At 46.4% G+C, this 60,948-nt stretch overlaps 1 long non-coding RNA gene across 1 annotated transcript; it reads left to right on the top strand.

Annotated features, from left to right (window-relative positions):
* Positions 1-8,427: 8,427 nt before the first annotated feature.
* Positions 8,428-32,080, top strand: LOC119088158. The gene is made up of 2 exons (XR_005091751.1): positions 8,428-8,468; positions 31,158-32,080. It is a non-coding gene; the product is annotated as an uncharacterized LOC119088158 (long non-coding RNA).
* Positions 32,081-60,948: the final 28,868 nt, after the last annotated feature.

The raw sequence follows: 60,948 nt of genomic DNA, 5'->3' as shown, positions 1-60,948 counted from the left end.
CACACCAGAAATTAGGACCCCCATTGAGCAAGTAGCAGGAACCAAAAGCTTTTCCCGCTGCGTGGCTTTTCCCTTCAGGCATACCATGACCATCCCATTGCATCACAGTGCTGAGATAACATTGGCCTTGTAGTCATGGCAACAAAATAAGCAGAACAATACAGTGACAGCTATGTCTGGTGGTACTGGGATGAGTAACACTCCCCAGTAGAAAGGGAAGGGCGGACCACTGGTCCCTCACCTGGGATTCACCCATTGCCCCCTCCTGTGCCTCCCCCACCACTGTGTGTGGTCCTGGAGTGTGGTTGGGGGAGACAGAAGGGGGAAGATTGGCTGAAGGAAGAGTTCCACGATGACGCTTTGCTGGGGTCCTACCCTTGCTGCGGTGGGACTTTTCTGTGCTGCTGTGTCTGAGTCACCCCTGCTCCTGCAAGGAACCCCAATACACTTATTAGTTAATCACAGTGGACTTGGGTAGAATCTTTTCTTTGGTTTGGCATTGGCTTCCTGCCAAGGGCATGGAAGAAGATAGATGTCTGTTTCTATCTTCCCAGAAAAAGGAATATGTTGAACATTCCCAATGGAGAGAGGAGTGAGGTCCAAAGGTAGTTCTGTGGTAGATAGGAAAATAAGGCGAGAGAGAGAGAGAGAGAGAGAGAGAGAGAGAGAGAGAGAGAGAGAGGGGCAAGGGATGGGTATGTGTGCCCCTCTTCCTGATGACCCTGCTTGTCTGGGAACATCACTCACTGAGCTCAGTTTAGGTCTTAAGGCCATTCAGTAACTTGACACACAGCACAGGTAAGTTTAGCATCACAGCAAGAACGAGAGACAGTTTTCTCTAAGTGACTTTTCAGAGCAAGAAAATGAGGGTGGTATCAGCAGAGACTAGTCACCCGAAATAGGGCACTATCTGGGCACACAACACCCTTGTGTTAGCAATATAAGGGTTAGCCTGAACAGAACAGAAGCAGGAAGGTAAAATACCTATGAAAACACACACACACACACACACACACACAGAGGCATATCATGGTTATAGGTGCCTTCCATGCCTCTTTTTTTTTTTTCTTTTTTTGGTTTTGTTTTGTTTTTCAAGACAGGGATTCTCTGTGTAGTTTTGGTGCCTGTCCTGGATCTCCCTCTGTAGACCAGGCTGGCCTCAAACTCACGGAGATCCACCTGGCTCTACCTCCCGAGTGCTGGGATTAAAGGTTGACCCAAGAGGCACACCCTTCCATGCCTCTTGTCTCGACCAAATCCCTGTTGCTTTGCTTGGAGCCCCAGCTCTGCCAAAGGTGCCAAGGCCTCTGGGGTAAAACCACCCGACTCAGCCACTCTGTGCTCCCACGCCAGAGTCAAGCCTGCAATGAGGAAAGCCACTGGGTTCAGGTCCAACAACAGAAATCCAACCTAAAGAGTTTACGAGCACAGCTGCTTCCATATCTAACTGGGAAGTCTGCAGAGTCACTCACTCGCCGGAGAGCGGGCTCCAATCCATGCTTGGATCTGACTGGAGGTAGTGGTTCCCGCCCTTTCCATGAAAGCCTGGCTTGAAGTCAGAGGCCCCGGCTTCGCTTTCCGCAGGAGTTCTTATGTTTGGGAGTCTCATGGGCTGGGCTCATGTAGGACGGAGTCGCTGGACCAGAGCAGGTTTTCCTGCCTGTGCCCCTCCGTGTTTGTGTGTGTGAGTGGAGCCCAGGGGCTGACGTTTGGTGTCCCTCCACTTTTTTTTTTTACTGAGACAGGGTCTCTTCCTGAACTTGAAGCCCATTGATCCAGCTTGAGTGGCTGGTAGGGACCTGTCAGTTTCGGCCAACCCACCACAGAAATTGTAGGTGTGTGCTGCCACGCCCAGATTTTCACACTGCTGCTCGGATCAAACTCGGGTCTTCCGCGCTTGCACACCAAGCATTTTACCCACAGAGCCACTTTCCCAGCCGCCTTGACTTTCTCTGGAAGAAAAGCCATTGAGGACTTCCTTATCATGAAATCCAAGGACGGAGCGGCCTCTGTCACCCACCACAGGACAAGGACACTCCTCTTCCCTAGCATTCACCATTCTGTTGCCTTCAACAGCTGCAAACCCAGGAACTTAAGGGGCAGTGTTCCCCAGTAAGCAGCCAGAGGGAGCCCACCTGCCCATGGTTCAAACTCCTCACCATGCTGGTGGCATCCAGACTTTGATCTCCGGCTCTGATCCTTTGACTTATTTCCATCCCTCCCAGAATTCCCAAGTGCAAAATGGCTGACTCCACGCACGTCTGGGGTTCCCACAGCTCTAAGCACTGCATGTTACGATGCTGAGGACACAGTATTAGCCAACTGATGGCGACTGGGTGTGTGACTGGGGAAATGTGTGAACCAGTGGATGAATGAGCGAGGGGGTGAACCGATCTCTCAAGCTGCTGTGGAAAGCCCCGCTAGTCACTTCTGCCTTCATCCAGAGCTGCCGCCCAAGAGGAAACATGTAGGGTCACAGGGAGTCTACCAACAGACACGGACAGAGTGTGTCAGCTGCCAGGGAGGTATTGTTGTCTTGTCTTTCACACCCGATCTCCTCCCCTCTCCTCAGATCTCTCTTCCTTAGTGAAAGGGAGTGGAAGTGATCAGCCTTTCTGTGGGTGGTACATTCAGGGAGACACACCTCTGCCTTGTGGATGCCCAAAGGAGGAGCTGACTGATACGTGTGGAGCAATCAATAACTCCACTTCTGCATGTCCTTTCCCAAAATCTGCTACCCCAATGCCACAGTGCCAGAAATAACACTTGCAGTGTGCCAGGCTCTGGGCTGTGCAGGGCACCTTCAGCATATTATTTTTGGGATCCTCTCAAATACCCCAAAGGCAAACACCACTCCACAGAGGAAACGGGGTCTCAGGAAAGTTGAGGTACCTGGCTTCAGGTGCAGGGAAGAGCTGGGCTTCTCGAAGATGTGGGAACTCCGCCGTGACCCGCTTCCCTGTGAAACCTCTCCCGTCTCCTGACTCACTTCGAGAGGGCTCCAATCGGCTCACATCTGCAAGTAACCAAATGCCTGCTATGTGCTGAGCCTTGTGGGGAACAAATGTTTAAAGGAAGACGAAGCCCAGGAGACCGAGGAGCTCCCAAAGAAAGCCCCAGGAAGACACTGAGGCCTACGGGGGAAAGAGACTTTCCAGGGATACTCACACTCTCTCTGCATACACAAAGAGACCAGTTCAGCATCCCATGGCCTTGTCCTTGAAGAAGATGCCAGCTGTGGGGACTTTGCCTGCACTGTTTCAGATTCAGTTATCAGGCCTGGCTGTCTTTCTAAAGCTCATACTATACATATAATTTCCATTCAAATTCAAAATCTTTCCGATTATTGTGTGAATGCAATGTTATTCAAGGATTTTTTTCCCTGAAAGAGCACCTATCTGACATGCATTTTTAATTTTATGTGCAGTATGCAAATGTCATCACTGTAGTTGTTAACCGCAGTACAGGATTGCAATTAACTATGGAACTGTGCATTTTAGTTATATGCTAATGCTAATGAGAGTTTCATAAAGCAACTCCAATTACCAGCCCTATTTTTTAGCTGCAAGAGCTATTGCAAAGCAAAGGTGTTGCCTTCCTTTGGAATAAATTACCCTTTGTCCTTGGCTCCCTCATCATATTCAATCATCCTAAAAAGTAACTCCTGCTTCTCTCACTCTTTCATGCTGCCTTGCTCTCTGATAGGATATTAATGGAGACTGTGGGCAAGCCCGTTTAGAAACCCATTTGCCCTGTGCAGGCAGTGGCGAAACTTCCTCCTGGGGTATACTGCCCCAGCCCAAGAGCTTCAAGTGGCCCAAGTAAACAGGAGCTGCAGGAGACTGAGACTCAGACGGTGAGTTAGCAAAAATAAACCACAAGAGAGCACGGGGCGGTGCAGCCTTGGATTGAAGATGCCAGGCTGTGAACGGGCAGAGAAGCTCGGATTTACGGTCAGACACACCACTGGTGGAGAACAAGAGCCGTAGAACGATACAGTCTGTCATTCCCTCAAAAGACGGTCCTGCGGTCTTAGGCCAGCAAGCTGGCTCAGCAGGTAAAGGTGCTTGCCTAGCAAGCCTGGTACCCAGAGTTCAAGTCCCTGATTCTGTGGTGGAAAGAGAACCGACTCCCCAAAGTTGTCCCTGTGTGTGCCCACACTCAGAGTACGCATACCCACACACCACTGAAAACAACAAAACAGTAACAACAAACAAACAAAACACAAGTATGAGGAACTGGTCCTGATTTGGTCTGGGGATGTGGCTCAGTTGGCAAGAATGCTGGCTCACCATGCACAAACTCGGGATTTGATCCCCAGCACGCCGTGGACAGGGCAGGGCAGTGCACAGCTGTATTCCCGGCACTCAGTCAGAGGAACGGGAGTTCAAAGTCAATCTCAGAGTACCCAGTAGGACACCAGAGACTCGTGAGTCAGATCAGCAAAGGGGGAGAGACCCTGGGTTAACGGGTATCAGCCACCACGCTCAGTGTTTTCAGATTCTTTCATGGAAAGGAAGTTCAAGAATCTTGTGAGCAGTGAAAAACTGAGCAGTCACGATGCCTGTCTCCAGTAAGGGCACAGTCAAGTAGGACAGAAATCTGGAAAGTGATTTTGGAAGAATGACACCTATTATGACCTATCTATATCATCACACACACACACACACACACACACACACACACACACACACACACACACACATATATATATATATATAATATATATATATATATATAAGAGGGAAGCCCAAAATGAAGGAGAAAAAGTTTGAAAAAGGAAATAAACAGAGTCAAGAAACGCCATTGAGGCCAAGCCTTGTGGGGACTGAGTGTTTGCTAGGAGACGGGAGGGAGGTGGTCCTGAGAACAGCCTGGGGAAAGTAGAGGTGGGACCAAACTGGCAACAGCAGTGTCACTGGGTACCTGGAAGCGCAGAGAATGCCCCACACCGGAGTCAGAATGGTTCCTTCTTTGTTACTGTATGAAGTTGTTTTGAGACCGTGTCTTCTGTAGCCCCAGCTGGCCTGGAATTCACTATGCGGCCTTAAACTTTTGATCCTTTGACCTCTACCCCCACCCCTGTTGGGATTATTGGCATGCACCAGCAAGCACACGTGTCTGCAGCACTAGGGACTGAACCCAGAGCTTTTAAGCACTCTAGGAACTGAGCTGTCCCCTGCCTGGAAGATGGCTTCACAGAGGGGCAAACAGTGAGGCCGCCCCTCCACAGTGCTCCTTGGAGAACAAAGTGGAAGGAGGCCAGGGTGGAGAGGAGAAGCAAATCTCCCAGGCGTAGCTCTCTCTCTTTGGCTGCCTCCGGCAGGACCCTTTCTCCCTGTTCAAAACTGATCTAGAAACAAATAAGAGGGTTTTGTTTTATTTTGTTTTCCTCTCATGCAGATGTTTTCTATGTCCCTTTGGGAAGCAATGAAACAAGTACTCTTGTATTCCTGAATATTTTTCATTTAGGACAAAAAATGTGGGTAGTAAGAATGAATACATGAGGGTGTTGATGCAGGGGGTGGAGGGTCTTTCCTACTCTTAGTTAACTTGTCAACCAAAACAAAGAATGCATGGAAACCAAAATACGAGAGAGAGAGAGAGAGAGAGAGAGAGAGAGAGAGAGAGAGAGAGAGAGAGAGAAGACAAACTAAACTAGTTATTTATGGGTGATGGGGGCTGCAGTTTCTTCTTCCACAGCAGCCCGCTTGCCTCCTCTAACTACTAGGGAAGCAGTCAGGAGCTGGGAAAGGACAACAGAACACCGAATCTTCAGAGCCGAGTGAAAGGAAGGGGGCTCCCATTAGAGATAGAAGTGGATGAAGTTCCGCCTCACTGAGAAGATGGATGGTTCAGCATCTCAGGACGTGGATAAGTAGGTGGATGGGTGGCAGGAGGGAGGGGTGTCTGCCAGGCTCCCCTATTAATTAGGAATGTGAAGTGCCTCACTGAGGTTGAAGGGACATGAGTTAAGGACAATGGAAGTCTGAACAAGGAGATAATGGGGGACCATCATGCAGGCCTTGGGGATTAGATGACTCAGCAGAACCACCAAGGGTCGGGCTGATGCGTGGCAGAGCGCAGAGTGTCGCTGTGGCGTGGCGTGGCACCGAACGCAAGCTGGGAAGGTAGAGCTAGTCAGGGCAGTAGGCATCCTACTGGCCATGCAGAGAAAGTGATGGCCAGGCCTAGAGTGAAGCTGGGATGGAAGGCGGAGGTGGTGTGTGAGGTCACTGGATAGCGACAAAGTCAAAGAGCCCAGTGGTGGCTGATTAGGTGGGTCACACAAAAGCATCTGTGCTGAAGTCCTCTGTGGTTGTGGAGAAAAACTAAAGAAAACACCATGGAAGGGCGGGGGACACCATCCCAATGGCACAACCGTTTGCACCCTCGGGCCACTTTTCTCGCCGACACAGCTTCCTCCCCGAAGAGGCTGTGTGCTCTGTACAGGAGCCCTGTCCAGCTAATGGGTCTGGGGCCAACACGCTGAAGGCATCCAGTGAAGGTTTCTCTCCCTGGTGAGAATTTATAGAGGAAGGAAAATGGAGCTGCGGCTCAGCCGCTGGCCGGCCCTGTTGTCCAGGAAGCAAGCTGGGCGAGGTGGTGCCCAAATGCAACCCCAGGACCTGGGAGGTGGAGGCAAAGGGGTCAGAAGTGTTCAAGGTCAACCTTGGCTGTCTCAAACAAATCAACAGAAAGGGGAAAAGGACACCGTGGATGAGAAGAATCTGTGCATGCCAGTGTAGGGCATTGTACTGGGCCCCGAAGGTACAATGGGAAGAGGGTCTTCGCAGATATGATCAAGTTTGAGGTCGTGAGATCCGGACATTCTCTGACTCCATCCAGGGATGCTCTAATGCAGTCTCAGTGTCTCTGTGGAAGAGAGGAAGAGGGAGAACCGGTGGGGTAGAGAAACTCGTACACACTCAGTGCAAAGACAGCGGGAGGTGAGAGGGATGCTAGGATGCCCACAGCCTAGGGATGCTGGAACCGTGAGAAACTGCAGGAGACAAGCAAGGACCAGCTTCTCCTGTGGAACCTTCAGATGGTGAAGAACCCCACTGTCACCTCCCTTTCACTCCAGTGACACTGATCTTAGCCTCTGGGAGAGTAAGCGTCTGTTGTTCTAGGTGCCAAGCATGTGTGAACTGTTACAGAAGCTGTGGGTGATCAATACCGACATAGCCTCGGAGGGTACGATGGCTGGAGTTGCTGCAGCTGTCTTGTGATCACCACGGAACAAGCCTGAGGACAAAATCCAACATCCTGCATGAAGCAGAGCAGAAAGACCTGTTGAACGAGTCAATCATCAGGCAACCCTTCCATTTACCATGGACTATAATAATAAACGTTCCTTTGTTAGGTCCTGGCAGTGGGACACTGTGTGACTTACTGCCAAAAGCATCCTGATTGATAAAGCTTGTCCTAAAGGGTGGGGAACCTATGACTCAGGAGCAGCAGTGAAGACATTGGAGGGGACTTGACCCACTTTCCAAACACAAAGAGAACATCTACTGAGTGGCTTTCCTTTGACTGTGAAAAGGACCTGAAGAAGGTGGGGGAGCTTGGGGCTTTGTTAATTATGCAACAGGCTGTTCTGAGGGCCTGAGAGTTCAGGAAGAAGGGAGGGGGAAGGGGGAGGGAGAGGGGGGAAGGGAGAGGGAGGGTAGGGGAGGGAGACGGGGGAGACTTCTGAAGGACTTAGGAGAATCTGCTCAGAGTGTTATTGTGATAAGATCGGACAGCGCATGGCTGCAGTGGGGAGTAGGAAGGTTCATTCTTTGGACAGTGACCAAAGAAAATAGGTATGAGGCTCGATGGTTTAAACAGCCCCGAGGCTGCCAGGAAAACCCTTTTACAGATGCCAGGCCTAAAGTGGTTTTCGACTTTAGTGCTCACACAGCAACTCTTGGTGTTTGTTAGGCACGTCAAATTCCCAACTCAGTAGATCTTGGTAGGATCCATAGTCCATGTTTACAATGACTATCGGGAGTAGGTTAGCTGTAGCTGATCCACGGCATGTTTGAGGTACTCCGTCTAGAGCCACTTTCAATTTTTTTTGACACGAAAATCTCCAGTAAATGTACATCTTCAACGTAAACTACATGTAAATACCCATCTCTGTCTCTCCTCGCTCTGTTTCACACACAGAATCATATGCACAGTCACACACACACACACACACACACACACACACACACACACACAGCAGCAGCAGCAGCAGCAGCAGCAGCAGCAGCAGCCTGTATGGAAGGATTTAGGTACCATATTACAATGTACATGTGCTGTGGGACGGTCTGTATGTCAAATCTGTTGCTCTGATTGGTCAATAAATAAAACACTGATTGGCCAGTGGCCAGGCAGGAAGTAGGTGGGACAAGGAGAGAGAAGAATTCTGGGAAGCAGAAGGCTGAGGCAGAGACACTGCCAGCTGCCGCCATGACCAGCAGCATGTGAAGACGCCGGTAAGCTACCAGCCACGTGGCAAGGTATAGATTTATGGAAATGGATTAATTTAAGCTATAAGAACAGTTAGCAAGAAGCCTGCCATGGCCATACAGTTTGTAAGCAATGTAAGTCTCTGTGTTTACTTGGTTGGGTCTGAGCGGCTGTGGGACTGGCGGGTGACAAAGATTTGTCCTGACTGTGGGCAAGGCAGGAAAACTCTAGCTACATACATGTGACCCTTTAGTCAATTCCAACAAGTAGATCTTGGTCACATGGCCAGCTATAAAGGGATGGGAAATGGCAGTGCCCACAGATATAGGGAGCACTGTTTGACTCCCCACATCAGACGGATGATGTGTGCATTTAACTGGGGCCAGCTTTCGTAGAGTGACACCCCCCGCCCCCGCCCCCCGGTACATCTAATATCATCTGATGCTTTCCTATTTTTTTTGCTCCATTCTGCCTTCTGGTTCAGGGTACCACTTTCCATACTTGCATGGCTTTCTGTTCTACTCAACCTCACTCAGTTGGGAAGGGGGGTGCACATTTGTTCAGAGGGGCAAGAGGTTTATGATGTGTTTTCTTTGCTTGTCCTGCACCCCATCTTAAGATACCAGGAGTCGGCGGCCAGCATCCTTGCTGTCAGGCCTGTGGTAGTGAAGAAGAGGGAAGAGCAAGGCCACAAGGGACCTTCCTCCCCAGTGGGGACAGAAGGGTGTCTGTGACCATCACAGCACACGACAGCTTTCTTTGGTATTCTAATTCAAGAGTCTAGAGGAAACTCACTATGAGGGCCAAAGGACTTAGTTTTGCCCCTGCACTTGGATAAGACACACAGTCTTTCCAGATGTGCTGACTGGACACAGGACATGCCGCTGCGTGTTCACATAAGCTATGATCCATCTGCCGCCTGGACACAGGACATGCCGCTGCGTGTTCACATAAGCTATGATTCCCTTTCTGCTCAACACTGCCTGGATGACTGTTGGGTTAATGATTCCTGTCTTCGTCTGTTGCTACACAGCACAATACCAGAGACTAGAGACTTCATTAAATCCGTAGATTTATCTCTCACAGTTCAGGAGACTGAGTGGGTGGGGCTGTGTGGAGACAGCAGGGGTCTGGGATTGCTCACAGTGAGGTCAGCCAATGCAAAGACTTCTAGCCAAAGGCAGGAGGAAGCCCTCTGGTAAGGCCTTGTCTTTTTCTCCGGATCTCTGGTGGCCTGGTCACCCCTTCAACACCCTTCCTCTTAACACCGTGACACTCACGGCAGTTGAAAGGACACGACCCCAGGTAACCCTGGAGCAAGGCCTGAACGCTGGCCCTTTCCTCTGTCTCAGACGTCCCTTAGGGAAGGACAGAAGCCACGTGGAAGGAAAAGGAAGTAAGAGGCGTGTGAGGGGTGCGGCTCAGCCGTAGAGAGCTCATCTAGTGTGCACGGGGCTAGAGTTTGATCCTGAGCTCCCATAGGCCAGGCATGGGGGTGCGAGCCTGAAATAGCACTCAGAAGACAGAGGCAGGAGTCACCCTTGGCTACCTAGCAAGTCCCAGACCAGCCTGGCTCACATGAGAACCTGTTTCAAAAATAATAAAAATAAACCAAGAATATTACATATTCTAAATAGATTGGGGAGTTGGGTTTCATGACAGGGAAAATGCTAAGTGCCATTCAGGAATCATAGACTAAGGATTTCTTGTGCTAGACAGGTTAACACTCAGCACTTGGATGGAAAAAAATCAGAGCGGCAGGTGTTTAGGAAGTCGCCGAGAGTCGCTGAACCACAGAGAGGCTGGAGCAGCTTGGCATCCATCCTCACCCTGGGTAATTTGAACCCTCAGAGTCTGGGGAGGCCAGACTGCAGTCCAGCATTCTATTTTTAATTCATAGCATGGAGATAAGAGTTAAATATAAAGCAGATTAAGGCTTCTCTTAAGTCTCCTCTACAAAAGAGGGACTGGAATTAATCCACAGGAATACTCTGTGGACAGTTCAATACCATCATTTCCTCGGAATAAAATTAGAAGCAGAAAACTGTGTCCTTATCCTTTTGACATCCAAGAATTATCACCATCAAAGCCCCACAGCCCATGAAATTATTTCACAGATTCTTTTCGTGGGATGGAGCAGCCTCATTCCGTGATGACCTGCGGTTTTAACAGAAGGCGAAAGGGGAAATAGTTCTCTGAACTCACAGGACCCCTGGTCCATACACGGGCCCATTAACGGCATGCTAACTCATGCGGAAGTCATTAGACCATCACAGATGCACACCTGCTGAGCAGACCACAAACACGAGAGCTTTGGTTTATCTTGGAAGTTTGGGTCCCTTGAGTGTAAGGTTCCAATCAACACTTGTAGCCTGTGTGCCCTGTGTGCCACGGCTGAGCAGAGGTACCCCATCCCAGGCTGGAATATTTTTATCTTAAGAAGTATTTATTGTTTTTTGTTCTCTGTGTTAGTGTATGTGTGTGAGGTGGAGGTATGTGGTACGTGCACACACACACACACACACACACTTGTGGGTGGGTACAGCCAAGGGCATTCTTGGAGGCCAGAGGAGGCATCCTGCTCCACCAGGCTGTACTCTTGAGACAGGGAGTTTAGTGAGATGGGCTGATACAAGCAAACCCTAGTGATCTTCCTGTCTCTGCCTCCACAGTCTTGGGGTTTTAATACGTGCAGCCGCACCCATCTTTTTACAGGATGGCTCATGCAAGTGACCTTATCCACAGAGCCATCTCCCCAGCACTTTGTTTAAATTTTTTAATCACACCAATATTCTCTTTGGAAATTAAACACCAAATAGGAAGCTAACCTGGCCACGAGAACGTCTGTGACTGGCTGTGTGCACTGGATTGCACAGCAGCCGTAAAGTGAGAATGAAGACAATCAGCTCAGGAACAGCTACCCTGGGCTTGAACCCCAGGCCTGCCAATTACTGCGTGACCTTGGGCAAGTTGCTTAATCTTTCTGGGCTGGAGTTTTCACTTGTGTAAAAAGGAAGGCAATAATAGCCCATGCCTCCAGTCAGGATTAATTGAGAAAATAAATGCAAAGAACTAAATGGGCTCCCGGCAGGAGAGCGAGCACTGGTAGCGGTTGGTGGTCGCTAGTATTGTGCTTTAGCAGATGTGAGGGAAACAGGTCTGGAAGGGGCTTGGGTTCTGCTGGTTTAGTCCAAGACTGCTGAGGTGTGCAGTCCTGGGGACATGGCCGGCCTGCAGCTGTGACAGACAGAAGCCTACTCCCTCTGCAGGCTGGTGGTGCACCACGCCCAACCCATATCATCTGTGGTGTGCCCTTTAGATATTCCAGCAAGCCAGAATGCTTTCCCAAATACTTCCGTGTTTGGGTGATAGTTTTAGGGGTGCAGAAAAATCATAAAGCAAACCACATGAAGACAAAGACAGAGGGATTCCATGTGCCCAGAAAATTACACCACCTCTTTATAAGGCCTGATATAAGGAGAAACTGTATGGACGGGGGATATGAGGATACAAAAAAATGAGAAAGAAACACTTCTCTACCCTACGTCATTTGCAGTTAGTGGAGGGCCAGTTCATGGGAGACAAAGGCAGAGTAGGTTTGTGGTGTCTCCAAAGAGGGCTCAGGAGACAGGACCACATCAGTGTGAAGCCCGAGCAGGGCATTCCCTGGGCACACACTCAGGGGCAGCTGCTGCCTGCTGAAGACTCTCTAGGTGTTGGGGGTGGAGCAGGAAAGAGAACCCCCTACCATCAGAGAGTGGACACTTCAGTGGGCACAAAGGTATCAGCAAGCAGAAAAGGCCACACACACACACACACACACACACACACACACACACAGAGGCACATGCACAGTGGGGGGTACTGTAGAGACAAACACCAGTGATGGTGACAGGTGACCGTGAAAAGGTAGTCAGGTGCCTCTCAGTGTGGCGTGGAGGCAGAACATCCAAGAGAAGGGGAGGAGAGAAGTGGAAGACCACCGAGAGCCCGGGAGAGATGGCGGGCGTGAAGGATGTGGTAAAGGCCCGGGCAAGCAGGCGGTGCCAGGGCTAACACCACAGCACACTTGTTCTGAACAGTGTCCAGCAAGCCACAGCCTTACTGCGTGCAGACTCTACAAGCAACAAGCCTAGGGAGAAAACTGGAGCAATGGTTGTCTGGTAAGGGGATGGGGAAACAGAGGGGCGATGAAGTGAAGGGGCACAAAGATTCTTCACATAGGAGCATGGTGACAAGGTTTACAGTCTAGTATGGGATACTTCCAAATTGCTGAGAGAGTAGATGTAGCGCAGGCTGTCCTCAACTTCGCAGTTCTCCTGCCTCAGCCTTTATCCTTAAACGCAGTTGCCTCAGCTGAGAGAGCCTGCCTCTGGTCATGCTGTAAGCATTTTGCTTTTGTTAGTTCTCTTCTGGTGGCTGCAACTCAAGTCATAGAGCACAGGAATGAGTCACAGAACACAAGAAAACTGTGTGGTTGCAGCTTCAAAGGAACACGATGATAAAATGGCAGCACATACATGGTGTGTCAACGCACAAGGTTCAGTTCCTACCTCAAAGGGAATGTGAAAGAGAGAAAAGGAGACGGGGGGGGGCAGGGAGAGGAAGAGGGAGGGAGAAGGGGGAGACACTGATTTATTCTGGAGCCAACTGTGAGTGGGTCTATGGCCTGGTAAGATTCATGTTCCCTCAAACGCCATGTTCCAACATGAGAGCAACTGTGTGAAGTCTTTCTACAGAGCAACAGAGCAAGGGAGGTTACAGACTAAGGCGCTTTTCAAACTCACTGGTGGAAACATCAGGAAGGTGGGTTACAGCAGAGGGTGGAAATCGCAGGTCTTAGCTAAGGTCACTACTGCTGGGATGAAACACCAGGAACAAAGCAACTTGGGGAGGAAAGGGCTTGTTCAGCTTAGGCTCCCGTATCAGAGTTCATCATCAACGGGTCAAGACAAGAATTCAAACAGGGCAGGAATCTGGAGGCAGGTCCTGATGCAGTGGCCATGGAGGAGTGCTGTTTACTGGCTTGCTCCTCAGGGCTTGCTCAACCTGCTTTCTTATAAAACCCAGGACCACCAGCCCAGAGGTGGCACCACCCACCATTGATCACTAATTATGAAAATGCCTTACAGCTGGATCTCAAGGAGGCATTTTCCCAACTGAGGTTCCCTCCTCTCTGATGACTCTAGTTTGTGTTAAGTTGACTTAAAACTAAGCAGGACTAGACCTCAGATAGTTTTTGATGGCATTTTTAGTTTTTAGGTTAGCAGATGCTAAGGATCTGTTTGTTCATTCGACAAAGATACATAGACTTCATAATCCTGAGAATGGTAGGTCACACGTAGAGGTGAGCAAAGAATGACTAGAGGGTCAAAAATAGTCCGAGATCATTTCCCCCCAATCAGTAACACTCCATCTTTCCCAAACAAACTCAGCCTTGCAGAGTGTTTGACACAGTGTAGACTTTTTCTGAGAATTTCAGTTCACAGGTGAAAATCATGAATAGGAAAAACTACCTCTGGAATTCCCTTAGACAGGTACCATGCCTGGGTAAGTCTAGGCCATAACATTTCCCATGGCTTTTGTTAGGTACTAGATTAAGTCAGTGGCTTGCATTTAGAGGCAATATTGTTTATAAAAAAAAAATCTCGCAAATGCTAGACTTCATCCAGTGTCTGATAAAGCAGGTTAGGTTGCAGAAGTTTTTGAAATGGTAACTAATTAGGTACATGTACTTCAGTGGCTCCCCTCGTCCTTACCATTACTTCTGAGCATCTGTTGCACCAGGGTGAGCATCTGAGGACCTGGGCTAAAATGGCATTATTATCACCTGCCCTCCTACTCCCTTGGGTGTACAGAAAGGCAGCTGGGGATTCTCAGACATCCTGAAGGTGACTCCGTAGGCCAGAGAAGTCTTAGGTGCGTCAAGGGTAATATTCAGTTTGTGACTCGGCGCCTTTGGGTGGATTCCTAGCAGTGGGCACTGGCCAGTGTCCAAAAACAAGTCCCTCCTCCACTGAGGTGTTGACTGGGGAAGAGCTAGCACCAGGATGAGATAAGAACTAGGCTCTCCCCTGAGGAGGAAAAGAGAGACATGAATGGGAGAATCCTGTAGATGCCCAAGGATATACTAGATACTAAACAAGAAACGACTGAGCTATTTCTAGATAATATCATACACTGCCTATCAGAACTTGAAAGCCAAGTTTGTTTGGTTATGGAAAAACAAAGATATTTCTATCATATGAACAGCACTATGCATTATGAATATACTTGGAGCCCCACGTCATGACCCCTAATAAGGAAATGGCTGGAACGGTCTCTGGCAATTGAAATGGTTCTTTCTTTATGCTTTGAAAGGCGTATTGAATTTTTATCTCTTAAATGCACGTAGGGCATTATCTTCACAGTCTTTGTTTCTTTGCACCTATGCCTCTCAAAAGAAGTAGGCTCAAAGAAACCGTAGTATGCTTGGATTTGTTACACATAGAGTGTGCCCACTGAACCACATATACATGAAAACTCACCAAAAGTCCATAGGAAATGAGAAAACTTGATTTTCCACTTCATGCTCGGGCTGAGGATGTGGCTCAGTGGGTAGTTTGCACACGCCAAAGCCCTAGGCTCTATCTCCAGCATTGCATAACCTGGGCATGTTGGCACATACAGGTAATCACACCATGTGGGAAGTAGAGACAGGAGGGTTAGAAGTTCAAGGTCATCCTCAGTTGTGTAACAAGTTTGAAGCCAGCCTAGACCACATAAAACCCTGTTCCATGCCCCCTCTTCCCCGAAAAGCCCTTTACGCTTAATAAGCTCAACACCCTTCTGGATTTCTTAAAATATTTATTTATTTATTTATTTATTTATTTATTTATTTATTTATTTATTTATTTATTTATGTAAGAGAAGAGGCTAGGCTCCCACATTGCTCAGACTGGATGGAAACTCCTGGGCTCAAGCAATCCTCCTGTCTCAGTCTCGGAGGAACTGTGACCGCAGGCACTCACTGTTGTGCCCAGCTTGCCTTTCAATGAAACAGAATCTTCTCTCATTTGGGTTCTAGGCATTTCTAACTCTACAAATTCCTCTAGAATCACATTATGTTTCATCTTGTCACCCAATTTTAGATAAAGCATGCTATTCACTAAAGATCTGCAATAAAAAAAATGGTTTATGAGTTGGACTGGTCATCCAAAACTAGGGTTGTGTGTTGGTGTCTTTTCTTTTTTTTTTTAAATCTGATTTTGTCATGGAATATCTTGTTTACTCTGGCTATGGGGATTGACAGTGTTGCTGGGTATAATAATCTGGGCTGACATCCTGGTCCCTTAGTGTCTAAAAAAAGCCTGTCCAGGCCCTTCTGGCTTTCAGAGTCTCCATTGAGAAGTTGAGTGTAATTCTGATAAGTTTGCCTTTATATATTAATATGTTACTTGGCTTTTTTTCCTTTGCAGTTCTTAATATTCTTTCTTTATTCTGTATGTTTAGTGTTTTGATTATTATGTGGTGAGGGGACTTTTTTTTTTTTTTTTTTGGTTCAGCCTATTTGGTGTTCTGTAAGCTTCTTATACCTTTATAGGCATGTCCTTCTTTAGGTTGGGAAAGTTTTCTTCTATGATTTTATTGGGTATGTTTTCTGTGCCTTTGAGCTGGGTTTCTTCTCCCTCTATCCCTATTATTCTTAGGCTTAGTCTTTTCATGGTATCCCAGATTTCCTGGATGTTTTGTATTGGGAATTTATTGGATTTAACGTTTTCTTTGACTGATGAAAATATTTCGTCTATCGTATCAACCCCTGAGACTCTCTTCCATCTCTGGTATTCTGTTGGTGATGCTTGCGTCTATAGTTCCTTTTCAATTCCACAGATTTTCCATTTCCAGAATTACCTCAGTTTGTGTTTTCTTTATTGTTTCTATTTCAATTTTCAAGTCTTGAATTGTTTCCTGTACCTGTTTGATTGCTTTTTCTTGGCTTTCTTTAACGGATTTATAGATTTCTTCCAACTCTTTGTTTGTCTTGTCCTTCATTTCTTTAAGGGAATTTTTCATTTCCCCTTTAAGGGCCTCTATCATCTTCATAAAGTTATTTTTAAGGTCATTTTCTTGTGTTTCAGCTGCATTGGGATATTCAGGTCTTGCTTTTGAAGGATCACTGGGTTCTGGTGGTGCCATCTTGCCCTTTCTGTTGTTGAATGTATTCTTACACTGGTGTCCATGCATCTGTTCTTCCAACTGGTGTGGCTTGTGCTTGTGCCTATGTAGTCTGCTGGGGTTGCAGGGAGGGCTGGACACAGAGAGGATGTTCAGGTATCCAGGGTTGGGCAGTGGAGTGAGTCTTGCTGGAACAGAGTCCAGAAGGTAGTGGTGCAGTCTGGAGGCGGGTCTCTCACCTGCTTGCAGGCTGGTGGGGACTGCACCAGAGCAGTGGAGTCCACCAGAGTTGGGGGCAGGGCCCAGCTGCCTTGCTGGTGCTGGGATGGGAGGGGGAGGGGCACGGGATGTGCCCTGGCTTTAGGATCTGGACTTTGGGGCAGTTCAACTAGGAGGCCAGTCACTCACCTGTTTTTCCAACCAGTGTGGTTTGTGCCTGTGTCTATGTAGTTTGGTTGGGTTGCAGGGGAAGGCTGGCCACACATGGAGGATGTTTGGGTGCATGGGGTTGGGTAGTGGAGTGGGTCTTGGAGGGACAGAGTCCACTGGGTGGGGCGGTAGTGGTGCAGCCCGGAGGCAGGTCTCTCTCATCTGCTTGCAGGCTGGTGGGGACTGCCTGTGTTGATGTCTTAATATGAAGCAACAGAACACGGGAAGGTTTATTGAGTCACGTGGTATTGAGACCCTGCTTGACTCGGAATCTCAGATCCTGGAATCTAAACCACTATGCATTAAGTGTAGCTTCATCTTCAGGGATAAAGGCTATTGGTTCACCAGTGGACAAAAGAGCTATCCTTGACCACCCCAGCCAGGTGCTCCAGAACTTGTGCTGAGGCCTCCCCTGGAGAGGCCAGCAGCAGGAGGTTGCAACTGGTGTCGGAGAGGTTCTGCTAAGAACTACTGAACTAGGTAGAGCAGGAGGCGAGAACCACCTGTGCGCCCCACAGCGGCACATGAGGCTGTGAAAAGGTTGAAACTGAGAACAGATCTGTTAGAGCAAGTCAATTAGTGTCTCAGGGCCACCTCCACAGGGAGAAGGCAGCTTCGCCCAGTGATCCTGACATCCTGGCACAGCTGCTCAGGCATCCAGGGCCCAGAGGAGAGAGAATGAGCAGAGCAGGTTCGGGTTTGTGGAGATGCCTGTGTCCAGAGAGCATGTCCCGTGTTCACACTCTGGCAGGCAGCCCAGAAGGGGCCAGGCCAACTGTTAGGGCTAGTACTTGTCTGTTTAACCTGTGGATACCAGGAGCAAAATCCTAGCTTTCTAGTTAGAAGAGCGTTTTCCAAGCTAAAGGCCGTGTGAGTCTGAGGTCACTGCCAACCAGACAGGGCTGAAAAGATGGCAAGCAGATACAGTGATTCCTGTGAGAAGTCTGGGGTCAAGTGTAAGTACCAAGTTCAAGGCCCAGAACCCCCGTTCAAAGGCCATGATGCACAATGGTACATACTTATAATCCTAGCTCTGGTGAGGGGTGAGGTGGGGATAAGGAGATCACTAGGTCCGCAATCAAATCAGTGGGTTCCAGGCCAGTGAGAGTCATCATCTCAGAAATAAAGCAGGCTGAATTCCTGAGAAATGACACCTGAGTGACCTCTAGCCTTTACGTGCTCATGCACATATGCATCATCCCCCACACATGAAAATGAACTTTTTCGTGGACGTGGACACACACACAGGGGAGGGGGAAGGGTCAGTGTGGATGCTTTATGGCTAGCAATACTTATAACTAGAATTATGGTGCCAACTAGGAATGCCTAAGCCATACTCTGCTCAGTGTCAGATTACAGAGCTGAAAGCATCTGGAGAGTCTGGACTGAGGAGAGAATCAGTCACTCAATGCTGAAGAGACTTGTCCAAAGTGTGCACCTATCTCTTGGCATAGCCAAGGATAAAGCCCATGGGCCAACTGTATAAGGATTCCATTGTACCTGACAGCTTTGCCTTGTTCCACATCCTGTCACCAAGCTCCTGCCCCGAAGTGTCTGAGAAGGATGTTTTGAAAGCTGTGTTTAGAGAACAGTTGTGGCTTTTAAGTTGAAGAGCAAGAAGGCAGAGGCAAGAGGTGCACTTCAAGTTCACATCAATGTGTCTAGGAAAGCAAATATGACTGCCTCCTAACTATACACCCACTCACACCAAACACAAAATGGTATTCAGTAGAGAATGAGTGTCCATCATCAGGAGAACAAACAACAAAAAATTCTGGTGAGGATGTGTGGAACACACACACACACACACACACACACACACACACACACACACACACGGGCACTTATATACCACTAGTGGGAATATAGATCTGTCCAGCCACTATGGAAAGCAGTATGGAGATTCTTGACAAATCTAAACGCAGGCTCACCTTATACCCAGCCACGCTACTCCTAGCTACTCCCCAAAGACTCCAAGTCCGACCACTGAGAAACCTGCACGTTCATGTTTATTGTGGTATTGTTTATGATGACTGAGAATGGAAGCAGCCTAGATGCCCGTCGACAGATGAGTGCAGGAAGAACATTCGTTCACACACACAATGGAATCATTGAACTGCGAAGTCATGAAATTGTGACATTGCAGGAAAAGCAATAGAGCAATGTGCTAAGTGAATAAGCTGCATGCAGAGAGAGACAGATGCGGAGTCTAGATGTGTGTGGTGAGGGGACAGAGAGAGGGAGGGGGAGAGAGAGGACACCAGAAAGGGGACTATAGGAAGGGAAAAGAACTGACAGAAGGAGAGGGGGAAAGAGAATAATAAGATACAAGTGACCAGAAAGCAGAAGTGAGGCTATTGGGGGAGGGGATCAGTGTGTGGGCAGGGGAGGGGGGATCAGTGTGTGGGCAGGGGAGGGGGGATCAGTGTGTGGGCAGGGAGGGGGGATCAGTGTGTGGGCAGGGGAGGGGGGATCAGTGTGTGGCAGGGGAGAGGGGATCAGTGTGTTGGCAGGGCAGTGTTGGGGGGATCAGTGCATGGGCACAGGAGAGCATGGGAGGCAGATCACTGTGTGGGCAGGGAATGAATAAGAACAAACATATGCCTGGAAAAGCCACAGTGAAACCCAACTGTATGCTAACCTAAGATTAATTAAAAATAATAATAGTAGAAATCAAAACTAAAGAAAACAATCAAAAGCAACAAGGACAGTGAGGAGGAAAAAACACAACACACCATGGAGGAAGACAAGAAGAAATCACAACACACCATGGAGGAAGACAAGAAGAAAACACAACACATCGTGGAGGAAGACAAGAAGAAAACACAACACATCGTGGAGGAAGACAAGAAGAAAACACAACACACCATGGAGGAAGACTAGAAGAAAACACAACACAACAAGCCAACAGGCCCTCTCGGAAGAAGTTCCTGGAGATACGGGTAGAAGGTTGGGCCAGAGGTCCCTTCCTTTGCTTTATATTGAGAAAAACAAATAAACTCAAAAGTGGTGAAAGAATGCATGTTTGATATATAAGATGTAGAATTTGGGTATAGAAAGACAGACAAGTGTTGCATTTAAAAATGCAAATGTTTGGCCGGGCAGTGGTGGCGCACGCCTTTAATCCCAGTACTCAGGAGGCAGAGGCAGGCAGAGCTCTGTGAGTTCGAGGCCAGCCTGGTCTATGGAGCGAGCTTCAGGAAAGGTGCAAAGCTACATAGAGAAACCCTGTCTTGAAAAACCAAAAAAAAAAAAAAAAAAAAAAAAAAAAAAAAAAAAGCAAATGTTAAGGAGTTAATACATGTACAACAAATAACACTTACAGATTAGTAAGAAATAGACAAACAGTACAGAAAGTGTTAATAACGGGGGAGAAAACTAACAGATAAGTGCATCTAAATGCTGGTGAGACCATAAAAGGATGCTCATTTTGCCCTGCTGCTGGGGAGACACAAAGGAAAACAATAATGATAGGCTTTTGGTTTGGTTTGGTTTGGTTTGGTTTGGTTTGGTTTGGTTTGGTTTGGTCTGGTTTGGTCTGGTTTGGTTTGGTTTGGTTTGGTTTGGTTTGGAGCGACTCACTCACATACTGCTGTTTGACATTTAAGCAAAAGTTAAGCACACACACACACACACACACACACACACACACACACACACACACAATTTAAACCCAGAACTCCTACCTCTGGGAAATCCAACAAGACACAGATAAAACATGAAGGGACAGTGTTAACAAACTGGCTATCCAATCATCTCTGTGTTCACGGGGGATTGGATCAGCCCCCACTCTTCTGGGGTACCAACATCTGTAGAGGTTCAAGTCCCTTATATATAATATCATGCTGTTTGCATGCTGTCAGTAATCTCCAATATAAATGCAATATTGTGCTGTTTGAAGAATAATGGCAAGAAGCGAGTCTATATATGCTTAGCACAGAAGCAGTTTTATTTTCTATTTTCTGTCTGCAATGATTGAGACCCAAAACACAGAACCCACGGGTATGGAAGGGTGACTGTATTAATATTTTCTTCTGCACATCAAAAGTTCCCGTAAATACATTTAAAAATCATAAACTGAAAGAGGGCAGCTGCCACTCACAAAAGGATCCAAAGATTAGTATCCGGAACCCCCGTTTCATGTATGTGAAATTGCCAATATATAATTTCTAGCCTACAAAATGGCAATTTCATATGCTTACGAAGAATTTTTCTGAATCAATGAGAAAAAGACAACTCACCCAAAAGAAGAAAATGTACAAAAGATACGAATTTAAGGATGAGGAAAACCAGTGGCAGATAAAGGTTTAGAAATAAACTTTTCTCACTAGAAATCTGAGGGCAAAATAAAAATGATCATGAGGTAGTATTTCATATTAGAAGGTTGGGGGAAAGTGAAAGATGGTGTAAAAATTTGAAGAAATGGGAAGTCTTTTTTGTTTGTTTTCTTCTGAGACTGAGTCTTGCCACCCTCTGCGGGCTTCCGGGGACGGAACTAACTAGAGCGGTGAGGGAATGAAGAAATGACAGACACAGAGACACAAAAAAAGCTGGGACTGGGTAGACCGGCTCTCTGACGAAGTAAGAGCAGCAGCCTGGAAGCTCAGCATGTGGACTACAAACAGTTGAACAGGGAGGTGCGTTTATCACGTAGATAAACAGGGATCCAGGGCTGTTATACACAGCGGAACAGGGAGGCGGGCTAGCTGACCTCCTTGGAGCAGGGAGCAGTCTCCGGGCCATAAACATCCAGGGGAGAAAGCTACAGTGGACATTTTCCAGCACACTCTATCAACATCCACACAGGGGCCAGAGAGAGGCCATGCCATCTCCATATGAGCCACACCCAGGGAAAGTTTTGCCACCCTCGCGAGTCTGAGGCACTGTGGTCCTACACATGACCCTGCCCATGTCAAACAATACACCTTCACTCAGAACTTCCCTAGCTCCCTACAGGGTCTCCTGTAATGCAGGCTGTCCTTGACCTCCCTATGTAGCCCAGGCAGTCCTTGACTTTACTGTGTAGCCTAGGCTGTCCTTGACTTCACTATGTAGCCAAGGCTGACCTTGAACATCTGCTCTTCCTGCTTCTACTTCCCATGAGCTGGAATTACAGGTGTGTGCCACCTTGCCTGGGTGTGACATGGAAATTCTTGCAATATAAAGGCATAGAAATCAGAACAAATTTGTCTATGCCATGTGCAGTTCTAGAACGCACTCTTTGACCTGTGGTGGTATTGTGTTCCCCAAAATATTGTGTACTCTAATAAATTTATCTGGGGTCAGAGAACAGACAGCCACTAGATACAAAGGCTAGAAAATGGTGGCACTCACACCTTTAATCCTAGCATTCCAGAGATAGAAATCCCTCTGGATCTCTGTGAGTTCAAGGCCACATTGGAAATAGCCAAGCATGGTGACACATGCCTTTAATCCCAGAAAGCCAGCCTTTAATCCCAGGGAGTGGTGGTAGAAAGCAAAAAGATATATAAGGCGTGAGGACCAGAAACTAGAAGATTTTGGCTGGTTAAGCATTCAGGCTTTTGAGCAGTAATTCAGCTGAGACCCATTCCGGATGAGGACTCAGAGGCCTCCAGTCTGAGGAGACAAGACCAGCTGAGGATCCGGCGAGGTGAGATAGCTGTGGCTTGTTCTGTCTCTCTGATCTACCAGCATGGACCCCAATAACTCGCCTCAGGTTTGATTTTATTAATAAGAACTTTTAAGTTTCATGCTACATCTGGCGCCCAACGTGGAAGCTGGGACACCGCAGGAGGAAGGGTGAGATTTTAGCTCTGAGCTCTGACCTCTCGGCTTTCTCTTTTACATTGGTTCTGTGTTTCTTATTTAATAAGACTGTTGGTTACATCTACCTTTCACCTTTATTTGTCTAAGTGAAAGAAACACATCTAGGAAAGATTTATGGAATACTATTTAAAATAGTGCAAATTAGAATATAAGAATGATTCACACTTTATATACACAGAGATAGATGCCTCTGAAAATTAAAGAACCAATTCTATGTGTGTGTTCTCTTTGATTTTATAATCCCCTGAGTCCAGTTAGAGGTGTGGGACCATGTACTGGACCATGGTCAACCAGTGGCCATTTTCTCAAGGAGAAATAACTCTGCCTCTCCTGTTGGCTGCCAATTGCCCCTCAGCTCGGTCGTGTGAGCCCTCCCCACCGCCTTGGGCTGCTGATGGGCTTGATCTTGTGTGGATCTTATGCAGATAATCACAGCGGCAGTGGTAAGTTTCCAAGTACGACGGCCATGTCATGTCCAGTGGAATATTTATAACTTAAGAAATAACAATTTCAATCGAGACATTCCACAGACAGGATGCTTGCCACAGCATTGTTTCTAGAAGGGATCAGTGACCACTGTTAGCAGAGAGGCGTGAAAGCCATATTTCCTGCACACAATGTACTTCACTCAAATGTGGTTGATTGTAATCGGCACAACTGAACTCTTATTTTCCTAAAAGGAATGTGACACCAGATTAGTGTGCTCTGTTGTTGAAGTGATGAGCTATGTGATATGTGGTACACAGTGCTCTAAGACTGGCTGTGTCATATTTCCTCCTTTGGAAGCAGGTGACGTCATAGGTGAATGTTCCCCCACTTGTCTCATCCTGTTTATTAATGATCCGTTGTGTTCCTTCTGCCCCTTCTGAGTCTTTGAAGGTTTGGTCTGAAGAGTCTCGTATGAACCTCTAATTCTTTTGTGGTTCTGGCTGGAGCCCTGAGGTCACATAATTTCTCAGGAGAGTAAATGATGACATCAAGGTCTTTCGCTTTGATTTAGAATGAAACAGACCAGTCCTTATTAATGATCTTTCTCATCTGTTTATGTGAGTGGGAATTGTCGGAAAGCAGCTTTCCCTATCCTGCTGGGAAGGGACAGGCCACTCCTCTGACCTGCACCTCTCTGTGTGGTTTCTTTTTTCAAGAGCTCTGTTAGCGACTTGTCACCACGATCCTGGGTGAAGCCAGGAGGGAGATGGAGTTACAATCATTCTAACACATTTCTTCTAGATGTCCAGGAACCGGGGCAAAAGTGAGGACTCTGTGCCCAGCCACTCTAGCGATTCCAATCTTAGACAATGGCCAACAGTGACCTCCACGTCCACTGGGCCGTTTCCACGAACTCTCTTCCTTATGAACAAGGTTCACAAAGATCGTTGCCCTGCCATGAAGAGCACACCGTTATTAGAGTCAGGAACCCTCATTTGGTCCTTAAAGACCCTCTGTCCTCTAGGCAGATATTTTAAGAGCTGCCTCTATGGTTCAGACACACAGCCTGCTAATGTTGAACAGCTGGGAAAGGATTGTTCCTGCATCTCACCAGGCCATCCTTCCAAAAACCTTTCTCATCCAGAAATAAAAGTTCATTTCTTAGGAGGAAAATGGAAGGGATTTCTTTTTCTTTCTTTTCCCCTTGTAATGTTGAGAGCATCTCACTGTGGCAGACTGGATCAAAATCTCCCAAAGGGATGCATAGACAAAGGGAGATGTCTAAAGGGTCCTGAAAGCAGGTCACACTGTTCTGGCTTCTGCTTCCTGTCAGCACCTCTGCGGGAGGCGTGTCTTCAGACAGGTGATGTTAGGAGACCACACACACAGGCTTCACCAGCCTGGAAAAGGAGGTCAAACTGGTAACTGCCATCCCTACACCAACATTTGTAAACTGCTCCCGTTTGAGTGTTTTAAAGCATTTTTTGGTCAGTTGAGAACAAAGGAATGCCCTTTTGGGGGTTGGAAGAAAACAAGTTAACTTCAATTGCTTCCCCTGCAGTGGCCAGCTGATTCCTGAGTTCTTTTTTTACCCACAACTGGTTGGAAGCTGGAGCGTGTTACTGGGAGGCTGGCTTACCTGAGCAAGTCTGACTCTGGGCTCACTAAAGAGCAGGACCTTTTCTGGTGGGTCTGTAAAACCCGGAATCCAGTCCCTAGAGGCAGGTTAGCATTGGATGTCAAAAGTGTCAAGTTAAAGAAGAAAGAGGTTTTGATTTAAACTATTCTAATGTGTAATATGAGTGCACACCCAAACGTTTATGTTACCCCAGAATGGAGCTCATCTACTGTCCTCAGAGACAATCTTTTAAACTCCACTTTTGGGGGCTGAAGAGATGGCTCAGCATGTAAGAGTACCAATTGCTCTTCCAGAGGTCTGAGGTTCAATTACCTAGCACCCACATAGCAACTCACAATCATCTATAACTCCAGTCCCAGGGGATTCAATACCCTCCCTCATCTCCAAGGGTAGCAGGCATTCACATGGTGCCATACATGTAGGCAACATGCCCATATACATAAAATAACAATCACAAAACAAAAACCCCACATTGTGATTGTTGTAGCCTCTGTAGAACCCAGAACCTCAAGTACTAACTAGTCAGTGCTCTCTTGAGGAACAGAACCAATATGACCAATACAAATATCTTAAAACTATTAAATCAGAGCCAGACAGTGGTGACGCACACCTTTAACCCCAGCATTTGGGAGGCAGAGACAGGCAGACTTCTGTGAGTTCAAGGAAAGCCTGCTCTACAAAGTGAGTTCCGGGACAGGTTCCAAAAGAGGAAAAAAAAAAAAAAAACCCAAACACAAACAAAAAGAAAAAAAAATAGTAGCAACAGCTAAATCACACCTGAGAGGTCGAGAACCCAGTAACTGATACTTGAGGACGGTGCCTTAGCAGCCAGAGAAAAGCCCACGATGGCCCTCTAACCTCGAAGAGGCCGAGAACCCAGAATCTGGCAGCAGCCTGCTCGCTCCACAGGGTTGAGTGGCTGAGCCGTCCTGTCCTGGCACTCTAGCATGGGAAGTTCTGGGAGGTTTGCTGGCCCTCCGTCAGTGCTGGAAGCCTGGGGCACACAGGTTCAGGTATCCGTGGAGGAGGAATCAGAAACAGCAACAGGGCAAATCAGCTCCGCGGTGAGTAGGGAGGCCCTGGTTGGCACAGGGTGAGCGATCTTCCTTCTGCCAAGCTCCTTTTTATCTGGGCTGCTACCAGAAGGCACCGCCCACATTTGGGGGGTAGGTCTTCCCACATCAGTAAAGGCAATTAAGACAGTTTCTCAAGTGAGGCTCCCTAATTAGGAGATTCTAATTTGTGGCAAGTTGACATTGCAAACCAGCCCATCACAGCTCCTCTGGAAAGGAAGTAGTATTGATTTCCCCCTCTGGTTCCAGTAAGTGCCCGAACGGTCGCAGGGAAGGGTCTGCACTGAGAAGTCAGCCCCACAGAGAATGGGGAAGGGGGTGCTGTGGACTGAACTGAGTGTTTTTGTTTTTGTTTTTGTTTTTGAGTTTGTGCATAGATGCGCTCTCCTACATGTGGAGATAATTCCTATGAGGGGGAACTAAAGACAGTCAAGGGCATGTGTGGGAGCTTAGTACTCATGAGCAGAAACCGCAGAGAGCATGCTATCTCCTGAACAAAGGGTTCTCCGAGCACATGGAGAGAAGGCAGGAGGCCTGAGGACTCAACCTTCGGACCGCACTTGGATCTTGAACTTCTAGAACTGTGAGGAATAAATGCCTTTTGTGTGCACCACAGCAGTCTGAGGAGTTCTGTCCCAGCCGTCCTGGCTGACCAACACGGGGCTGTCCCTTCAGACTCTTCCACATTCTGATTTGAAATGCTGTGGTGACAGCACCTGAGTTCTCTGAGAGACAGACGAAGGGGGTCAGGACACAACGTCCTTATGTATGTCATGTCCACGGATTACTTTAAAGCAGAGGCAACTGAGAAACGGCCAGGGTAAAGACTCGGATGGATTCTGTGAAATCAAGATGGATTCTATGAAAGAAATTGGACTGGGGCCAGCAAGATGGCTCACTGGGTACAGATGATTGCCATCAAGACTGATAACAAGAGTTCCTGGTGAAGCACGTGGAAACACAGGGTGAGAACGGATTCCTGGAAGGTACCCTCTGACCTACACATGTGTGCTGTGGCATGTGCATGTGCATACCCGTGCAAGCACACACCGACACACGATAGGTAAATAAATGTATGGTTTTTGTTTAACTCTAAAAATGGAACTGAACGGCCAAATTTTCCTCCCTGGGGATTTCATGAGTCAGAGAAGCTTAATTCCTGCCACGGGAGAGGAGAGCAGAGGATGCTGGGACACCCTGCCCAGGAAGAACTTTAGCAACTCTTCTGACTCCTGTCCGTTCTTCTAGACACATTCATCTCTTCTAAAAGCCCAGGCGCGCTCCCTCAGCAACCTTTGCTGCTCCTGTCCCTCTTTACTGTGATGTCCCCACAAGTAAGACAGCATCTTAATAAACCTGTGTCCCTTCCCTGTTAACCACCTGCTTACCGGTTTGTTTCACAGATCAGCTGAGATTTCCCCAGGGGCCGTGCAAACCCTTGGCTTTAGATCCACTTGTCGTCTGGGACAAAGGGCCCTGAGCTATTGGAACCACCTTGGCATTCCGAGGAGCAGGCCAAGGTGATGGCTGGGTCCATAAACTGCTTGCCTTTTCAGCAAAAAGACCTGACTTTGGTTCCTAGAGCCCGTAGTTTTTGTTTTTTTAAAAAAGACAGCCGTGTCCGTCAGCTTTTGGTCTTACCTTCTCCCTGATTGTGTTTGGAGAAGTATGGAAAGTGAAGTGCTGGTGACTAAAGACGGAGGAGAAGGGTCAAGACACTGGGAGGCCCTGTGCACAGTGCTGTGGGACTTTGTAGGCACATTGCTTCTTCTGGAGGCCGTTTCTTTTTCTTATATTCCTCACACTCTACCGCTGCTCACGGTAGTCACACTACCAGGCTCTTGGCCATTTCCCTAGCCTTGGCTGACTCGTTACTGAATCATAACTCAGCTGCCCAGAATGATATAAATCTGTGATTTTCTTTATTCAGCAGCTTTTATGCAATGGAGGGAAAAAACTTCCTTCTAGAAAGTGAATAGACCATTGTTATCAGTCTCCTTCACAGACCTTGACATTCCTTGTTCATAAAAGACAAGTACAAACTGGACTTCTAATAATTAATAAGATATTTAAGCCACTTATCCTGATCTTGAATAACAAAGTTGAATAGCACATTCTTGATTTTTTTCTTTCCAGTTGATAAAATGTGTCTATAATTTGGAGAGAAACTCAGTATACCGTGATGAATTCTACTGGACAGTATTAATTATTGGGGTTTTCAGAAGAACCTTCAAGAATTACACTAAGCTGACAGGGACAGAAATGGGTTGGAAGAGTGCTCACCTAGCATGTTTGAAGTCCCGGGTGCGATTCCCAGCACCATGTAAGTGGAACTTGGCAGAGCTCACCTGAAATCTCAGCACTAGGTCATCTTCTGATACATAGTAAGTTCTGTCTCAGCCTGGGATACAAGAGAGACTAGTTGGGATGCCTGTTGCTAGATAGTGTCTTCTATCTATCAACATGACAGGGTGCACTCATGAAATCTCAACAATATGATCACCTAAACAAAACCTGAATAATGACCACACCAACTGACATGCCACTGTGGATGGGGGAAATTTCAAAAGGCCCCACATCCAAATGAAGAGCTATAGACAATCAATGGCTGCGGAGAGAGGGAGAATCAGTCTTCTCCCTAGTAGGTCATCAAATCCCAAGCGGTCAGCTCTAAACACTTGTACGAATGAGCAACACTAAACAAACTCAGCAGTGGGGTGTGTGTGTGTGTGTGTGTGTGTGTGTGTGTGTGTAATAATGAAAATTATAGAATTTGAGAGGGAATGATGAGAGAGAGGAGTGGGAATAATTTAAATGCAATAGTCATGTATGAGATTCTCAAAAACTGTAAATGAGAGAGAGAGAGAGAGAGAGAGAGAGAGAGAGAGAGAGAGAGCCTGTTTACAAAACAAAACAACACAACAAAACCTCCTCTCAGCTGGTGTACTGTGTTGTTACCCTTTGTCTACCCAGCTTGGGTGGCTGTGGTAGCCAGCCAGGGCCCTCTGCTTTTCCAATATAATAAAAAACCAATGGAGAAATGCAGACTGCCCCCTGCTGGTAAAAATGGGTCAATATGCCTGGCCACCAGGATGGCCTCTGATAACCCTGGCTCCATATCACTATACCAACCTCAAAATAACTCCAAGAGCTTTAAAAACTTGTTTTTAATAAATGAGACCGAGGTGCTAGAGAGAAGGAAGGCTCCTGGGATCTGGGTGAGGTTCCCAGCACCCATGTCAGACTGCTCACAACAACCTGGGACTCCCGTGCCAGGAGATCTGATGCCCTCTTCTGGTATTTAGACACACACACACACACACACACACACACACACACACACACGCACGCACGCACGCACGCACGCACGCACACACGCACACATGCATGTGCACATGTACACACAGCAATAAAAATAAATCTTTAAACAAGTGAAACCGAGCAGTGAAGAAAGAGTCAAGCAGGTTTTTCTGAGTCATACTCAGTCTCACCCATCTTCCCACTGTCCTTTCCAGTCAAGTAGATCACTAGGTTATTAAAATCTAGAGCCCTCTACACCAATAGCAGTTGCCCTATCTTAGGGGCCTAAACCTCTTTTATTTGTGTGGACACACACACACACACACACACACACACACACACACACACCTCTTCCTGTAGTCCTGCAGTAGTCTTTGACAACCGAGTCTCATGGGTGGCAATGTGGCTGCCCTGAGTCCTGAGACTTCAGACTCCCACACTGCTGCTTAACCCCTGGCTCTGGCATTTAGTTAGTTGTGAGATTTAGACAGGCAACTAATCTCTTGGACCTCGTTTGCTAAAATATAAACCCAATAACACATAGCCCACAGGTCGTTATGAGGATTAAGCAAGATTATTATTTCACGGCGAGTGTTTCCACATGAGTGTTACAATTGGAAGGTGTAACAAAGGAAGGCAGAGGTGAGAGCTGGATACCCACTTAACCATTACTAGGCATGTATTGGGAGCCAAACACCCTGGAGGTTAGCAAGAATTAAACATTAAACTTAAGACACTCATCATGACATTAACATTATTACAGTTGCTTAATATTTAATTCGTAGGGGACCAGACTATGGAGAATGTAGATTTAGGCCTCCGTGGACTTCTTGAGTCCCCAAGTAAAATGCATACATAGTGAAAACTTCTCACAGACATGATGGGAGAGTCACTTCGTACAATAGTCTCAACGCACTTCCCAGCAGTGCGGACACTGCTTTAAATTGCTCAACAGCGAGCTTCGGGACGTTTGGCTCCTCTGGGAACGATGGAAGCATGTTAGTAAAGGTTGGTTTGTAGTTTGTGCCGCTTTTCTGCTCTAAAGGCTACACTATTGACAAAGATAAAAAGCTGGAATCCCCGAAAATTCACCAAAATTGTTCAATGAAGCCCAGAAATTCTTTAGTTCCTTTTAATCGATATTTTATAGCATGTATCTCAGTTAAGGTTTCTATTGCTGTGATAAAACACCATGACTGAAAGCAAGTTGGGGAAAGAAAGGTTTTGTTTTGCCCCCACTTCCACATCCTAGTCTGTCATCAAGTCAGGGCAGGAACCTGGAGGCAGGAGCTGATGCAGAGGCCATGAAGGAGTGCTGCTTACTGGCTTGCTCCTCATGGCTTGCTCAGCCTGCTCTCTTAGACACTCTAAGACCCCTACCCAGGGGCAGCACCACCCAAGTGGGCTGGGCCCTTCCAGAAAATGCCCCAAAGGCTTGCCTACAGGCCTATCTTCTGGAGGAATCTTCTCAGGTGTAGTTCTTTCTTCTCAGATAGTTATGGCTTGTGTCAAGTTGAAAAACAAAACAAACAACCAGCAAAACCCAGGACAGTCTGTGTTTGGAATTTTTTTCTGTGACTCCTCAGTCTTTCGTCCACTTTGAGCTCTGTCCCTACCGAGTGTGTGAGGTATCAGAAAGTGTCAAACCCAAGTCACAGGTTTTGGGGCTTGTTTGGGAGGGAGAACTATATTATCTTCTTTGCGTTTGTTTTGCTCCCAGCAGGTTTCTCTTTGCTCACAGCTCACAGGGTGTATATTTAATTTAGTGAATTGATTTGGTTGCATGGCAAACACTGCTGAGAACCTAAGAAGGCAAGTCACACTAGAAAAAGCCTTTCAAGACTCCAGGCAGCTGTTCAAACATTGCTTTTCCTGTGTTTCAGGAGGGAAAACAGTGGTGAACAGAATAGCTGAGTACACATCACTGAAGAGCAAGACGGCTGCTTCCAACCACTGCAAGAGAAAGCCGTGAGACCCACATTCTTCAGAGCATGCCACCGGAGAGTGAGTGTGCTCTACCTATCTAGTCATCCGAACTGGGCCAGGTGAACCTGCACCCAGAGGCCACCACTTGGTTTACACCCTGCCTCACTTCTCTGGGAGGATTCCTCTTTTTAGCAGGACTAAGAAGCCAAGAGAACAGCTGGGACAGGACGTTAGCACAATGATCCTGATGGGAACCAACTCTTGAAAGCCCTGAGGAGGAGGAGGAGCTAGTGTCTCCCAGTGCAGAGAGTGACTGACACTCGTGGATGGGCTCCATGAAGTGACGTGGGGTCTCCGACACCTGGGCTACTTACGGTAGTCGCCATGACATCGGTGGGAGAATCCCCACTGCAGATTCCTGCCGCCCAAGGAACTCCTGTGCTCACAGGCCTGCTGCGTCCTCACTTACCCCAACCCAGGCACTTCTCTATGACTTTCTTTGTGTCCCAGCTGAATTCTTCCTTCTCTTTTACGGTTATAAAAATGAAAAAAAAAAATGGCAACATCTTTCTCTTCACTGTCAACATTTCTCAGTGTTTTACCAACGGCTTCATAGCAGCTCACCCTATTCATTTAATGAAGTGTGTTTCTCACAATAAAACAGAATTGTGAATGATCACGTATCTATGCCATTTAAAATATGAACCACATGTTTTATGTGTAAAATACAGTTCCTATTCTAATTAATTAATTAATAAGAATTCTGTAATTTTCATATTGTAACTTTTTATAATCTCCAAAACTCTCCAAATGACTGTTAGTCAAATGACCATCACAGCTTTTGTTAATATATGAGAAAATAATAAACCTCATTAACGTCCTTTGTTGTCCTTTTGAATGCTACTGAATTTCTCTATAGGTTTGCTTGGAACTTCGTTACTTATTGCCAACAGATACAGGATTGAATTTCCAAAATATGTACAGGGAAGTAAGTACTCAGCCAGTCTTTAGCCTACTGTTTCCGTGAAGATTTCCTCTGTCTCAGAAATGACTAATATACAGTGACTATAAATAGCATTGAGTTTAAATACATTAGTTAAAAACAGTTTCTGCTTGGTTCTTTTGTGCTCAGGTTTACAACACGGAGAAAGAACTGTAACAAATCCTCGGCTTGGAACAGTTTTAATAAATAAATAAATAAATAAATAAATAAACAAATAAATACAAACTCTTCCATTCTTTCAGGAAGAAACAGTTAGTTGAGAGCCTTGTAGCCCATTCATTTCTCAAGAGACTACTACATAATCTGGTCCTGTCTGAAGCAACTGTCCGAGGTCAGCTAAATCCTGTGGCACATTGTCTGATGGCACCAGGCAGACAGCCGCAGCCTCCCACTATTAATACCTTCTGACCTTTTGACATACAAGTAGAAGCAGCTTCGTGGCCATTTTCCCCCTCCGTGTATCCCTGGAAAACCAAAGAGCTAAGGGTTGAGGTGAGAAATGCTTAAGGGCTTTTAGACAACAAGTGGATCGTTTACTTCATAACATTTTCTTAAGTACCAATAATGAGCAACGTGGTCCTACACCGGTCTCAAAAAACACACACGGGACAGGGAAATGTGTCCTAAGGATACATGACATATTCTAACCTACCTATGACATGGGACAAGGTGCTGCAATGTGGAATGGGAGACAAGAAATATCACAAGAGACATGCAGACAAGACAATTAAGGGATCAGGAAGGGGGTTATTGAAGTTTGTGGGCGGGTGGCAGAAGAGAGGAGGGAGGGACTAATTTGTTAATGTGGTGCTACAGAGAAAGTGTGCAACCACAGCACACCTGGAGGAGTCAGGCTTTCCTTCCTCCCTGAGAGTCCCAGGGATCCGACTCAGGCGGTCGGGCTTAACAGCCAGGGCCTTTATCCACTGGGCCATCTTGCCGTCCCCTGCACTTTATTCTTGTGCACCTGGCAGCACAGGTCTGTTTGCATCTACCCGACAAGGCTGTGCATGATGTCTCGTGTTACAATGACAGGAGTTATTTTCAGCTCCATTGTGACTTTATGAGGCCACACTTGTCTGTGTACTCTGTCCTTGGTGGCTTGACTTATGCAGTGAGGAATTAAGGGGGCTGAGATGGAGTCAGTCCTAGCCAGTGGCACTGTGTGGGGCAGGCTGGCAGCTCACTGGTTGGGAGTCCTGGAGGGGGCAGGGTCTATGCATCCAAGGACGCACTTAGGCATTGAAATGGGATAAAGACACAGGAGAAAAGAAAGAGCATCCATGTGGCGTCAAAGAAAGGAGTCTCTGGGAGGGTAACAATGCACCTGGGGTTAAATTCTTTTCTCTGCAGCAGCATTTAGAAAATTGCCTCCATCTCACCACAGAGACAGAACCACTGTCTTAAGGATATTTCAGTCTATTATCTGAGTTAGCAGAGGCTGAATATCACATCACGTTCATTCCAGTGCTATGACTCCATCCGAAAGTTTTGGCATTTGCAGCCGGGTCTTTGGAAGAGGGGCTCAGTCCTGTGTAATATCAGATTCCACATGATTAAGTAACATCCATCAACTGAAGATGGGACTATAAACACGAGTGTGGACATAATGGACCACATTTGGCCTGCCTGTCTGAGGCTGCAAGGAAAATAAGATTACATAAAGAGATCCCTGGCCTCCAGAAAGAATTTTCAATTGCAAATTGCTTTTGAGTACCAATGCTAAAATGTAATAGTTTGTCCTCAAAACTGAGAAAGGAAAGGTCTCTCTCTCTCTCTCTCTCTCTCTCTCTCTCTCTCTCTCTCTCTCTCCTGTGTGTGTGTGTGTGTGTGTGTGTGTGTGTGTGTGTGTGTATAAAGTTAATGCTATTCAGTTTATCCCTCCTTTTCTCTAGACAGTTTTTCTTAATCCAAACCAGCTTGGCACATTGGTAAAAGAACTAGAGCTTTAGCCAAATAGGCAGGATCCGAGCTGTTCCCCCCTCTGCGAGGCAAATAGTAGCAAAAAAAAATTGCTTCAGCAATCCATTTCCTTGACTATAAATGAGGATAATGATGTACACCATACCAGTTCCAGAGCTTGCTCTAAGAACAGGATGACCTAGAGCTGGGAGACGCTGAAGAGCTTTTCAGGGCAGTTAACTGTGTTTCCTCAGCGTCCAACACAGACCTCTGTAATGTGGCAAAGTCAAGGTGTGGACAAGGCCTGACACCAAGACAGGCTCCAGGGCTGGAAAAAAATGTCCCAAGTCTCCGCTTCACTCAGAGTGGAAAGTGCCCACATAACGCTGCACTTCATGGGTTAAATTAATCCTAAACCATTTTGAAAACTTTAGTCTCTTTCCACAAGACTTATCTGCCCAAAGTAATGTGACTGGCGGACTCTCGAGGCCTTCCAGTGCCTCGGTGGATTCTTTACCGTCAGACATCTTGGCTTGCCTTTGACTCTAACTTTCTGTTTACCCAGTTGTTCTATGTAAGGCCTTGAACTTTAAAAGCTCCTTTGAGCCTCCATTTCCTTACCTCGAAATTGCAAGAAGACCTTTCTGTAGTGTTATTAGAATGTTTAGAAACAGGGGTTGTGGGTGCAACTCTGTTGGTAGAATGCTTGCCTGCTATGAACTGAGCCCTAAATCTGATCCCCAAAAGTGAGTAACAGCTGTAAGCCTAGTATTCTAGAGGAGGTGGAAGATGATAAGGAATTCAAGGTCATCTTTAGCTACATGGCAACATGGTAAGTTTGAGGCCAGCCTGGATACTTGAGAACTTGTCAGAAAGCAAGAGAGAGAGAGAGAGAGAGAGAGAGAGAGAGAGAGAGAGAGAGAGAGAGAAGAAGAAGAAGAAGAAGAAGAAGGAGGAGGAGGAGGAGGAGGAGGAGGAGGAGAAGGGAGAATGGAAGGAAGGAAGGAAGGAAGGAAGGAAGGAAGGAAGGAAGGAAGAATTTAGAAATAATACCTTAAATACTAGTATATTGCCTGAAACATAGGCATGCATAATTCAATAAATTATAAGTTTTAGCCCTCATTCTGCATTTAAATCAGCCATGTCACTTATAAGAAATTCGACCATTGAGCTAAGACCCTATTGCTGAAGACACCATACATTTGGTCACAGGGCTTGGATGCTTCCTTCCATTTGTCTAGCTTGCACAGTGCTGAAAGGTGCTATGCAAGCTGCTGGGGTGTGGGCAGGAGTCATCAACAGTTTTACCCACCTTTGAACCTTGAGGGCTGCAATCAGCCTGGAAAGATATACCCATCGGTACATGCATGTTAGGGAGCTAACCAGCCCCTTTCTGGTCTTGTCTTTCTCCACAGGAGGAAACTCATGCCTGGTTGTATAAATCTGGCCAAGAACCCATAGATGGAGAACTCATAGTCCTCGGAGCTGAACTACTACTATTACTTTGCTAAATGAACATAGTCTCTAACTATCCTCTCAACTCATATCTCTATACCCATAGACGAATGCAGCTTCAGTATTCATCAGAGACGCTTCTTTGTACAGTGGACAGTAGTTAGTACAGAGACTCACAACTGGTCAAAACACAGAGATTAGTGTCTGTAAAGTGCTCATCACTAAATGGGATTCTATATAATACCCCCTCTTTCAAGGCTTAGGGAACATGACAGAAGGGGTGTATGGTGGTTTGAATGAGAATGGTCCCCACCCTCTTATGTTTAAATGCTTAGTCTCCAGTTAGTGGAACTGTTTGGGAAGGACTAAGAGGTGTGACCCTGTTGGAGTTGGTGTGGATTTCTTGGAATAGTTGTGGGATTTCTAAAGGAATAGATTTCTTAAAGGAGGTGTACCTCTAGGGGTTGGGCTTTGAGGTTTCAAAAGCCAAGCCTAGCCTCTCTCTCTAACTCTCTCTCTCTCTCTCTCTCTCTCTCTCTCTCTCTCTCTCTCTCTCTCTCTCTCTCCTGCCCATAGATCAGTACATAAGCTCTCAGCTCCAGTGTTATGCCTATTTCCTGCCATGATGATCATAGACTTGTTCTCTGAAACTGTAAGCAAACCCTCAATTAAATGCTCAAGAGTTGTCTTGGTCATGGTGTTTCATTACAGTGAGAGGACAGTAACTAAGACAGGATGCAAAGATTTTAAGAGCCAGAGGTCTCGTGGGAGTGGGTTGAAACAGTGTTTTCTGGACATGGTTCCACTCATAAATTCACAGCAGGTATAGCTGTCTGCACAAAAGCTGCCCAAGACCAAGCCCGTCAATATTCCAGTGCAGATGGGAAAGGAACACACAAGTTCCACGCATAGGTAGGAAGCCTAGGAAGGGTAATGGCTGCTAGGGAGAGAGTGTCGACTTTCCCCAAGGTTGTGCTCCCTAGTAGGCTGACCATGCTTTGGTAAATGGCTCCACACCCATTACCCGATACATATATGGGCAGCATTAGTTGAACTCAGTAAGAGAAAGAGACAGACAGAGAGAGACAGAGACAGAGACAGAGAATGAAACTGGGAGGGATTCAGAGGAAATCTTGGAGGTGATAAAGGGAGGAGGAAGTGAATATGATCAAAATACATGGCATGCATATGCACGCAAGTTTTCTCAAAGAGTAGACTGGGGGTGGACAAAGGAAGTGTAACTGTTGAGCAACATAAGAAAAATTTCAGAAACTGAATTTTGAGACAATGCCAGACATTTCCAGAATGTAATTGTGAGAGTGTCACAGGTAATCGAAGTGGACCTCCCAAAAGACACATCCATGTCCCAGGCTCAGAATGTATGAATGTGATCTTATTTGGCAAAAGCGTCTTTACAGATGTCATTAAGGATCTTAAGATGAGGTTACCCTAGGTGATCTGAGTGAGGCATCAATCCAGTGACAAATGTCCCTCTGAGAGACAGGAGAAGAGAAAGCGAGGAGACCCAGAGCCTGGGATCCCAGTGATGCTTCTGAAAGACATCTGGAGCCATGGGAAACTGGAGGAGGCAAAGAAGAATTTTTCCACAGTGCCTGAGGGACCACGGCCCCACTAACACCTGGACTTCAGTCTTCTAGACTCCACGATGGCCAGGGAGCAAAATCTATGCTTTAAACCCACTAAGTGTTTAGGCATTTGTCTGAGCAATCTAGGAAGCTGGTGCAGGGTTTCACACAATGGCTTGGAATGATGTTGACATGTATATGACAAGTTTCTTGCCAATGGCAGCTACAGGCTTGTATTCCTCAACATTCTCCCTAGTTCCCAAGTGAGTAAATTCACATGTGCCTCTGAGAGCGCTCTGAGGAGGAGGGTGCGCTGAGCTGGGAAGCCTGACCTCAGCTTGTTTAATAGCTTGATTTACCACAGGCTGTCGACACCAGGCCGTTTCCATTTTATTTTTGTGCAGATTCAGTCTCGTTTTGAATCAAAGAATTTGTTCCCCTAAAACTCTCACCGCTTCGAAGGTTTAGAATTTAAAAATAACATGCACGAAACCTCTGTTCAAAGGAATGCATAATATACTTCTAGGATCTTCTTTGCGACAATGGTCTGCCTCTTCCTGGAGCTATAAAAATTCAGGGAGACACTTTACCCAGTTGTGCGAGATAAAAGAAAAACAACTGAAACAGGCAGTCAGACCAAGGCAGGAGCAGCCACTGCCTGTCGCTGAAAATGGCCCTGAATGCTAAAAGAAATCACCGGAGAAACAGAGGCGCGGGTATGCAGCCACAGATTTCTGTTGCCTGTGATTCTCTCTCTCTCTCTCTCTCTCTCTCTCTCTCTCTCTCTCTCTCTCTCTCCTTCCCTCTGCATTTCTCTGTTTGCTGTCTTTGTGTGTGCAGACATATGCAGGTACACATGCACACAAGGAGGTATGCATGTGGAGGCACCCTTGGGTGTCATTCCTCAGATCCCACCCTCATTTTTTCCGATAGGGTCTCACTGGCCTGGAATTCATCCAACAGTCTAGGCTGGCTGGCCAGGGAGCCCTAGGGATTCGTCTGTTCCTACTTCCCTAGTCCCGGAATTACACACACTTGTTGCCATACTTTCTTCACATGAGTTCTGGGGATCCAACTCAGGGCCTCATAATTAATTGACCCAGTCATCTCCTCAGCCCTGAAGGAAGTAGGACTTTTGACATAGTTCTACCAGGGCCCATATCTCAGGGATGAAACGGTTGGAGCCAGATGTCTGTCTGTGGCAGAGCTCCAAGTTTGCACATCATGGATGAGATGGAGCAAGCACATGAAGCATGCTTCTTTGGTCGTTTCTGTCATGAATTTCAAGTTCCTTATGACCCTCATACTGACAGACAACAGCAAACCTCACAGATAGGTACTCTGTCTGTCAGGCCCATTTCTAGTTCAGAAAGCAACCCAGTCCTCACATATCCTAAAAATGTGAACTATCAGGATCCCCATTTCACAGAGGAACAACTAATGCCACAACCATGTGAGGGGATGGAGTCAACTGAAACCTGGATCATCTGAGGGAAGTGGTCATATTCTCTGTCTGTGTTAACCTGTGAGAAATAAAATTAATGCTGTCAATGGAAATGACCTGCCCATCAGAGACTCCAGCAGGTCCTCTGATAAATAGCCAGTTTCTTTGGGCCAATTTTAAGGCAGGTCTTTGTATCTATGGGACAGAACCTCCAATGACCTTGGTGGCCCTTGGGCCCTGTTTGGTAGCCAGACACCGTTGAGAGTTTTGGGGAAGCGCTGAAGTCCATTCCCTGTTGGTCTCTGGCCCTGCTAACATCTTGCTCTATACTATGATACACAGTCATGAATGCATAGCACTTTTCGCTTCTGCAGCCTTCTGGTGTTGAAGATCCTGTGGACACATGTCACAGCCTACCTCAGCTGTCACCCCCCATCCCCCGCTCAGCTTTAGCTCAGTTCCCAAAGCAGAAAAAGGAGCTGACTGTTGGTCTTCTTTTCTCCCACCAGAACCCCAGGAATCCTTGCAATGCCGACCTCAGCTCCAAGGCAAAGGGAAGGAATACCTCTGCCCATCCTTGACCCTTGTCCTTTCTAGACTCTGACCTTGCTATAGACCATTTCCAAAACACACCAGAAGCTGCCCCAAATGAGCACAGTTTCTTCGGTGCACTAGAGGAGGTAGGAATTGCAACTTAGAGATGAAAAACTATTGTAGCTCTCTGTTCCTGTGACATATCCCAATTTGTTGTGGGGCCCCATCTTCCACTATGTAGCAAAGAAAATGTTAGCCCTCGGTCCCTTCTGCTTTTAAGAAAACCCTCTCTGAGGTTAATGTATGGGGGAAAGGAATTACTGTTGAGTCAATTCAACATTAAATCTCCTGTAGTATTGGCCACTGTCTTCCTCTTCATTTCCAAGATGGCCTCTGAGAGTAATGGAGGTTCATAGTGAAAACTCTAGTTCCAACATCTTCATAGGTCCAGGTCCTATCTCTGAGTATTCGCTAATCGTATTGGCCAGGGTGTGGCCAATATGTCAAACCCTTAGGGGATTATGCTGGAATCCACTGACTGGGGTCCCTGTCATTTGCTCCAGGTAGGAGGCTGCCATCTCTGCGATTCGTTGTCTTATTCCTAGGCCTCTGCAAGTTCATTGCTTTATGGAAACCTCCGTACCCCTTTCAGTTCTTGTGGGACCCTCTATGTTACTTGTAGGCAGTAAAATGAGTCTTAAAAGAGAAATCAATCTGACTTTTGTTACAATGTCAAGGAAGGCTTTATTCAAGACCTTTCCAGCAAGGGTCACGTCTGTCGCAATAGGAGAGAGGGATTGCACTGAAGTCTGAGTGCAGCAAAGGCAGGTGAAGATTAACAGTATCCTTGTTTGCTTTCTGTCACTGTAATCAACACCACGGCCAAAAGAAACCCGGCGAGGGGAGGGCTTATTTCATCTTACACTTTACAGTTCATCATGAGGGGAACCCAGGGCAGGAGTCAAGGGGGGCAGGAATCCGGAGTCCGGACCTGAAGACGAAACTCTGGAGAAATGCTTTGCTTACTTCTTGCTCTCCAAGCTCATGTATAGTTAGTTACCTTTCTTATACATCATGGAACTACCTCCCTCCGGCAGCACTGCCTATGGTGGTCTGGGCCCTCCCCTATTAATTATTAATCAAGAAAACCCCTTGCAGACTTGTCCACAGGCCGATCTGATAAAAGAATTTTCTCATGTCTCCCCAGATGACCCTAGCTTGTGTCAAGTTGGCAAAAAACTAACCGGTTCAAGCTGCCAAAAAGCAGAGCCAAGGAGTCAGAGTGAATGGAAAACTACTAAGAGTCATGAAGGAGAGCTGGGCACAGTGGTACACACCTGGAATCCTAGCACAGATAGAAACAAAAGGTTCAGAAGTTCAAGGTTAGCCTGAACTACATGCCAATTTGAAGCCAGCCTGGGCTACATGAGACCTTGGGTTGGGGTAGAAGGGACAGGGAAAGGGTGAAGGAGAGAGGGAGAGAAGAAGGGAGAAATATTAAGGAAAGGAGATTCTTGCTAAACTGACCTAATAGGACTCTTAGTAAAGACAGGCTAAGATAAGGAACTTGGTTCATAGCTAGGCTGAGAGATTACTCAGTGAAAGTCTTTGCTAAGCCTTGGTTGAAGAGGTCAAAGACAAAATGGGAACCAAAGTCGAGGCCTAATAAAGACGTTTGAGTGCTCAGGGAAACCTCACCAAAGTTCAGTCACTGACAGACTCTTCCTCACCAGGCACCCCTCAGGTCGGTCTGCACACACATCTCCCGCAGTCCAAACGTCCTCAGACACTTTTGTCCCTAAATTGTCTGAGGTTTTCTGTCATCTTCCACTTGGCCCCTCTTTGGCTGAGGTCTGGAAGATGGAAAGTGCTAGATGAATTTCCAGAAATGCAAACAGCATCTTGACTTCCCTCCAACTTCTGCTTCCCTACACAGAGGAAGGCACTTCCTGTCTGGTAGAAACCTTTCTCCAACGCTTTGTCTACTGTGTGCTATTCTGTCAGGTCCAACTCTAAGCCATATGTGGGAGAGAGGATGAGAAGCCAAGCGGCTTTCCTCACGCAGTGAAGGAGACCTGTCTATATTATTGCCCTTTCTTAGCTCTAACTCCTATCTGGGGAGTCAAAAATTTTGGAGGAGCTAGCATTTTTCTCTCCCTTTATATCCTGTCCATCTTGATTATTCTTGACATGCAGGTGTCTAACTGAAAAAGAGAAGTCACACAAATGCAGTGCAAAACAAATCTATTTTCGTATATTTTGAAGCTACATTATTCCCACTGCAAATCAGTAGGGGTTTACCGACCCCCTCTCTCTGCATACCTATGAAAATGCCACCAGTTCTCATAGTTTGAAAGGCATTTGGAGAATTCCATTCTCCTCCAGTTCCAACCCCTTCCTGGTTTTCCTTCCTACCCCACTCCAGACCAGAAGGCAAAAAACCCACACTCATGATTGAGGGGTGGGAGACCAAAGTCTCCCTCACCCCGACTCTGCCCCAGCGGAGACACGTGGAGAGGAGTGCGAAGTGGGGTAGGGGCTGTGCCCGCAGTGGGTGGGAGAAACATTGGCTTATCCTGGGAAGTTGTGGAGGCCTGTCTGTCCTCCCATCCCTAACGCAGCAGGTGTTCTATGAACTTGGTACAGGTACAGCTGGCCCATTCTTCTGAACGTGTTATACTTGGCTCAACTGTTTCACGTCTCAGAGCTTCAAAGACTGGCTCCATGCAGTGATTCTGTGAGCTGTGTGATAGTCTTTAATTTCTCCCGGTCCTCTTCGACGGGCTCCACTAGTCTGCTGTCTGCAAGTGAGAGCCCCATCAATGTGGTAATGCTCTGCCCACCACCCCTGGTTCTCTGGCAACAGACTCACATTTGTAGATTACCATTAGAAACCCGGCAAAGCTCTCTCAAGTACAAGGTACCTGTGGTGGGTGGTGCAGCTGAGAGGTGTAGTGCTCGGCCGGCATGCTCCAGGCCGAGTCCAATCCCCAGCATCAGAAAAGTAAACGAATATTACATAAAATAAGTAATGTCAGCTACTGTCAAGTTTCAAACCTGGAACAGATGGCCGAGGTGCCTATTTACCATATCAAAGCAGACCTGGCCTCCAGGTTCTGCCAGCATCCCTAGGTCATCAGTACAGCTGGTTGCAGTGGTACCATATTTAAAGGAGGGCTAACACCTAAGATGAATGTGATCGAAACTAATGGAAGCCATCATGAGGCACTGGACTTGAGGCTGCTGTATAGAAATGTATCTCAAGCACGCTATGATCTTTTCTCTGTAGAACTAGACGCCCGAACTACTACCTGATGCTATTTCAATTAAATGCTTAATTTTCTTCACCATTGAGGTCCCTCCAAATGTGATTCCACAGTTACCAGCTTCAGTTCCACCTGCAGTCAGCCATGGTCTGAAAAGAGTAAATGGAAAGTTCCAGAAACATGCATTTCTTAAGTTGTAAGTTATATACCATCCTGGCCAACAGGAAGAACACTCACACCTTTTCCACTCGGTCCCACCTGGGATGTGACTTATCCTTTGTCCAGTGTTCCCATGCTGTAGGAGTCATTTAGTGACCACCTCAGTTATGACTGACTCTCACAGTCACGCAGTGCTCAAGCTTAAGTAACCCTTATTTTATTTAATAACGACCCAAAGCTCAAGAGTGATGATATCAGTCATTAGACTGTGTCAAAGGAAGACCATAAGTGCTGACTTCAAGTTAAAAAGAGAAAGTTCTCAACTTAGGGAAAGAAAAAGAGTGTTTACCGAAGTTACTGAGTCAATACACTATTTTGAGAGACCGCAATAATGTGAATTTTGTTATAACATATTGGCATTTTATTAGTAGAGATTATTGTTAGTTTTTTTTACTGTGTCTGACTTAGACATTTTATCATAGGCGTATATACTTAGGAAAAATGTCAACATACAGAACTTGAAACTATATGAAGTCTTCCTAAGCATATGTATATACACTTAGGAAAGATGTCAGTACATACAGGACTGGAAACTACATGAGGTTTTCCTAAGCATACGTATATACGCTTAGGAAAGAGTACATACAGGACTGGAAACTACATGAGGTTTCAGGCAACAGTTGGGGATCTTGTAACACTGTTCTTCCCTGTCGACAAGGGAAGATTACTATCCTGATTTTTGAAAACTAATTCCTTTATAAATACTTATCATTTTGAAAATAATGCTTGCTATTTTGAAGTTATTTAGAGGAATTCTATGTTTGTATACAAATTGTCACAGATTTTACATTCTTATGATTTTCAAGAATGAGCATATGCCCGTAATCCCAGCACTCAGGAGGTGGAAGCAGGAAGATCAGAAGTTCAGGGTCATCCTCAGCTCCATAGGTGAGTTCAGTTCAGCCTGGGCTACAGAGTTTGTCAATCAACAAGGAAACCAAGGATTCCAGTATTCTCAGTCACGTGAGATGAGCTAGGAAGTGAGCGGCTGAAGGAAACAGGCCCTCTTCTCCTGAACACCATGAGAAACTTTTGTTGACATTAGTGTTCCTCAGATAGCTGCTATGTATCTTCTGGCCATGTTAGCTCTCCGAACAACAGGTAATGAACGGGGTTCTCATTTGTTAGAGACTGGCTGTGGCCCCCAGCAAGCTGCTCAACCCCTGAGCCAAAATCTTTTATGAAACTTAAACTACCTCACTGTCTCTCCCACGCCCGCGCTCCTGGTAGCCAGCCCTCCGAGCCTCCAGTCTGGCAGCAAAGCAAAATCTGGAGAAGCCTGGCATGGAGAGGGAATGGTGATGGGCTCTGAGCTGATATGCAAGCTCAGACAAATCAAAAAGAAAACCACTTTCCAAAACATTCTTTGTGGTATGCCTGCAATTTACGCTCCACCCCCCGCAAGAGGCAGGGCACTTTTGGTGTGAGTCCAAACTGGACATAGCTGCACGCTTTGCATCTGATTGCCTGGAGTGAGATGGACTTCAGCCAATCAGAACCACCAGACCCTAGAGGTGGGGAGAAGAGGGAGGAAAGCAGGAGCATCCCCACAAGGACTTCCTCAGACCTTGGCACGTAGGAAACACTCTAATGAAAGAAAGCCTTGTTTTTTCAACTGTGTAGTTTTCCAGGAACAGGAAATCCACAGCAAAACATTCCCCCACTGCTTTGAGTAGCGACACCACAAGACCCAAGGGTCCACTCTGAGAAAGTCTGATGTGCAGATTTTTACATTTTAGCCAGTTTCCCTTGACACACTCCTCATGGAAAACATACACACAGACCTCTAAACCCACACACATTTGGGAGATGTAAATGCAAATATCTTTACACAACCCCTCTCATATGTGTGTGCATACAGAAGCAAGCATACAGATTTAATAACGATAAGATTTATTAAAAACATGTATAACAGGAAAATCTTGACTGTGCAAGCCACTCTAATAATGTCATACATGTGTTCACTAGGATCTTGTGGCACTTTGGTGTGCCAGAGAAAGTTCCAGAAACATGGAAACAGTTCTTGAACAGTGTACAAACCTCACTGCAGCAACATCTAAGTGTGCTCTCCCCATACCTGTCAGATGGATCACAGAGCCCAGATGGACAGAAGCCCCAAGATGTAAAGGGACAGCTTGCTGGGAGAGGGACATGGAGCCATGACAACATGGAACCAAAGCCAGGGAGAACTTTGCCTGGGAGAACGGGCCTAACCAGTCGGGTGAACACGTCATTGTGCTCAGTTACAGCACAGGATGTAAGCCAGCCAAGGTCAGAGGCTGTACCACTGAAGCTATTACTTTATAATTATTTTGACTTGTTGACTTCCCATTTTCCTCAAGTGCCAACAAAAAATCCTAAAACTTACAAATATGTTGTAAACACAAAAAAGGGCGAGAGCCCAGCTGGGTGTGCAGGTGATTCCCATAACCCCAGCATTCAGGAGGCTGAGGCAGGTTCAAGACTTCCAGGCCACACTGGGTTATAGTGAATTTAAGGCCAACCTGGGCCGCATAGCGAGAGCTTGTCTCAAAACAGAACAGGAAGAACCATCGTTACAGGAAGCATTTTGGGTTTGATCCTAACATCCTACAGGGCCTCTTGTCTGCCTCATGGTGCTGCTGAGACAATAAATCCAGGCAGATTTGGATCTTGTAGAGGGCACGGATTAAGACTCTGCTGTGGCAGGGTTGAATGTCCCTCAAAGAGGCAGACATCAGTATCTGTCTTCTAAGGAAACCGGGCTTCTGGCTGGGAAAACAGTAGCTGAGGCAGCCGAGAAGGAAGTGCTCACGTCTGTGGGTCACAGTCTGAGGCTGACAGAAGGGCCGAGGCAGGCTTCCCTAGTGGAGGCGGAGGTGATGTCAGGGCTGAGTGAAGCAAGCCAGACCTCTGGTGTTGGTTTGCTTGTTTGTTTGTTTTGTGTTTGGTACACTTTCATATTTATTTCCCTTTTGCTTCTGCAAAGTTTTTGGTGCCTAAAACTTTCAGAAGTTTCAATTTGCTCATAGACATCTGTGCGCTTTGGGGAACTAAGGAGAAGGTGAGTGCGTGGGGGTCTGAACATGCCTGGAGGAGTGTCTATTGGGGTTGGAACAAAGACTGCAGTGTCATAAGAAATCTCCAGGCAGAGACGTCCTGAGGGTAGGTGTCTGACATCATCACTAAGCCTTTCGGCAGGATTGATGTTTCCATGGGCTCTATAGTAGGCTCCATAGGAAAGAAGGAAGGAAGTGGGCTGGTAAGGGGGCGGGGCATGATAGGAAAGTCTGGGCTGACCCTCAGATGTTATCCAGTGATTGGCAGGTCTTCAGCAGAAGGCCCTATCTGAGGCTAAGCTGCTGAAAGAATTGAACGTGATCATGGACTTGAATAGTTACTTACAGATCTCAGCACTAGTGCTTTTAGAAGTGATATTTGTCAATATTTAGCTCTTAGGTTAGGAAGAATGCCTAATAGGAATAAATCTTAGGATCTCCTAAGTCAAAGCATTACATTTTTCAGCTTACATTTTCTTTAGAATTAAATGTGTGCAGTGGAATAGGCTGTAACTCCTAAAACCGAAGTCAGCTCTAGGCTGACTTAGACTTAGATTATATTTTTGTTTATGGGACAATGGGGATAGCCAAACTAAAGCAAAAGAATGATGTGAGAATCTAGAAAAAAAATTCACTTAAAAAAGTCAACGTCCACAGCCCTAAGTGCCAGCCCAGCCACTTGTCTATCAAGAGCACAGCACTGAGACACTTGAACATACAGGCCCGGTCAGAACCCAAAGTCCAGAGAACCATGCTTCTGTCCCTACCAAATACAAAACAACAGCCTCCTGGTGGCAAACAGCAGCAAGCATCACAGTATTCTCTTTCATTCATTTCTTATTTACTCTTTAATTGTTGTTGTTGGTTTTTTGAAAAAGGTCACATAGCTCAAGCTAGTCTAAAACTCATTGTGTCTCTGGGAATGACTTTGAACTTATGATTCTCCTGCATCCGTCTCCAAAGTGTTGGGACTGGAGGTGTGTGCCTCAACACACAGGTGTGTGCTGTAGACAGTATTTTAACCCCAGTCATCTTCATTGATGACATCATGTTATACCAGTCAGTATCAACTCATCAGGGAGCACGTTGGCAAAGAGACTTTATGTGTTAGTTCTTAGATTATACTGGTGTTTATTCTGAAGTAGAAGTGGAGCCCCAGGAAATAAAACAGTTATCACTCAGGAAGCTTAAATATTCTTAATTTTAAAGACAACTACCAACACACAAAATGAGTAGCAAAACAAAAAACAGTGTACTCACGAATTATTCGTTAAAGGTGGTATTTTTTCTAATTCTTCTTGAAGTTTAAGTGGTTCATCCACTGATAGGATAGTCTAGCAAAATTAAAATTTAAGGACCAAAATCCACTCATTGTTTCGACTGGAAGGAACAGAGTCCAGCAAACTGTGGTATTAAGAGGTCAAGTGCGCTGCCTAGGGTCATGGAGTTAGTAAGGGCTAGAGCAGAAACTGGAGTCAGACCTGCTCCTGACCAGTGTCCAGGCTGAAAGCTTTCAGGCTTCACACTGGTCTGTGGAAAGGAAAGGATTTGGAAGGCAAGATGAAAACAGCTTTGATCTCTCAAATGGCTCAGAACTTCTTAACTTTCGCTGCTGAGTCTGGGAGCATAGCCTGGCAAGTTCTGCTGTCTGGTCTCCTCCACACAAACCCAGACTATAATCAAGGATCCTGGCAGCCTGAAGAATGGGGAGACACGAGGGAGTCTCTCTGGGGCTCAGAGACTACACACACCCAGGACTGGAGTGCAGCATTCTGGCCACCAGTGAGGCTCCAGCCACACTGCAGTTATTAAATCAAGCCCTGAGGTCCCTGAAGTGCTAGGCATTAGGGAGAGACCTGGGAAGGGCCTTGGAAGTAAGGCCAGGGTACTACAAGCAGGATGAAGGACATTCCGTGGGGCTGGGCAGTGATGTACTGAGCCACAGATATTTCAATACTTACCATCAACACAAGTTCATCAGCAGCCCGGACATCACCTTTGTATCAGCCTATTTCAGATGAAATTCTCTCAGTGGAATGTTGATGTATATTTTCAAGGAGTAAATTCAGTTCAATACACCGTGACAGAGAAACCATACCCAAAGTATAGGATATCCCCAAGGCTTAAGGTCCAGGTGAATCACCGTGTGTAGGCACCAAATCCACTTAGGCTTTGGAATTTAGGCTCTAAAGTTCCCCCTTCCCATCACCCCACACTTCCCATCATCATAAGAGGAGGGTAGAATATTGCACGCTGTTTTGAAGAGAAAGTCATACAAGGCTATGAACTTAGGACAGAGCAGAGACTGTCAGCTTTTCATGGACGTGTTTGTCCTCTTTACCTCAGCTGCTTGTAACTATCTCCAGGCACACCTTGGCTCTAGAAGTGATTGTGGTCCACCAGACCATTCTCATCTAGTCAAGACCAAGCAATTGCCAGGCCCAGTGGTACATATCTGTGATCCCACAACTTGAGAGTTAGAGGCACGAGGATCAGCAGTTCACGGTTATCCTCAGTGATCAAAGGGTGTTCAGGGATAGCCTGGGCTACATTAGATCCTGTTGTTAAAACAAAGGTAGATAGATAGATAGATAGATAGATAGATAGATAGATAGATAGATGATAGATGATAGATAGATGATAGATAGATGATAGATAGATAGATAGATAGATAGATAGATAGATAGATAGATAGATAGATAGATAGGCAGATGATAGAAAGTGATAGATGGTAGATAGACAGATAGATATTGAAATAGATAAAGAGACAGAGAGAGAAGGAAGAGGAGGAGGAGTATGACAAAGGGTCTCAATGATAGCTGATAGATAGATGGATGGATAGATAGATAGATAGATAGATAGATAGATAGATAGGGCCAGCTAATCAATGAAGACATTATTTAAGAAAATGTGCTTTGGCCTGTGTCTTAGGGATTCTATTGCTGTAGAGAGACACCATAATGACATCAGCTCTCATAAAGGAAACATTTAATTGGGGCTGGCTTTCAGCTTCAGGGGTTTAGTCCATTATCATCATGGCAGTGTGCAGGCAGACATGGTGCTGAAGAAGGAGCTGAGTTCTACATCTTGATCCACAGGCAACAGAAGCAATTGTGTTCCACCCTGGATATAGCTTAAGCATCTGAGACCTCAAAGCCTGCCCCCACAGTGACACACTTCCTCTAACAAGGCCACACCTACTCCAACAAGGCTACATCTTCTAATTGCGCCACTATCTACCCGTCAAGCATTCAAACACGTGAATCTATGGGGACCATATCTATTCAAACCACCATAGCCTGGATTTGTCAAAACTGTTTGGAATATGCCTAGAACTCATTCAATGACTGAATCTTTCACCCATATTTTGTACTTCATGGACAGAACCCAGAGGAAGGTGCTGGTATAGTGGAATAAGTAAGGCTGCTCTGGTCTGAGTACCAGACAGTAATACCTAGCCCCAGGAAGGGGGGGTCAGTGTAGTGTGACCTGTATTACACAAGAATCCCACAGTCCACCTTTCACAGAGGCCAACCAGGGCACCAAAGGCAGTGTCCAGTGGCTGAAAGGCACTCTGCCTCCTAATCAAGTTTTCTTACTCTTAGGACTATGGAAAGGTTTGCAAAGGCATCCTCGCCAGGTTTCCAGTCAATCTGCCCTTCCAGACTTTACCCAAATGGCTTCTGAAATATCTTTTGTTTATGGAGTGCAACCTCCAGGATAAGGTAATTAGAAGAAACCTATCAATTTGAGATTTCCCCCTGAGAGCAAATAATGTTGACATACTGTTCAAATAAACCCACAATTTACCACAATCTGTTTTTCGACAAACCCTCCACTTTAACCTCCAAATGGGAAGAACCAAGGGTCTTTTCTCTTCTCGTTTAATCAAGAGCATATGTTCAAAGATAGTTACCCAAGGCTTCTTCTGGGAAGAGCCCTGCTCTTCCTCCACCACAGCGACACAGTGAGCTCATGAGAAGCTTCCCCAGGAAACGAGAGCAAATGTACATCAGTCTCCTGTGTGGCAGAGGTCACTCCAGAATGATGGTTGCTGCTCAAATAAGCACGAGCTGTGCTGAGGCTTGCTGAAGCAGAAGCAGCCAGTTGTGATAAACAGAATGTGTATGCACCGAGCTGAGGCCACAGGGAGAGAAAGGAGTGGGGTGGTGCAGGGGTGTGCGTGTGTGTGTGTGTGTGTGTGTGTGTGTGTGTGTGTGTGGTGTGTGTGTGTGTACTCTCTTACACACAGCATGCTGGCCTAGTGTGTACCAACTGTACCAGGAGACCAGTTGCTCCCCCTTGGTAAGGGCGCTTGGGGGCTACCAATTTTCTCATTAAACCTGTGAATACACACAGCGGCAGAAGGCCAAAGCAGTCCTCAGCAGCATGGCGTTTAAAAACATCTGTTATGGGCATTGAGGTCCTAAGTGGAGGGAGAGAGACAGAGAGAGGAGGAAGAGGAGGAGGAGGAGGAGGAGGAAGATAGGGGGATGAGTCAGGGCCTAGGAGTTTCATCGCCAGACTATGAGTCATAGAGCAGGTACGTCAGTCAGCCCCAACTGCCAGAATTCATCGACCTGAGTGTGGCTTTACTAACACCTGAAGTCCATTTCATGGGAATTAGGTTTAAATAGCAAGCTGCTTCTGAAGCTTGAAAAGCTCTCCCCCATCTCAGGATGCTGGGAGTCCTCGGGAATTTCGAGTGGAAGTTTCTGACAGCAAAGGTTTACTGTGGTGTAAAAGAAATTATGGAGATTTCCCCTCTGAGTGGAAGGACTCAGTGGCTGGAGGCACTGCAGGTCCAGGCAGGTTCCGTGGCAATATCCCTTTAAACACCAAATTATGGACTATTAGGCTCCTGCTTCAAGGCTTCCGTAATGTGAAACCTTGACAAATTCCCAAATAAAAGCCATAAAACCAACCATCTTTTAAAACCTGCATGACTGACACTGGGCGAATTACAGCAGTGTGGCAGGTCACTGTGAAATAAAGCCACCATAAAGACGTTATGACGCTGTCATGGAGAAGGCAATTAGAAGGTGACTCTCTTGCTCTCAGATTGGTTCTCCTTCTTCCCACAGCTCCCTGTGTTCCCCCTCCCTGCTGCAAAGTGGACCAGTCTGCAATAGATAGTAGTCACACCCCCAACACAGCAGTCCCTTTCCATCGTTCTGCTCAGAAAAAAAGCATCCAGATTTGGAATTTGACAGGAATCAGAATTGCTGTGACCACACCCCCCCCCCAAGTCCCGGTCCCCAACCAACCAAATGAATAGAAAAAAGTCTGGGTGTGCCGTTCAACCAGCATGACATCTGGGTATTTGAAAATCTTTCATTGAGAGGAGATGTTTTTAAAAACCTGGGCATTAAGCAATTTGGTTGTAGATGTTGAATGCATTGGCTGCATGCTGCAGAATGGGACCCCCCTGTTTAAATGAGAGATGGAAAGCTCATACACTCTAGGCAAGGTGTAAGAGGATGCTGAACGCTGAGGAAGGTACACAGAGAACCCACAGAATCATGTTAGAATCGGTAACAGCATGTTCCGAAGTGGCCTTAAATAAATGCTATGTTTTGTTTGCAGAACGTAAAACAGGCCTGGTTTCAGGCCTGGTTTTTAGTTAGCAGAAGCCACGTCTCTGTGTGTTTAGGGTAAACGCGTTAGTTTTCTAATCCTAGCAGGGTTACACTGGCCTAGAGACGCTTAGGCATTCCTCTCCCACCCAGCTGCACCAGGATGGGAATATGTTTCTGATCTCATTTCCACCCTTGTAACTTGTCCTGCCCAGGATAAAGCACCCCCGAAGAGTCCTGTGTCCTGACCCTCAGGTCCGGTAAATGCGCCAACTTATCTGGCAAAGGGGACTTTGCAGACAGGACTACGTCAAGGCGTTTGAGATGGAAGATCATCTTGGATTATCCAGGTGGTCCAGTGTAGTCACAAGGGTCCTTGGAAATGAAGCAGGGAACCGGAGAGGGAGGCTCCAAATGAGAGCACCACAGGAAGACGCGATGCTGCAGGCTTTGAAGGGGGAAGAAGGCACCAGGAGCCAAGAAATGCAGGTGGCCTCTCCAAGCAGGAAAGACGGTCCTCCCTAGAGACTCCTAAAAGAAGCAAATCTTGCTGACACCTTCCTGGATTCATCCCAGTGAGACCCCTTCAGACTTCTGATGGCTGGAGCTATAAGGGTGTACATTTGTGTTGTCTTAAGCCACCAGGATTGTGGTGATTGATTACAGCAGTAATAAGAAAAACAAATGCAATGTTCTAGCTGGGGTCCCCCTCCCCGACAAAGTAGCATTGCTTTCCCACGGCTGGTCTCAGGGCTGGCCTCAGCAACAGCAGGAAAGACCAGACTCTGGATGCTTCCACTCTGGACTCCAGTGCAGCAAACACGAATGATCCTGAACCCCTGTCCCGAGGCTGTAGAGTGGGGTGCAGAGATGTCTGCCTCTTTGGGAAGGAGTGTTTCCCTCTGACATCATTAAGAATCACAATGGCAGGTTTTCACTTGTTTCTGGTTTTCTCTTCTTCCTTTTTCATGTGTATGTGGTGTGAATGTGTACATGCATGCATATGCGTGTGTGTGTTTGTGTGTGCGTGCATGTGCATGCATGCATGCATACCTGTGAGAGTAGAAGCCTGAGGTTGATGTCAGAAATCATCCACTGTTACTCTGCTGCCTTATTCACTGAGGCAGGGTCTCTCAATCAAACCCCGAGCTTACCGATACAGCTAGTCTTGCTAGCCAGCTTCCTCTGGTGTCTTTACCTTCTGAGGCTGGAATTATAGACAGGCCACTACACTCACTTGGCATTTGTATGGGTTTCTGGGGACTCGAACTCCAGTACTCACACTTGTGCATCAAGGCAGAACCATCTTGCCAGCCTGTGGTGATATTTTTAAACTCTTTGTAGTCAAGGCATCTTCTTACCATCCTGAAGTGATTTGCTCTGACACATCATTATCTTGTGTCAGCTTGATGGGATCTGAGGTTACCTCGGATGCACACCTCTGAGAAGGCTGAGAGTATATTTCCAAAAAGTATTAACTGTGGTGGAAGGAATCCCATTCCAATAGGGAGCCCATATGTAAAGAGTTTCCACTAAAAACAGAGGCCTGCCCATGTCCACTTCCTTCTGAGAAAGTGTGTCTATGACCTCTGCATCCTCCACCGACTCAGACACTAGCTTCTTTAGTTTGCAACATGGACTGAACACCAGCACACCTTTCAGTGTCGGAGTGGAACTCCTCTGGCATCTAGCTCCATGGACTGGGCAGCTTCTGGATTCTCAGCATCCCCAGCATGCAGCTGTTATTGGACTACCCAGCCCATAGTGTGTAATAACTTGCTTTGATAATACCTAGCATTCCACCAGTTCTGTTCCTCCAGAGAACCCTGCCTGAGCTAAGTCCCCATGGTGGCTCTCTATGTATTCTGTCTCCGTGAAGGCATTTCTTTCCCTTCTGGCTCCTCACTGACTCCCTCCTGGGCTTCCCATGTGAACTGCTCCCACAAGAAACACTCAGTTGTTCCCTGTTGACATGGGTTGGTAAGATCCTAAAGCATTATGGTGTACGAGCTATTTCTCCTGTATGAGAACACCATACTGCTGCACTGGGCTGGGCTGTGCTGACTGCCCCTGTCTTTTCACCGTCCCCATAAAGCATCCAATAAGTTAATCTTTACAGGTGAAGCTGGAGGCTCTATTTTGGGTGGGCCTTTCTCTGAGTGCCGCATGCCTCTTCATACTGACACAGACTTGGGAGTCAGAGAGACCTTGATTCGAGTCCCTGTCTCACCATTTACTCATGATATGCCCTTGGACAAATTTTAAACCTTACTTTATATGTAAAAGAGAATGCTGCGAGCCTTTCAGGTGAGAAATTAATGGAGTTTTGTATTTAAAGTGTTTTGCACAGTGTGTCCCTGAGAAGCAACCCCCGCCCCAAACATGGTGTGGGAAAAGGCCAGCGGCATGTGTAGTCATAATTCCAGGCACAAGAAACCTACTATGAGACCAGAGATTCCAGATGCTAAGTGCTAACGAGAGACTCCCCACTCAATATGGAACAACAGCAAGGATTACACAGCACCACCTGGGTACCCTCCTCCTTGATAGTGGGCATCAGAGATGACATACAGCCCTGTGGTGGTGCCGCTATTCCAGGGAGACATGAACAAACATTGCCTCATCCAGACGGAAAACTGATAACAGACCAAACTAACAGGACCACCAGAGTCCACCCTAGTGAGCTGATGGGGCTACTCACAGAAGCATGGATGACTCCCAGGCAGCAACACTGTCAAGAGTGCACCCTACATGGATAGCACCTCAAAAAGCTGGAACTCTGAGCACAGCCTGTAGGCAGTGCAACAGGTTAGAGGTCAGAGGTCCCCTCTCCCCAGAGTATAGAAGCTCTAAGTCACAAGTAACTCTACTTCCACCTGATTTGCAGTAAAGTGACTTCAGGGTCACGGTAAACAATTCATTTTTCTTTGACCATAAATGATGCCTTGGGAATTCACCAGTGGTCATGGCGCAATCAATATTCATCAGGTAATACGTGCTCACACCAAGATTATAAAGCACCCAGAATCCAGTGTATGAATTCATAATCAATATTGCTTCATATGAGCAGGAGACTTTTCCCCCATTCTAAAGCATTTTAGTAAGATGCTAAGAAAAATCAATGACTTATTAAACGATAGTTGCATCATTAAAACAAACTATTAATCACCTTTGTAGCTATTATGCCAGACTATGACCTGACTTGACACATCTTTGTAGTGGCGTGCATGCTCACCTTCATCAGAGGAAATGATGGTGCTCCCAATACCAGAACTGTGGAAAAGGAAGATTCAGTTTCAGAGCCTCTAAGAGCTGGCATCATGGCTGCAGCCAGCACGGTGCTACTGTCGGAAATCAAGCTGGGTATATTGTTGACGGGAACAAATAAGCAGTCAGCAACAAAGGAAGAGAGGGAAGGATGGAGAGAGGGAGGGAGGGAGGGAGGGAGGGAGGGAGGGAGGGAGGAAAAGACAGAAAGGAGGAGACTTGGTGAAATTAGTTGTCTTGAATGTGAAATGTCCCCCATCATCTTTAACATGTATTCACCTCACGTTCCTGCTGCCAAGCCTTCCCACCATGATAGGCCATATACCCTCAAGCTGTGAGCCGAAATCGATGCTTCCAACTTTGAGCCGCTTCTTGGCAGGTGTTAGAGCCCAGCATTGGACAAAATGACCAACACAGACGGATACGATGGCAGTACTTCAAGTGTTTTCCGCTCTTAAAGTATTTTGTCACTGATCCATGAAGAAATAAAATTGTGTTGAGTTCGGGGAGGTGGCTAGATTGTAACATGCTTGTCACAAAAGCGTGACTTCAGATCCCAAGCACCTGCATAAAAATGCTGGGTTGGTGTCCTGGGCCCATAACCCCTGTTGATGGGGACTGGGCAGAGACGGGCAGATCCCTGAAGCTGACTGACCAGCAAGTTCAACCAAATCCATGCGCTTCAGGTTCAGTGAAAGACTCTGCCCTAAGAAAATAAAGGTGGGAGCCAGGCAGTGGTGGTGCACGCCTTTAGTTCCAGTACTTAGGAGGCAGAGGCAAGCGGGTCTCTGAGTTCGAGGCCAGCCTGTTCTACAGAGTGAGTTCCAGGACAGCCAGAGCTACATAGAGAAACTCTGTCTTGAAAAAGAAAACCAAACAACAGCATCAAAAAGGTGGACAGTAGTGGAGGAAGACACCTGACATTCACCTCTGGCCTCCACATGCACACACATTCACACACCTGTACACTGCATGTGCATACACACACAATGCACTCATATAACATAATACATACATGCAAACAGAGAAAGTTATGCTATATTCACTTTTAAGGTGGATCCATGGCCACATAAGAGTGCATATTAGTGTGCATACATATGCTCTGTAATAAAAAAATAAGACCCACTCAGTCATATTATTAGGTACATTCCTCAGAAAATGAACACTTATGTCCTATTTCATTAAATCATTAGAGGCTATTCCCCCAGGGCTGGTTAACATTTTAATGTTTATAAACTATAAATTAATTAATGTAAGTTATTATAAATATAAATTGATTCTTCCATGGCCATTTTGCTTTCATTTCCCTAGGAATACAGAGAAAGATCAAAACCATGTCCTATGAACTTGCAAATAAATTATTCTTGTTGCCTGTGACAATGGCCCTTCCTGGAAAAGGATGGTCAACATTATGAAAGATAAAGTTGAGAAATGCTGAGTTAAAACGAAATGATCTCACTAAATTGCAAAAGACACAGGGACTTTCTGCTAGGCTTGAGTAGCATTCTTGTGATGACTAGGCCCTCATAACAAGAAATAGCTGCTTTATTGGGAGATGGTTGGTATTCATGCAAAATTCCTTCAAAAACCACGCGACATGAGTTGAGTATTCTCTCCACAGGCTTCATGGCACGGTTGAAGGAAGATGGATATGATACTTATCAGCTGGGTTTGAGCCTGCACAACCAACCATCTTCTCAGTTGTTTCTCTTCTGAGTTAAAATCCCATGGTAAATGATGCTCATCCTCGCTGCCTCATTGGAACACCATTAGATAATAAATTTAATAAAATTATAGAAGTGAAAAGTGCAGCATGATATCTAGGACTTCAACTGGTCGGTCTTATTGCATTAAAAACAAAATAACAGAGCCAGCAAGATGGCTCAATGGGTAAAGAAACTTGCCACCAAGCCTAATGACCCGGGTTCGATCCTTGAGACCCACCTGGTGGGAGGGAAGAGCTGACTCTGTAGCTTGTCCTATGACCTCCACATGCATGTCCTGTCTTCAGTACAATAAATTTAATAAATAATGAATAATAGAAATGAAAGAGAACCCCATGCCTGAGACCTGAGATCACTGTAAAGCACGTTTGTATTTCTTCCCAGTTTGTATTTCTTCACCGTTTCTTGGGGTGAGTCTCTTACACTCTGCACACAGTTAGGGTTGAGCCCTCTACTCTGCTTTCCACACTCAGGACCTGAAACTTGCCTGTACCTTTCTTCTCCCCTCCCCTTCTCCTCAAGCTCTGACTGCACATTGTGCTTCGTCTCTCTGCCTTCTTTCCACACAGGGGTAACCCAGATTCTTCTGCAGGAAAACCTAGGGGAGACTCCTGCAGACAGGAACCTTCCCATGCTCCTTCCTTCATGTGATAGCCCAGAACAGGGAGATGAGAACACACACTAACCGTTTGTTGTTTCTCACAGAGTTTTGCTCTGCCTAGTAATCTCTATGCATTTTCACTGTATTTTGTGTGTATGAGAGAGACAAATTGGTTTAGGTAATAAAGCTTTTGTTTTCTAAATAAATTTTTGTTTTGTTTTTTGAGACAGAGTTTCTCTGTATAGCTTTGCACCTTTCCTGGAACTCACTTTGTAGCCCAGGCTGGCCTCGAACTCAAAGAGATCTGCCTGCCTCTGCCTCCCGAGTGCTGGGATTAAAAGCGTGCGCCATCACCACTGGCCTAAATAAGTTTTTAAAGGAACAAGTGGCCCAGCGATTAATTCAGACACAAAGTGAGCTTGTCTGTCTGTCTGCCACCCCTCCGCCTCTGTTGAGCGAGAGTTCCCAAAACATGAACGAAGTTGTTCCAAGGCTGAACTCAGGACAATGCTGCCTCCTGTCTGCCTTTAGGTCCATGATGCATGTTGACAGGAAGACAGATTAGAAACTGAATGGTGCGAGCAAAGTTTCTTTTAAAAAAATCAGAGGAATATTTCTGTAATTTTTGTTAGGCAGTTATTTAAGATTTTAGAAAATGTAGCTGTGCATAAATGTGTACAAGTGTGTATGTCTATGTACACTAGTACAGATGTGCTCAGACTGAAGAAGGGGCCCTGGACCTCCTGGAGCTGGAGTCACAAGCAGTTGTGAGCTGCCAGAAAGGGAGCTGGGGACCAAACCAGATCCTCTGCAAGAGCAGTGTGTGCTCTTAACTGCTGAGCCGTACCTCCAACGCCAACGAGTATTTCTTAAACTGATCTTTAAAGGTACAATCATAACATTAAGGGCGGATAAACTGACCTAATTAAAATGTAAAGCTTTTTTTTTCTCCATGAAAGGATACCAGTGACAATATGAGCCCCCAACTGGGAGCATATTTGCAGACTTTATATGCTATGGTGGGTACAACTCAGTGGCAGAGCGGTTGCCAAGTGTGTGTGAGGACCTGGCTTCCATCCTAGTGAAGAAAAAAACTCAATTAAGAGTGCATAAAGAACTCCCAAAAATCAATAAGGAGAAGGCAGTGCCACTATGAGAAATTGGATGAGAGCATGGACAGCATTTGAAGAGGTAGTCCAAACAGCCAGCAAACACACAGAGCTGTTCAAACTTACTAATAAGAAGAAAATGAGTGCTCAAATCGTGAGACAGGCTAGAGACTTAAGTCCGACAACACCAAGTGTCGGTGGAGCTGTGGGGCAAGGAATTTTCAAGGCCCTTGTAGTGAATGGAAACTGGAAACATCACTTTGAGCACAGCACCACCTGTATCATTCAAGACACGGCTACCTATACATACATAGCTGGCGAGACATATATCCTGCAGAAATTCTTGTACATCCACTTTAAGAAACACAGAAAAGAAACTCATAATCCATTGTTTACACTAACAAAACACTATATTCATCATCCATCAAGTAAGAAAATGGCAAATGAATTGTGCATCCACAATGGATGGTAACAGGGGATGTGTGTCACAGCCCTGTGTGCAGACACAGTGAAGCCCAGAGATACAGAACTAGATGAAGGACATCTCAGAAGGCTATCTATAGTATGATATTAATGTAAAGCTAATTCAAAAGCATTTAAAATGTAATATACATATATAGAGAACCTTGATTTAAAAAAAACAAGACTGGAGGGGAGGGGGAGCTGGAGAGATGGCTCATTGGTTAAAAACACAAGCAGCTCTTGCAGAAGATCCAAGGTCAGTTCCCAGCACCCATGTCCACGTCTGACACCTCATGACTGCCTGTAACTCCAGGTCCAGGGGCGTCTGACTCCCGCTTCTGATCTCTCTGGACACAGACACTCCCTGTGGAAACACTGCTCTGGCCTTCCAGCCTCCCTCTCTTGGCAGAGACTCCCTCTAACTGAAACTCCTGACCACCGTTCCAGAAGGACCAGGACACTGGAGCAAACCACAGCTCCCCAGGGCCCTGCTTCATCAAGCTACGTTGGCATGTCTCTGTAAGCACACCCGACGTGTCTATGCCAGTCTCATCTCAGTTTAAAAAGAGCTGAGCGGTGGCGACAAACACCTTTAATCCCAGCACTCAAGAGGCAGAGGCAGGCGGATCTCTGAGTTCGAGGCCAGCCTGGTTAACAGATTGAGTTCCAGGACAGCTACAGCTACACAGAGAAATCTTGTCTCAAAAAAAAAAAAAAAAATGCATAAAAAGAGCTTGTTGTGGAATTATCAGGTAGTCTGTGGCTGTGTACAGAAACAAGTGCTGTTTGGCTCTCCAGTGTCCCCAAATCTACCTTTCCTTCTTCACCTGCCCAGACACAGGTGGTGGGGGAGATGGTGAGCCATGCAGAGACGCAGGTTCCTGTGAGAATGAAGACTGGAGCTTTCTGGGTTTCACCACAGAAGCAGCCTGCTCTGGGACAGCATTTTCTGAGGAGATTCCTCTGTGAGCCATACACCTATTGTTCAAATATAAACGGCTTTTGTTGGTTTTGCAGTGTTCACACCGTGATGGACACGTTAGGAAAACTCCGCAGCTGGTTGCACTGTTGAGACATCCACGTACGTCAGTCTCACGCCTCTGCTGTTCGAGGGCTTTTGAGTCGGTGTGACTGAAACAGTATGAAGCTCCCATTCCTGTCCACAGCCTCTAGCTTCCAGTCCCTGGCTTGTGACAGGTTTAATGAGGTCAGGCTAACAGGACTGGATAGTCTTAAATGGAGTCGATATTGATGGCAGGACACTAACTGTGGAACAGCCTGCTATAAAGCCCTGGCTCGGGGAGAATATTGCATTTGGGCTAACTTCGTCTTCCACTGTGAGGATGGACTTCAGTGCCCATCACCTGAGGAGATTCACTCTGCTGCCCTGAAGCTTGGATGCTGCAACCAAATAATTTGTATTCTCTGAGTCTCCAGACCACAGCTCCTGCTTTTCTGTCACACAGGGCCCCCTCCTTTCAGGAGATAGCACACAGACGGTGACTCATGCTTATGTTTTCTGCTTTCTTCCCCTGGAAGTCTTGGAGCCAGCACTGCTCTAGTGAAGAGGGAGCCATTCATCATAGTGCGTTGAAAGTGGAGCCCGGCAGCATGGAACACAAAGGCAGCATGGCCGTGGTTAGTCCGTTTTCATCAAGTGGAAAACTGACCTTCGGTACCCTCGCCATGCTGGCTTTATCCTGGAAGGTGCTTGGAGGGCAGGCAGCTGACATTTTCCTGAAGCCAGGGGCATGAGAGTGAGCTGGGCAAAAAAAGACACTGGTCAGGACCCACAAAGCCATGTCCCCTCTCCCCGTGCCTCATGTTTGCTCTTTGCATACCAGCTCAGCCTTCTACCAGCTCTCCATGGTTTTACCTCTGAGCAGAATTCACAAATAAAACCACTCTAGATTCTGATTCCAAATTGACAGGGCAACAGTTTCTATTCTCCCAACCGGTGAAGCTTCGGTGGTGTGGGCCACCAAAAGCAACTGCAGACCACACCCTCTGATCTGGAGAGCCCAGTTAAGAGGGTTATTAATGAATTGAGCTGGCATTCTGAAGTTTGTCTGCCTGAGGCCATTTTATGTTGCTGTAACAGAGCACCTAAGACCCAGTAATTTATAGAGAACAGAAATTTATTGTTATAACATTCTGAGGTGGAGAAGCCTGAGGTCAGGGATCAGCATCCAGGGGCCTTCTTGCTACATCATCCCGTGACAGAAGGGCAAAGAGAGGAAGCAAGGTGGCTGAACTGGTAGAGTCAAGCCCTTTTACAGTTGGCACTGGCCCATCTGGCAGGTGGAGCCCTCGCACAGCCAACATCTACCAGCATTGTTGCATTGGGAGTTGCGTGTCTAACGCATGGCTTTGGGGGACGTTTGCAAACTATGGTAGTGCATAGCATATACACCCATGCTTAAGAATATACTAAGGTGAGCTCAGCAGGTAAGTAAGGACACTTTCCACATAACAACCTGAGTTTGATTCCTGGGACCCACAAGGTGGAGAATTGACTCCGAAAGCTGTCTTTTGATCTACACACACACACACACACACACA

Source organism: Peromyscus leucopus, chromosome 6 (assembly GCF_004664715.2).
Source record: "Peromyscus leucopus breed LL Stock chromosome 6, UCI_PerLeu_2.1, whole genome shotgun sequence".
Taxonomy (NCBI): domain Eukaryota; kingdom Metazoa; phylum Chordata; class Mammalia; order Rodentia; family Cricetidae; genus Peromyscus; species Peromyscus leucopus.
Note: the sequence above shows the minus strand (reverse complement) of the source record. Positions and strands in the feature narration are given on the sequence as shown.